This window comes from Chrysemys picta, chromosome 10 (genome assembly GCF_011386835.1).
Source record: "Chrysemys picta bellii isolate R12L10 chromosome 10, ASM1138683v2, whole genome shotgun sequence".
Lineage (NCBI taxonomy): Eukaryota > Metazoa > Chordata > Testudines > Emydidae > Chrysemys > Chrysemys picta.
In genome coordinates, this window is record NC_088800.1 from 75,574,356 (window position 1) to 75,627,578 (window position 53,223).

Consider the following 53,223-nt stretch of genomic DNA (forward strand, 5'->3'; position numbering starts at 1 on the left):
CATGGAGCCAACGTTGAGGCACAGAATCGACCTTGCTTCTCTAGGGTTAGGGTTAGGGTTCTGCCAGGGGCAGAAGAATGGCAAGTTAACTCATACTGCTACGGGAGATCGGTCAACCTGAGACACAGCAAACCCTCCGCTGTCCTGCCAGAATACACCCTACCACAAGAGGGGCTTGCTCCTGGATCTAGAAACAGGAAGATAAACCACTAGCTCATTAGTTTGCTTTGGTTTAAATGCAGGTGTCATTTTAAAGCACACCCAGGAGGCACAAATCCTGATCCCACAAGCAGAGTTGAAGTTTAAAAGGAACTTGCCTGACAAAGGATGGCCTGGATCAGCCGGTCTTCCTGCAGGACCTGTGGGAGTAGGGAAAAGAGAGAATTCTGGGAAGTTCCACTTGCAGGGCTGCACCCAGATTGTTCCATGGTGATGGGGAAGGGACTTAGAATGCCCAGCTCCCCCACCCCCACCCCTTAGTTGCGCTGGAGCATCTGTATCAAGACCTTTCCCGCATCACGGCTGTCCTGGGGCCCACCTTAAACCCTGAACTACACCCCAGAGTATATTGCCTTCTCCAGGTAATCACCACAGAGCCAGAGGATGTGTGCCTCCACTCCTCCCCAGACACTTACTCTCCACAGAGCCCAGGCCACAGAGAACCCTCTGCCTTAGGCCAAGGGGGATGGTACTGGGGAGCTGACTGACCTTTCGGCACAGGCAGGGCAAGATTAATTTGTGGATTGGGGCAATGAAAATTGGATCCAATGGGGGGGGGGGGGCTCAAAATTCTCAACTCCTCTGCTGAAGGATGCAGCATGCTGTGACATTCCTCAGTGGTTTTGTAGTCCAGTCAATCGGTGCTGGGCAGGCACCCCTGCCCATAGCAACAGCCCTTTTGCAGTCAGACACCCACTATAGACTTACTTGCAGCATCCCAAAGGCTACTTTGTTGGGCCTTCTTCACAGCAGTTTAAACTGTTTTTTGGGGGGCCTGTCACGCCTGTTGAAGTTGATTTAGGATTTGGGTTTCAGGGATTACAAATCAGAAAAATGCCCCACCTCAAATAACCTGAGAAGTTTAAAATAACGCACCTTTTATCATTCCAGCTCATCAGATGCAATTCAACCATCCAGGGATTTAGTAACAGTTTTATTTCTCCTGCTCACATGTTATAGAAGCAGCATCTGATGCATGTTTTTCCTAATACAAAGTAAGTCATGGAGTAACTATCTTTTCAGGATAAGATCTAGAGACAAAACCAACTCTACCATGGAGAAAGATGTGGTTTACTCCACTACCACCAGTGGGCTCCTTTATTACCTCAAGGGATTCTCTTCCCCTTGTAATATCCGGGGAGCACAGAGGCATGAAATTTGATTTTTTTATTCTAAAGATAGTGGAGATTATTTTAATTATTTTCTCTCACACTATTACTCTGAAAATTTCTCATTCAGTGGTTTAATATAAAATCCTTTAATATCTGCTTCAGCAATAAAAATCTCTGCTTTCTTTTCTGTAAAAGTATTAATCTCAGTAAAGGATATAATTTAAACAGTGAAAAAGAATAGTACAAAAATATAGGGGCAAGTCTGTTTCCAAACAATGACGCCTCTGGACTGTTGAGGGTCTGTTCAAATCGCATCAGGTTGGAACAAAGTAGTTTTGTATGCCACATCCATCCATCAAGGTGTACCTGTCGAGTAGGACATCCAAGAGAGAACCAGAGAAACAGACAGATGCGACAAGAGTAGCAGAAAGAGAATGTGAGACGCATCAAATACAGACTGTAAACTTAAAGAGAAAGACCAGCAAGAACTAGAGTGAATTACTATTGGATTAGCACCAATATTGTGCTCATCCCCAGACAGATCAACAGCAAATCCTGCCCCACACTACTTACTTTCTAAGAGCTACATGGGGTACTTGTATGCACAGAGGATTTTGTGGCTGATTTTTTGTTTTTGAATTTTAAACCCACTTCTAGATGGCCATCTGACTGGCCAAACCTTATTGGTGCATACTTTTGGATTAAATATCAGCATCGACTAAGATTCATTTTCCTTTGAGTATAAGAAATGGCTCTGTCTCTGTGGAAATCCACCAGAAGCAACGAAGTTCTTAGAGGCCATGTCCACGCTATAGCAACATAGCTATGGCACCACAGCTATGCTGCCCGAATCATGTAGCGTACACACGCAGACTACAGTGACGGAAGAGGAGTTTCCTCACTGTAGAAAATCCACCTCCCTGAACTACAGTAGCTAGATTGACGGAAGCATTCTTCTGTCGAATTAACTGCATCTACACTGGGGGTCAATTCGGCATACCTACAGCGCTCAGGAGTATGGATTCTTCATACTCCTAAGCACCAAGGCTATGTTGACCTAAGTATAAACCAGGCCTCAGATCCAATATGTAGATTTCATTGCAAATCTATCTTAGGGCAGGTCTCCACTAGGAACGCTGCAATTGCACCAATGAAGCTGCACCTGGTGAAGACACTCTATGCCAGGGGTGGCCAAGGAGTGGCTCCGGAGCCACATGCAGCTCTTCAGAAGTTAATATGAGGCTCCTTGCATAGGCACCGACTCCAGGGCTGGAGCTACAGGCACCAACTTTCCAATGTGCCAGGGGATGCTCACTGCTCAACCCCTGGCTTTGCCACCGGCCCCACCCCTACTCCACCCCTTCCTGTCCCCTCACCTGAGCCTGCCATGCCCTCGCTCCTCCCCCCTAGAGCCTCCTGCACTCCACGAAACAGCTGGTCGGGAGGTGCAGGCAGGGAGGGGGAGGTGCTGATCGGTGGGGCTACCGGTGGGTGCGAGGTGCTGAGAGTGGGGGGGTGAGTGGGGGAGCCGATGGGGGGGGCTGCTGACATTACTGTGGCTCTTTGGCAATGTACATTGGTAAATTCTGGCTCCTTCTCAGGCTGAGGTTGGCCACCCCTGCTCTATGCTGAGAGGAGAGCGCTCTCCTGTCAGCATAATTACTCCACCTCCACGAGAGAGCGTCTCCTACCGACATAGCACCGGTGTGGACAGTGCTTAGGTCGTGCCGCTCAGGGGGCGTCCTTTTCACACCCCTGAGCAACATAAGCAATAGTGTAGACCTGCCATTATTGTTTTGTAGTAATACCCATCACCATGACAGCTGAGCACCCCCTACAGAATTACGTTAGCAAAGTGATGTCACTAGTTGATTTTTTAAGCATGTTTTCTTTCCTAGGCTTAGAACTTTTGTTCTGCTCTTGTTTTTAATATACATGTTTTGCTTTTAAAGATGCAGAATGTAAGACGAGAGATGAAGTATCATTTTTGGGGAGCAACACAGAACCACACCCTGGCTGATGTCATGGGGTTCTCAATTAGCCCCAAATTCATGTTTTATTATAGACGTGCATCTAAATACTGTCCATGCCTAGAGTCTGGTTTCTCCATAGAGATATCCAAGGGAAGCTGTAGCATGCAAAGACACTCCACCATTAAGGAGCTATACATTGTTATAAAGTAGAATCAGTTGAATGTTTGTATACTGGTTAAAGAGGGAGTTAGTGTGTATGATATAACTAGAGTAAGAAATTGATAACAACCTGCAACATTCTCATGGTGGTGAAAGAAAAAAGCTGCACAACCAGGACATAAGTGGAGAGGGAAAACCCCAAAGGAAGGTGAATTTAATACAAATATATATATATGGAATCTCCATCTCTTGAGATATTTAAGAGTAGGTTAGATAAATGTCTATCAGGGATGGTCTAGATGGTATTTGGTCCTGCCATGCGGGCAGGGGACTGGACTCGATGACCTCTCGAGGTCCCTTCCAGTCCTAGAATCTATGAATCTATGAATATATATATATTCATAGATTCATAGATTCTAGGACTGGAAGGGACCTCGAGAGGTCATCGAGTCCAGTCCCCTGCCCGCATGGCAGGACCAAATACCATCTAGACCATCCCTGATAGACATTTATCTAACCTACTCTTAAATATCTCAAGAGATGGAGATTCCATATATATATATATATATAAGCATCCTATTTCCAGCTAATTTGTGCACCAGTACTGTAAGCAAGTTATTAAAATCTGCATCATGTTCACCTTTAAAAACAAGTCTACATTTTGAGATTCCAACAATAAAATTAAGTTTATTATAACGTTTTGATGTCCAGTTACACAGATACGGAAGAGAATAACACTTGTCTTACATTTGTAATTAATAGAGAAGAGAAAGCAGGCCTGAGTCTCCTACTAGTAAAACCAGCTTTTTCATCTTATAATGCAATTTGCCCATACAAGAGATTTTACCTTTTAGATCCATTTTTAGTGGAGGATCTTTGTTATTTCAAAGAGTTACTTATCTAACAGAATAAGAACACTTTGATAAATGGCATTTGTTTTCTCTGATGCAAATTTTTCTTATTGCTCTGCAATCCTATGCTAAGAAATTAACTAAATATTGTTTTTCTTGTGAAATAGTTAACATAATGTTATTTTCTAAGGAAAGCACTTTTATTCTTTCAGAGCTCTTACTTTAGAATAAAGAGCTTTGATTTCCCCCAACCCTTTAGAGAATATATTAAGATATAAAAAGAATGTACAATATGTACTACAATAGTGTTATGATTTCCATACATGGGTAGAGTTGTCTTTTCTTCATTATAATTGTTTATGCTTTGCTTCTGATTTCTCATCTATTAGGTCTTTGAATCCCAATTTTTCCAATGGTTCCTTAGCCATAAGTTGCCTAAATAAAAAAAAAAAGCATAAGCTGCAAAATGAGCTTCGTTACCAACTTAGCAATATGAATATCTAATTCAGTAGCAGTAATGTCACTTAAAACAATATTTACTTTTAAAGGGTCCAACAGTGCTGCTAACCGCATACCCCTATCCATCTCCCTCAAGCTCCCAACACCTCACAAGATATCAATTCAGGAACAGCAATGTCTAGTAAATGCTCTGTTGTCTGGCCAGAGCTTTTCCAGTGAAATGTGTTAAATATCCCACACTGCAAGACAATTGGCTATTTAGGAATTGAGCTGAGTCTTGGAAATGCACAATAAGAGTAAGGGCTGATTTTCCAAGATAGCTGTAGAAACTGCTAAGTGTGAAATGCTGCATGTCTATGAAAAGTAGCGCTATTTTACTATATGTCCCTTCAAAAAGAATTTCAATACCCCCCCCCCCCAGTTGAATAACTCAGGAACAGGTTAACTTTTTAACTTTAAGCATGGTATGGATGTGATCCACAGTGAGGACGAGTGTCATTGAGGTGTCAGAGAAAATTGGTTCCCAAGAAGAAAGAGCTGTGTGCATCTGAACTCGCTATATATCACAGTGACACCGGCCCTCCAAGAGGTCTGAGTCCGTGATGACTAAAATTTGAGCTAATGCTGTTAGAGTTCTCCAAGTCTGTTTCTAAAGGGGATACGTGCTCTTTTCATACTTCCATGACTCAAGAAAGGCACTATGTGAATGCCTATGTGAATTCACTTCTGATGCTTACTGATAGCCAAAGTGGGTGTGGTCACTGAAGCTAGCTTTAAAAGGTCACCTTTGTTTCAAGTGGAACTAGCAACAAGAAAAAAAAGGGAAAATCAGTCACCTGCAATATCACAGGCGAATACAGTCACGCACTCAAAGAACGACACTCTGGCAATGATGCACACATGTGCCAGCCTCACACCAGTGAGCCTGGAGTGAAAACTCATCTGCTCAAGTGCTTATAAGAGATTTACTTGCCTCTCCATTCTGCATTCTAAATATTCCTTTGATTCCTGTCTGCACAAAGCATTCTCAAAGCTATTCTCTCTCAGACACTTCATGAATGCCTCTTTAAATCCTTTACATTCACCTAGAACAGAAAACAAATTTAAAAACAATTAAAGAAAAAAGAAAAAGCTGGAGTGATGTTCTAGCACGGATACAAATGGTAAGGGAGACAGGGGCAGCTCTGCGTATGGTTGGACCCTGCCCCCCTCAAGCTGTTTGTGAGTTCACAGACCAACCTATATGAAAGTCTGGACCTGATCCTGCAAACTATTACGAGTGAGCAGTTAACTCTATGCAGTCAAGAACCATGAATCAGCACCCAAAACACAATTTATAACAATCTTGTGATTTTTAAGGCAAACAAATTCAGGGTCTTATTTGCCTTCTGGTGTTTGAGCCTTTCAGGGGTCCTGTTTTCAAGCTTTACTCTGCAACCAGGAAGGCTGGAGAGTTTCTGTTTTTCAGTGAAAGCTGAGATTCTCATGTGAAAACCTAACTCAAGGGGCTGGGGCTGTGAGATGAATGGCTAGTATCACAAGATGTGCAATGTCAGGAGAGCTGGCAGTGCTGAGTACTGCGCTCGCTGTCAATGGGGATCGGCAGTACAGGCCCATGGGTGGTGAATTTGTTCCACAGAGGTAGGGCCCTACAGAATTCACGGTCCATTTTGGTCAATTTCATGGTGGTAGGATTTTTAAAATCACAAGTTTCATCATTTCAGCTATTTAAATCTGAAATTTCACAGTGTTGTAATTTTAGGGGTTCTGAACCAAAAAGGAGTTGTGAGGGGGAGGGGGTCACAAGGTTATTGTAGCAGGGGTTGCGGTACTGCTACCCTTACTTCTGCGCTGCTGCTGGTGGGGTACTGCCTTCATAACTGGGTACCCGGCCAACATCCACCACTCTCTGGCTACTGAGCTCTGAAAGCAGCACAGACGTAAGGGTGGCAATACCACGACACCCCTAAAACAACCTTGTAACCCCCCTGAAACTCCCTTTTGAGAAACACTGGTCTCCCCCGTGAAATCTGTATTGTATAGAGTAAAAGCCCACAAAAGATCAGATTTCATGGGAAGAGACCAGATTTCACTGTGCAGGGCACGTTTTTCATGACTGTGAATTTGGTAGGGCCCTACACATAGGACCGGGCAGGCCCCCAGAGAGCTGTGATGGCGGGTCACCCGAGGGGAGTGGACCAGGGCCTGAGGCGGAGGGGGCGGGGCGGGCTGCTCGGCGAGGGGGGCACTAGGGGACCGGGTTGAGGTAGGTTGCTCTGGGGGAATCACTCAGTGGAGGGGGCGGGCTGCGCGGGGCGGGGGTCATCCGGCGGAGGGGGAGGGGCGGGATGCGCAGGGGGGGGTGTCACCCTGCGGAGGGGGAGGGGCTGGCTGCGCGGAGGGGGTCACCCGGAAGAGGGGGTGGGGCGGGCTGCCCGGGGGGGGGTCACTCGATGGCGGGGGCGGGGCGGGCTGCCCGGGGGGGTTGCCGGGCGGTGTGTGTGTGTGGGGGGGGGGGGGGCAGACTAGCTCCAGGCCGGGGCACTGGGGGCGGGGAAGGGCCCGATCCCGCTGCGCACCGAAGTGATCCAGGGGGAAGGCGCCCTTGTCCGGCGGCCGCGGCGTGAAGCTCTTGCTCCCGAAGGTCATGGCCGTGGACATGGTGCCGCTACCGGGGTCTCTACCGGGTCCGGCGGCTGGCCCAGGAGGAGTAGCTGTACTAGCCGAGCGCCGAGTCAGGCCGGAGCCAGCGAGTACCGAACGAATCGAGCGGGAGCCCGCCCAGCCTTCCGCTCTCCCAGGCTTCTGGCCCCGCCCCCGCAGGGCCGCGCTCCTACCCCCAGGCCCAGTGAGCCGGGTTGCATCGCTATGGCAACACCATCAACCCATCCCATCATTGCTAGCATAGAGTGGCACCAAGGCAATGGCCTTGCTGTGGAAACACCACTGTGCAATGACATCATCCAACAGTGACATCAGCACTGGCTGCGCCAAGAATGACATCACTGCGGTGCCAGCCCCTGTGTTGCCATGGCACCTCCAGGCCTTGTGTCACCATGGTAACGCCAGCATTCCATCTTCATGTCATGGATGGGCACTGAAGTTTGTTGGCTCAGTGGTGTTGCTTCCTTCCCGGACTGTGGGCACGAGGCCCCTAGGACCAATATGAATGCAAACACACACGCCTGGTCCCTCTCTGCACTTCCCCATGAGCGCTCACTGCCCACCAGCCACAGCCAGGGCCTGTCTTAGTACCCCCTGGGCTCTTTCACACTATGGAGAGAGTTCCACTCCCTCAGCCCCTCTGCTATCCTAGGCAGCTTAGAGCAGTCTGGAAAAATCTGTAAGTAGCAGCGGTGGTAAAACAGGTAGAGCCCTGTGTGGATACAAAACTTGTATCTGCATCCAATCCATGATCCGCAAAAATGGTCCACAGCTATAAAGCGGATATTGGCGGATTTGCAGGGCTCTAAAAACAGGGTTTAAAGTGCACCACAACAATCTGGCTCGATTGATTAATTGATTTTGGCCCAGTCTGTGTCCTCCCATCCTGCTACTTTAAGCACTGATCCTGGAGCACTCAAGTTTTGATCAGGGTACCAGAATTTGGGCCTTTATACTCATGTGGGCCCACCGGCCAAGAGCAGACGGGGGGCTGGTCCGGAGAGGAACCAGTGCCGTGGCCGCATAGCTGTGGCACACATGGAGCATCAGGCCAGGCCTGTGTACGGTGCCCACTGTGGTGGGCTGCCCCTGGCACCAGCCCCTGCTGCCCATCCCAAAAAGGCCGTCCCTGGTCCCAATGGTGCCCCAGATTTTCTAGTGCCTAACGCAGCCGCGTAAGGCTGCGTATGCCTAAGGACGGCCTTGAGGGGGCGATTGGGTAGGTGGAGTTTCTTTGGACCCTGATAGACCAGGAATGCCCTTGTCCTTGCTCCAATTAATCTCAGTGAAATGAACCTTTTCTTCTTCATAAAATCAGTTATTTTCCTAATATGCCTCCATACTCTTCCTCAGCTGTTATTCCAAATCCAACGGATGAGAACAAATTCCAGGGAGAATGTGTTTAGGGAAGGAAAATGAGGAACTGATTTTTGCTGAAATACTGAGATAGTTATCTAATTCTTAAGCCTCAAGATAATCTGTTTGCACTTCTCCTTTTTAATTAATCCAGTGCCTGAATGAAGGAAAAACTAGTCCAAACAGCTCGTTAGTGGAGAAAACTCAACAGAATTTATGTAACAACCCAACCACCTAATTGCTGAATCAGCGGTATTATTATTATTGTCTGTACTTTTCCAAACTGGCATATTTACTAAAAGGGGGCCTGATCCTGAAAGGTATTGAGCACCCATCATTTCCCTTGATTTAAGTTGTGCACCACCTCCTCTCAGGATTAGATCAAGAGGACTCAATTTAAAAAATTGCCTTCAAGGCAATATAAGTATATAATCGCTGGTGAAGTGCTTTGAGAGCCTTTGAGAGAAAGGGATTTGAGAGTTGAAGTTCTTGTGAAAAAGGCTGCAGAGGTTACACACAACTTCTGCTCTAGGGAACCGTCAAGCTCTGAAAAACTTCAAGGGGTGAAATCCTGGCCCCATTGAGTCAATGGGAATTTTGCCATTGACTTCAGTAAGGCCAAGATTTCACCCAAGATGTGTGTACCACAGCAAAATACTTCCTCATCCTCCATAAACCCTTAGCATGCTCAGTCACACACAATTTAATGCCAAGAGCAGGTGTAACTCACACACCTCCTGCGTATGGTGTTCTGTCCCATCTAGTGGTGCCAAGACGACCACTTAGAGAGAGATTAATGAGTCTGCTCTACAGCCTTAGCTAAGAGCCATATGGCTTTTAGCTCATGCAGTAGAGGCTCATGGACTAAGCTGCAGAGGTACCAGAGTGGATCCCACCCGCTGATGACCAGGGTCTGTCAGTGTTACACAGGGTCTTCCCAGCACAAAATTCACCTTCAGAAATGAATGAGCTAATACCTTCTAGTGAAGGATGGAGAAGCTGTAAACTATGCTGTGTAGCCTGATTAGTTGATAACAGCACAGATGCTTAGAGATGGGGCAAAATTATGTAGTTCATAACTAGACAGCCTTTTTTCAAAGTTCAGGACTGCTTGGATCTTAAGTTTTGAATTGAGCCCATCTCTACAGAACATGAATAAAGTCAAATAAATACACCAGCAGCAACTCCTGGGAATGGCAGCCATGCTGTGTATTGTATGAACATTCTCAGCTCTCATTCTAAAACAAAACTGAAAAATGGTGTTGATTTAACCCAGATTTGGTTAAAGCAGGTTTTTCATCTGTTGACTTTCTTTTAATTAAATGAGTGAGATAAGTAGAAAGCATTTCAGGGTGAAGAAAAACAGTTGCAATTGTTAAGAGAAACTATTACAGAAATATTACCTGCAGCACCATTTAAAGTGCTTTTTCTTTATGCTTTGATTGCTTTCCTATTACCATACTTGAAACTGTAAATGGAAAATTACACAAAGTTGTATTACATAAGCAACTGTTTTACACAGCTTGAAATACGAGATTTTATTTATCATTATGTTTCCAGGCCTATGAACAATAGATGTTTTTATTATAAAGTAAATAGCACTTTTCCACTTGACTTCATTATAATACTTAGCAATAAAAGAGAGATGTTTCTCTCTCATAAATATATGCAACATGATGCCTCCTGGGCCTCAGAGGAATAAACACATGACAAAAAGCTTTGCTTTTTCTGAACGATTTTAATTGACGTATCAAAGTATCTGATTTTACCAAACTGCCTGAATTATGTTTCATGGCTCCAGGCTTAATGGGCTGGGTTACTGCCTCCCTGCACTCCCCATAGTGAAAGTGGAGAAAGGGGGATCAAAGGGAAAGATCCCATTGTGAAATTATTTCCTGATCAACAGGGGACAATATGTCTCTGTCTTTTGGTTGCACCTGAAAAGTTTTGTTCCCCTGCTACATAATTCCCCATCTAACTTAGGGCAGTTAGTCTTTTTAATGACCCAAACTTGAACTTGGTTCTAGAGGAGGTTATTGGTTTATGTTTACTTAATTTATTTATTGCAGGTATCTTCTAGAGTTTCCAGTAAAGATACCAATTGTATTAGAATTGCATATAAGCAGTTTAGTGGTTCATTTTTCCCAAGGGTATAAAATGAAGCCAAAATTAGATAAGCAGTGTGAAAAAAAGGGAGTGCCAACCCAGGAGCAAATCAAGCTAACTAATTCCTTCAATACTTTCTTCTCTGTAAAAGTAATGCTGCAAAGTAACAAGATGATATTGAATTAAATGCTTTTCCCACATTATCTCTTTCAAGAAATATGGTAAGTGAGATTCCCTGAGCTGAGAAGATCTAAAATAGCTGTGCTATAAGAAGATACCGATTGAACATTAGTGCCAAGATTTTTGAAAGCAACTAATGCTTTGGGTGTCTCCAGTTTGGGGTTCTCAGTTCAAAGCACCTTATGTGGAGAGGTGCTCAACGTTTTCTGAAAAGCGGGCCACTTTCTGATGCCTCAAGTTGGCCACCCAGAAACCGAAGGTCCCCAAACACTAGTTACTTTAGAAAATCTGGACCTTCACCTTTCAATTTACATTACTTTGCACATGTAAAAGATTTCCCCATTACTTGAATTAGTGTTGTTCTTTAGATTATACAACCCACAATACTACTGAAAAATTGTTCTTGTTTTTACAAAAAGATTGCTCAGTAAACTTTTTGCCAGGAATTGTGTTTATTTGATGGTTGTACAGACATAGATTTAGGAGATTGTCACATTTTGGGGTTCAACCCAGACCTGTGAGAGGTTGTCACCACCTGCCCTGTTGCCCTAGGTGCCTTAAACACTCTGCTACCGTGGCTCACAACCCGGACACCAACAGCCAGCAGACAAGCATGCAGTTCCCTGAATATCTGTGTGCTGGGCAGCCCAGGTTAAGCTCTCTCTGACCCTAACAGCCTGCCTACAACACAACAGCACCCCCTGCTCTCCACCAGCTTTGGTTACTACTTGTAAGGTGACCCCAATGCACCCCTAGTCCCAAATTTCCCCCAAACCGTCTGCCCTCAAGTGTCCAGCCCTCTTCTGGAACACTCAGAAGTAATAAAGTTTGTTGCTATTTGAAGAGACCAATATACAGTTTATTACTTTAGCTGGAGTTAACAATCCCTTCAATTCAAACAAAACACTTGGTTGGTTTAGATTAAAAATAAAACAAGTTTATTAACAAAAAGCGAGAGGTTTTAAGTGAGTTCAAGTAAAAGGGAGAAATACAAGTAGGTTACAAAGCAAATAAAAGTAAAATATACTTTCCAGTGGCTATGACTTTACAATCTACTGCCTTAGTTCAAGGTAGATTTCTTACCGATCTTTTTCTTCCAAGCAATGGATAACTTTCTTTCAGTCAAGATCTTCCACAGAAGTACAAGGTGCTGGTTTCCCTTGTCTTCCAAGGTGAATGATCTTTGCCTAAGCAGGTTTCTCACCTATATTCAGTTCCCGAGGCTTCAGCCTCTTGGTTAAAGGACCCATCTTTCTCAGCTTGCAAGAACTCTGTCCCCTTGTGTCTGTCCAGTGATGGATGCCAAGATGGATGCTTCTTTCTCATTATATCTTCCCAAACTCACTGTGACCAAAGCTGTTCTTTGCTTCGTATGGACTTCCCATCCCCTGGCTGGTTTATATGTAAATGGGGCTTCCATTGTTTTTTGGTCCCATCTTGTTTACATTTATGGGTTAACTTCCTTCTTCTCTGGGAGAAAACCCATTTCTCCCCATGTTTGGTCACAGACTTTAAAGTATAATATCATTAAGTATCCATAATTCCTCATACAGCGTTAAAACATTAATATCATTGTGAAATGTATCACCAGTGTGTAAGTAGTTTTCATAAAGGACCTTACCTGATAATACAGTAATAGTGTTTACAATTAGTAGATTCAATTGCTTATCATCTGAGGTTCAGACCCCCGCAAGAGGCTCCCCCACTCAGTAGGGTTGATGGATTTGTTTACCTTTTACGTAAAGGTGCCTTCATTGTGTCTGCCTGATGACCAGGCTGGTTGGACAATCAAATACACTTTCCTTTATCTAAGGCAGGCTGTGCTTATGCATTGCTTGCCAAACAAATTTTAGGAACATAATTCTAGCACATATTCATAACTCGTTGTACACGGCCCATACATACATCACACAAGAATATTCATGATCAGTTAGTTATTAGTTTTCCAATGATATCTTATATGATACCTTTTAGATACAGATTATGATTACAACAATGTGTGAGGTATAGTATATGAGGCCTGACGAGTTGCTGACATAGAGTAGTGAACGGCCAATGGGCCGCTGTGTCACAGAAAGCATACATGTTTCAGCCAGTTAGAGTTAGCTATGATACCCTTTTATAGCTACCAAGCACATGTACAATATAGAACCCAAATCCTGAACTGGAATCCATTAGCTTGGATCCCAGTGAGATCTTGCACTGATCCCAGGACTGTCACTAGCACATCCCATTGCAGGGACATAGCCTTACAGTACGGAGATTCAAAATACCAGGTACTTAATCTGATAATATTTTGTAGGTCTGATCATGAAGTCCCTGCTTGGGCAAAACTCCTAAAGACCTTAGGGCTTTATCTTGGAATAGTCGCGGGAAATGCGTGCTTGCAATCAAATGAACAAGAACAAACACATCAGACATGAATTTGATACTAATGTTCATTCTTTATGAAAAGAAGAAGCTGAGAAAAAAAGCCCTGGCAAGCTGTGACAGACTGTCAGCGTTCCCTAATGCCGATCTGGAGAACACCCCTCAGAGAAAGAGCAATCCATGGCCATTCAATCCTAGGCCTTGCCCTGACACTGCAGCTACTTCAGGGTTCTCAGTGGGGCTTTCTGATATGTTTTATCATCTTATTTAACATTTGTCTTGTGTTACAGCCTACAAGCCAACCAGGTCAGGGCCCTATTATGCTTGGCACTGTACAAACTTAGAGAGAATGCTGGATCATTCTCTCTCAAGATTCAGCCAAAGCAGCACCAGGAATTGAAAGAGAAAGAGAGAAAAGAGCAACAAAGAATAGTCAGAATGTGCAGAAAGTTGCCCTAAGTCACATGGTGAGTGAATTTGCAGAGCCAGGAAGAGAGGTTTTGACCCTGAGCCCCCAATTCTAACCACTAAAGAATGCTCCCTCCTTCCCTGCATGGACTCACACATAGGGACATTTTTTCGAGTCAATTGAACCAAAGTCTTAGCTGCATTTAAGATACAGGTTGTATCCCTGTCTCTGTCTCCATTATCAACGGGGGGTGACCAGGAAGAAACTGCTGAATCCAAACACAAGGAACTCAACTCTGTAAAGAAATATCTGACTAGATCAGTGGTTCCCCAACTTTAACAACCTGTGAACCCCTTTCACTAAAATGTCAAGTCTCATGAACCCCCTCCTAAAAATTAATATTTCCAGGGATATTCTCCTTGACCTCAATATAAATTATAAAAGCAGTGATCTTGGAAACATAGATCTTGTTTTTATGACATGCTTATTACGCACTATTATGAATTATCAATTATCATTTATCGTGACAGTATTTTTATTACATTATGAAAACGGCAACACACTTCCAAGCTCTCACTTTCGTAGCTTGTGTCATTTTGAATAAGCCTGTTATAAGACAAGGCTCCTAGGTTTCATCAAGGAGTATCAGATATGAAACAGCAGGAAGGTATTTAAGAAGCCAACTCAAAGAGTTCCTCCTACACAAGCATTCAGGTCTTGAGCAATCCAGGCAAACACCGCTTGTTACAACAAAGCTTAAACTTGTTCTTGATAATAATTTTAAAAACAATACTAGCTGCCTATTTAATTTTTAAAACATCAAAAAATATCCACCCCCCTTTCCATTTCTTATAAGGAGTCTTGAAGTTTAAATCTCCTCAGTGTGATAGAGATGCTTGCTTTGATCTGCTGAGCTCTTGGAAGTCCAGGAGCTCTGCGCTGCTGATCCCATTCTGCCCAGGGTCCCTAAGGACAGCTCTGTCCGCCATTAGGGAATTTTTTCCCCGAGAACCCCCTGTAACATTTTGTGAACCCCAGTTTGGGAACCACTGGACTAGATGGATATTTGTCTGTTAGAATGTGGCCTGAGACCATCAGCTCATTTCACATAGATTCTGACTGAATCTCAGATAACTATTATTTTGAGTTACTACCATCCTGGTACAATTCTGAGCTGCTACCATTTAAATAGGCAACCTGCAGATGAAAGATCCTATATCCCATGATCTTTGAACTCTCCAGTCTCCCCAGAGTCCACAAAAGCATGAAGAAAAACTCTTCATAATTCGACCTCCTCAAAAATCGCTTCCCAACTCTTAACAATCAAAAGAAAAATGTCTTTTCTCCTTGGCAAAAATTAAGATTCACAAGTCGCACCTCTACCATCAGTAACAATGGTTTATACTACAAACAGAAACTATAATGGGCATCCCCATCAGTTCTGAAATCCCAGGATCTCCTGTTTGCTTTGTGGCTATGAGAGACTGAATGAAGAGCAAGATTGATGGTTCTGAAAGCAGCAGAGCTCTTGCGGGAGATATGTTGTGAAGGGGGTGCCAGCAAGCACATGGGAAGATTGTTACAAACCCAGGATCTGCATGCGTCCAGCTTTGTTTCCCTATGGAGCCTAGTGCGGGAGGCAATTTACCAATCCCATTTGCTTTTCCAGTTATCAGAGCCATCACACACAATATATCATGACTCCCACTGTCAGATGCACAGAACATGGACATGCAGCTAGCGTTCTTGGAAAATCCGCATTAAGATAATCATTTTCAAAAGTACTTTGAAGACTTTCTTTTCTACGCAGACTGATTTGACAGTTAAATGACATGACTTGCTTGTGCCACAAAGTATGTGTCAGATACTTAGGATATTAGTCACTTATGCCTTTAAGAAATAAATAACAGGGGCACTGAAGCTGAGGGAGACACAGGTGGGATCTCATATACTCTGCGAATATACCATTACAGGAAATGGAAAGAGGCCAAGGTTTGAGAGCTTCCCCCTCGTCCCCCACATCAGCATTTGTCAAGGTGAAAGAAATCTATAACAGCAAAGAACATCGTGCTTTTTATCACACCAAAGTCTTTTTAAAATGTTAACATTTAATAGGGTGTTCCCATGGTTTATATATTTCAGATAACAATGCATGGGCTGGTAGGCATCACTACAGGTTGTAATTCGGCTGAAAAGTCTTGTGATGCGTATGAGCTGCTTGAGGTTCACTCTCCTGGTTTATTACATTATCAGGATTCATTGATTGAATTACAGCCTTATAATAGCTCTCTCCCTCTGCGTTATCCTACTATTATTGTGGTTGTTATTACCCTATCTCCGATTAGAGGATTATATGTCCTTCTCAGGGCAAGCACACAGAAATTAGGTAAGTGTGGATGTTTAATCTATTGGCCCAGTTTCTACAAGAAATGCATGAATCATTTCCCTGAGCTGCAGATAAAATGGCATGTGTCCACACAGTAAAATTTGGTCCCTGGGGGTTGATGCTCCTTCCAGCGTGTGATGGTGGAGGGGAAAAGAAGCTTCGCAGAGTGAGGAGCAATGTGTTTGGATTGCCTCTGAGGCCTTTCCACTCAGCTTTATCCAGAACACCTTACCCAGTTCTGGAAGAACACTTCATCCAGCTCCCTGGGGGTCCAAAAAACTCCATTCGAATCCAACTCTTCACTCAGGTGACTCTGTTAGGCATGTGACAGCTCTCCGCCCAGACTGGCCAGACCCAGACACAGGGGGTTTAGGTACGGGGTGATACCACAATTCCAATTCATGTCACATGCTACACAGTTTATATTCATCTTTCCTACGACTAACATCTATACTTCTTGCATTTAAGGACCAATTACTTTGCAGATTGTGTAAGGCAAAAGTTCTCACATAATCATTCCCTGCTATGTCTGCACTTATCCAAGGATCACACTACAGGTTCTTAAGTCAGTGGGAGTTTTGCCTGAGAAAGGCTTTGGCTCTGTGTAATTACAGAATGTAACTGTAGTGGTTAGGAATCAGGTACTATCCTTTAAAATAGTTTGGGACCCCTTTAGTGGGTCTCCCTATCTTCTATTGCAGAAGCCACCAGAACCCTAACAGGGCAATAGCTAGACTTTGTATGTTTGTGTATCATTAGTAAACATGAATATTTGGAACCCAACTGGGTCCATGTGGTTTCCTCATATTCTTAATATTGTGGAGAAAGCAGAGTTAGTAGGATCCATCAGCACATATCTTCAGGCCACCATAGACCACGTCTCTAATGGGAGCTCCATCCGTCAGAAAAGGGTACTTTTGGGAAAGTCCATTAAAGGAAATAAACTCAGGACGGCTTGCATAACGGCTTGACAAATCTTCTGAGTGATTTTCCCATCCATATCATCCCTCTTTCTTTCCGCACACCTTGACCAGAGTCCACACTTCCTAGGGTCAGGGCCGGCTCCAGGGTTTTGGCTGCCCCAAGCAGCCAAAACCAAAAAAAAAAAAAAAAGCCGCGGCCGCGATTGCGATCGCGATCTGCGGCGGCAATTCGGCGGGAGGTCCTTCACTCCGAGCCGGAGTGAGGGACCGTCCGCTGAATTGCGGCCGAATACCTGGACCTGCCGCCCCTCTCCCAAGCGGCCGCCCCAAGCACCTGCTTGAGAAACTGGTGCCTGGAGCCGGCCCTGCCTAGGGTTATTCCCTTTTTGCCATAAAACCCCTTTGATAATAAGCATCTAAGAGCGGACAGGGATGTACAGTCGCCTTTGTTAATTTAGTTAGAGTTTATTGATTCAAGCTGCCTTTGGCTGATGCAGTTTTATTATTAATAAATAATCAGCATTTTCCCATCCAAGCAGCTCACGCCCTGAGGCTTCTGAGGCCCCTAGCAAAAGTATTATTAAAATTAAAGATTTCTAAAGGGCTCTACTACAGCATGGCCTAATAATCAAGCAGAGTCTGTAACAATTTGCTTTGCAGAATACATTATGTCTCCAATGAGTTTGAGAGCTAGATTCACGCTGGACACAAAGGAATGGAATGAGCCTTTGCATGGTGCTGCACCAGAGGGGAGCATTACTTCTTGGACAATATCTGGGAATATATCTGGGGATTGCTGATGCAATTGCCAGTAGCAACTCCATAGGCTGATGCTGCCTGTGAGATGCACCGAGTCAACTCATCATCCACTCAGTTTGGATTTGCCTCCTTCCTGGCTGGGTCCGCCCTGTTTCGAGACTGCATCAGCCAGCCACAGGCCTCACACCACAGCAAGTGTTGCAGGCAGCTTTTATCGCTGCACCCCGCTTCTTAAGTCCAAAGCAGATTGCAAAGAGTTACAAAGGGAGCTCACAAAACCAGCTGACAAACCAGCAACAAAATGGCAGATGAAATTCAAGGTTGATAAATGCAAAGTAATGCACATTGGAAAACATAATCCCAACTCTACACACAAAATGATGGGGGTCTAAATTAGTTGTTCCCACTCAAGAGAGAGATCTTGGAGTCATTGTGGACAGTTCTCTGAAAACATCCACTTAATGTGCAATGGCAGTCAAAAAAATGAACAGAATTTTAGGAACCATTAGGAAAGGGATAGATAAGAAGACAGAAAATATCATAATGCCTCTGTATAAATCCATGGTACAGCCATGAATACTGTGTGCAGATCACACCATCTCAAAAAACATATATTAGAATTGGAAAAAGTACAGAGAAAAGCAACAAAAATGATTAGGGTATGGTACAGCTTCCATATGTGGAGAGATTAAAAAGATTGGGACTGTTCCATTTGGAAAAGAGACCACTAAGAGGGGATATTATTGAGGTCTATAAAATCATGCATGGTGTGGAGAAAGTGAATAAGGAAAAGTTATTTATCCTTCACATAGCACAAAACCAAGGGGTCACCCAATCAAATTAATAGGCAGCAGGTTTAAAAGAAACAACCAAACAAACAACCAAACAAAAAATAGGCAGCAGGTTTAAAAGAAACCAAAGAAAAATTCACACAGCACATAGTCAACCTGTGGAAGTCGTTGCCAGGGGATGTTGTGTAGGCCAAAACTATAACTGCGTTCAGAATAGGGTGACTAGATGTCCCAATTTTATAGGGCCAGTCCTGATATTTGGGATTTTTTCTTATATAGGCACCTATTGCCCCCCACCCCCGTCCCGATTTTTCACATTTGCTATCTGGTCACCCTAGTTCAGAAAAGAATTAGATAAGCTCATGGAGGATAGGTTATTAGCCAGGATGGTTAGAGATGCTCCCCATGCCTTGGGAGTCCTAAACCTGTCAGAAGCTGGGAGTGGATGACAGGAGAGAGATCACTTGATAATTGTCCTAGTCTGTCCATTTCCTCCTGGCATTGGCCACTGTCAGAAGACAGGATACTGGGCTAAATGACCCATTGGTCTGATCCAGTATGGCCATCCTTATGCTCTTCCACTTTATTTTCTGCTGCTCAGGGCTTGTAGCCAGGGACCAGAGTAACCCAAGGGCAAATTCAGCACAAGGGACTTCCCTTTCCCATTCTGGGCCCAATACTTCAATGGGAGCAGGATCCGGCCCTTACTCTCCTGAGTGCTCAAACACATTGCTGAGGATATTCACCTGAAAATAACCCCCTGCTCAAGTGTTGAGGCTGAAATAGGAGCTCTGGCTTGATAATAGCGAGGTTAATCCGTGTTTGAAATAGGGCTTTTGCTGCCAGTTTCCCAACAAAATCTGATCTGACTGTAAGTAAACAAAGGTCTGAACCCCTCTCACTATGAAAGAGCTGCATCCCCAGAGGGTGTGTCCAGGCATCTCTATAAAAGGAAGCACCAAGATGAGATGCTCACGTATTTGCTCACCTCGCCCTGTGCTGTCCCTTGAGCTAAGTATGGCCACGGTGAAGGTTTTGCTGCAGTACCTGAGCACTAGTTCGCTGCTCTGTTTGGCAGGCGGACTGGTGGCTTTCATTTATTTTTTGACCCACTCCAAAAAGTCAATTTGCAGTTTGCCTCCTGGGCCACCTCCCCTTCCTCTCATCGGGAACTTGAATGTGGTGGATCTGAAAAAGCCGTTCCAGTCGCTGATGGAGGTAGGATAGACATGACAGAATAGATATAAGGAGCTTTGCAATATTTGCTGATTGGGAAGTGAAAGGAAATCTAGTGAATGAGGATGTCATTGTATCTACATTGTGCCATTTGTGAAAAAAAATGAACACATTTAAAATTTTTGTCTATAGCTACACACACACACACATACACACACACAAATATGCTCTAGTCAGAGCCATGTGAGTGGACCCTGGAGCGTGTGACAATCCCCATTTAATCCAATGAGACACTGCGTTTGTGTAAGGCACATTCGTGTAGATCTGATTGCAAGATAAGGATCACATATTAAATAGACCGAGCTGTACCTCCTTTTTTAAAAAGCTATCACCCCAAACATAGACAGACTTGCTCATTTTTACATTATTTCCAGTGTTAGATGTTTATTGCTAAGGCAAGTGCAAATTCATCCCTTCCCCCGAGCCAGTGTTATTTAAGTAGGGTTGGCAGGAAAACAAGAATTCTTTTTGCAAAAAATTGAGAGACACACACTCACCACCTTGGAATAGCCAATTGTTCAGTGCTCTGAATCAGGTAGAACAGGGACTTGAACCAGGGTCTTCCATATTCTAGGTAAGTACCCTATTGTATTGGGTATCCAGGGATGGTGGTGGTGGGGTGTCTTCCTCTCCTTCCCATCGACTAATTCCCAAACACGTCTATATTTAAGATTCTTGTGCATGATTTTAATTTCACCACATTTGGGCAGTTCCATGGACACCTTTTTTCTACAGGAAAAAAATGGCTTAAATATATTTCAATTTGATCTATTCCTCATTTCATAAAATGACAGTGGTGTTCCTGGGAAGAGGTGTGAACAATTGAAATTCCTTTCAAAGCTGTTTTGAATCCCACGGCATGCCATTTTGCCAACCAGTTTTCCTCCTACCTTCAAGTCTGCCACATCAAATATTCATGTTGCAGACAGAAGTCAGCAGCAGCAAGTCAGATTTGATGCCAAGAAATACTCATGCAAAGAAGTAACTGAAGGAAAGCGGGGAAATTACCATGATTGCCCACTGGTGGTATGGTGCTGTGCAAAAAGTAGACAGCAAAGAATCTCCCAAGCTCTCAAACCGTCATGTGATGAAAACAAAATTCAATTTGTCTTGCATAATAACAGGAGCCTCTGAAATGCGGTTTACAATATGTACATAATGCATTGCAAATCGTCACCTGGGCACATACGAAACAAGATGAAATATGTTGGAGCAGATGACTTAGAGTATGTTTAAACTAGATATAAAATTCTGAGTGAACAATTAGATTGTCAAAGCTGCTGTGGAGTGTAACAGATGATTCATTCTTAGCTAGCTATTAAAGCCTAGAGCTCCTGTGACATTATCCAGGAGTATATGCCTCAAGGCTGGATTCCAGCGTCTGATGGACACCAAATAATCCTTGATACGACTGAAACACTATCCTCCTTGCAACTACTGGAGAGACAAGTGCCAGAGATAGAATTATTTTTGGAATTGTTTCTTGCAAATGTTGTAGATTGTATTTTAATGCTTTATGCACAAGTCTATTGATAACAGGTAAGTTATTATAAGTCAACAGGACCCAATGCAGTACATCTCTGCTACAGCATTTTATAATGGTCACGGTGTGAGAGCGGCAATGTTTCGGACTGTTATTGTAGAACGCTGTAGGCCTACAATGGCATCTCTCACCAAGTCCTTCTTGCCTGACATGAGCAGCCTAGTGAAGACCATGGGCTTTGTCAGCTGAGTAAGGCAAACAGGACATGGTCCTCCAATGCCAGCAGAGACACTAGCGCTGGCTGCTAATATATTAATAAATATCTATTTGTCAATTAAAAACTTGGCCCGAATCCCAGCCTATGACTGAACTGTGCTCAATGCAGCTCAAAAAAGGGTTGCAAACGTGGCTTCAAACCACCTTTATGCCCCCAAGCCCTGGGGTCAGACCGGCACCTGGCATAAATTAGAGCAAACTTGGGTTTGCTCTAAGTTATGCCTAGTTGCACACAGGCCCTGGAGCTGTTCTATCAGCTGGATGTTGCCAGGTCATGGGATATCTTGACCACTTCCCCTTTCTGCCCTTAATATTTACTATTTGCACTGCAGTAGCACTTAGAGGCCTCAGTCAGAGATCATGGTCCCCTTTGTCCTGGGAAGTGGACACACACAAAGAAGACATGGTCCCTGCCCCAAGCAGCTTAGGCTTAGATCCTCATAGTTATTTAGACTCCTAACTCCCTTTGAAATCAATGGGAGTTGGGCACCAAAAAACCTTTGAGGATCTGGGCTTTACAGCCTCAGTATAAGACAAGAGAGCGTATGCTACGGACAGATGGGGGGCAGCACAAGATAATACTGAAGCTATTCCAGACACGCCCCTCAAATTAGGGGCCAGCAGGACAGTGGCATAGCAGTTGCTCTGGTGACTCTGCCATCCAAGCCACAAATCAGTCAGAACAGGGGACAGCATCTGACTCACCTCCGATCAGCTATCGCAAAGGCAAATACATTTATTTATGCTCAAATACATTTGTTAGTCTCTAAAGTGCCACAAGTCCTCCTGTTCTTTTTACAGCCTCCTGTAACTGCCAAGTCTGACAACATCTCTTTTGTAGAGAAGAGGCGCTGGAATTTTTACCCATTAAATGATCCAATTAGCTAAACATTCTTAGAGGCTTTTAGAATGAGCACAAGAAACTCCTCGGGCTTCGTGGTCTGCTCTACAGCCAATATTTAAAAGCTAGAAGGAAAAACGTTCATTTTGCAGTGACTGGGAGAGTTCTTTACATACAGTGCAAAGATTTTCATGTAACCAATGCAGTGCCAAATTATGCCTGTAACCATGCATATGCTGTGTATGCTACTGTGTACAATGGTTCATCTTCTGGTTAATTCAATGGGAGTCAGACACCTGGGTGTTTTTGAAAATCCTAGGAGGTGCCTATCTGCATCTGTAGGTGCCTAAATACCTTTAAAAATATGTCCCTGAATGCCTCCCATTCTACTGAAGTCATTGCAAAGTCCCAGTGAAGTCAATGGGAGTTAAGGGTGCTCAGTTCTGCGTAGAGTTGGGCCCTTTGGATTCTTATTGGGCTGGATTCTGACCTCAGCACTATATAAAGCTGATCTCATTCCATGAGTGTATTCTGAAGCCAGAACTTGTCCCACCGGGTGTGAGAGGCATGTCAGGCTTAGAAGATTGTGGGGTTACTACATTTGTATGAGCCAAAAACAGTGTACACGGATGATGGTATACTGTTAGCTACATCTGGGATCCAGACCTGTTTCTGAATTAACATATTTACTTACATGTTGAAGCTCTCGGAGAAGTATGGCAACATATTCACTGTACATTTTGGACCCAGAAAGGCAGTGGTGCTGGCTGGTTACGAGACCATTAAGGATGCCCTTTTAAATCATGCTGAAGAATTTGGAGAAAGGGCAGAAATACCCATATTTAGGAAGACAACACATGGAAATGGTAAACAAACTTTTGTTTTGTTTTTGAATTTGATCATATTTAGTGTATTCTTATGAAAAGGAAAAATCATCCTGTTACTACACATTTTCATACATAGAATACTTTGAAAGTACATAGCAGCTTTCAAACAAGGAAGTAAATGTACTTTACAAGCACTCATTAATCAAACTCAATACCAGTGTGTTCACCTGTATTTTAGGCATAGCCTTCAGTCATGGAGAGTTATGGAAAACAATGCGAAGATTCACCTTATCTACCCTACGGGATTTTGGAGTTGGAAAGAAAACCATTGAAGTGCGAATTTTTGATGAGCTAAATTTCCTCATTAACTATTTTGAATCTCACCAGGGTGAGTGTTAAGAATTTCATCCTGAAATGGACGGTTAGGCCCCAGTTCAGAAAGGTACTTTAGCATGAGCCTAAGGACATGGTCGGCAAAACTTTTGTTGTTCGGGGTGTTAAAAAACCACACACACCCCGAACGACAAAAGTTTTACGGATGAAAAGCACCAGTATGAACAGTGCTTTGTTGGCAGGAGCGCTCTCCTGATGACAAAGCTGCTGCCGCTTGTCGGAGGTGGAATTTTTTTGTTGGCAGGACAGCTCTCTCCTGCCGATAAACAGCAGCTACATTGCATGGCTTTAAGCAGCACACCCATGTCGCTAAAAGCTGTGTAGTGTGGACATAGCTGAATTTTAAGCATGTGGCATCAATGGGATTTCTCATATGCTTAAAGTGAGGCACATACTTAAGTACTTTGCTGAATTGAGGCTTTAAGCATCTAAAAAGATAACCCTGGTTCATATCCTGGGTGATGAACTTGTTTAGCTCTAAGAGTTAAGGACAACATGTTCAAAGGAAACCATAACCAAGGCTCTGATTCTGTGTTCACACTCATTTGTATGTGCCATTTTACATGCCATTACCTCAGCGTGTACCAGAACGTAGTCAATCGCTCTAGAGAAAACAAAATCTAGCCATTTCTACCTGAGAGTGAGCACTTCTGTATGGTAGACTGAAATTGATGTTTTCAGCACATGACTGCAATTCCAAAGCCAATTTGTTTTAATTGTTTTAAACATAGGGAAACCCTTTGATACAAAGGTGATACTGAACAGTGCTGTATCCAATGTCATATGCTCTATATTGTTCGGTGAGAGGTTTGAATATGAAGATCCCATATTTCTAACATTGCTGAAATTGTTAAATGAAAATACCAAATTGCTGGGCTCTCCTATGGTACAGGTAATTATTTTTAATTTGGGGGGGTTTATTAACACATTCCCACTCTGACCAGACTTAGGGCTAACTGCTGGGTTTAATAGCTAGAAATGAAGAGGGGATGGGATGGGTTGTATGGAGAGGGAGCAACCATCATAACCAAGCAGTGATGACCAGAGGAAATCTTTAGAACACAGCAGTTGCAGACAGAATGCCTCCCGGGTCATTAGGAGCCCATGCTCTGCAGAGACCCTTGGTTGTCCTTTAAGGAGAAACAGCATATTCCTAACTCCTCATCCCGGCTACCCAATGCTAGCACGCGTGCACCACTGCCTGCGGCCCTTTGGGCTTCTACCTCTGGTGCTCAGGGAGTGCTAGCAACAGCACTCTGGCTGCCTCCTGCATGACTGTGCATTCTGGCTACCTCTCCCCCAGACCAACCCAGACAGAATTTGGTGCCTCAGATCCAATGCAGAATCATCACATACTAGATGTTCTCACCTCAAGCCATCCTGCTGCGCCAGCAGCTTTTGCTGGGACATTCAGTTCCTCCTGTTTGTTCTCCCTGCCTCCTGGGTGGGACGGGGCTGGGCTGTAGGTTGGGCAGTTAGCTGGTTTACAGGGTGTTGGTGGTCTCTGAGTGCAACAGAGTGGGTGCTCTTTGCTCTGGTTCTGTGCTCAGATCCCCACCCTCCAGGTCTGTGGCTCTCAGTGTCACAGCAGACAAGGTGGGAAGCAGCAGAGTGAGTGTGCTTAAGGTTTAATTCCTTTCTGCTGCGACATGGGGATGTTCCCTGAAAAGGAAACAGCAGATTAATGGGGAACGTGACTGAAATGGACCAACCCGTGAAGGGCCAAGTGAAAACTGACCGCAGGGGCCTTTCCCCAACTCACTCACAAGAAGTGACATTCATTCTACTGACATAAAGACCCAGCAATTGAAGGTTTGGGGGGGGGGAGAAAATTGACTCTCACAACCTGTGGTCTGCCCTTGTGGCTGCTACCCCCAGCCGATGTGGGGGTCACTATCCCCTTTGTGCTACTTGGGTGGGAAATCAGAGCCATTTCCCCTCACCTGGATGGGTCCCAGGCCTCTCCCCGTCATAACCCCAGCAGCAGTGCCATCAATGCTGGCCTATTTCAGGCCAGTGTGAAGACCCATCCTCACCACCGACCTCTGCACCAGGAGTGAATTTCACCTAACACAGCACACTCAATGAAACTGAAAAGCAGTAAAATAAAAGGAAAAGCTTCTCTATGCAGCATATAAACAAACTGAGGAATCTGTTGTCGGAGAGGGATTGAGAGCAAACATGGAGGGCTGGAATAGAAAGGACATAATAGCTTTATAATCACTCATAACAGTTTGGGCTGTACAAGCTAAAGCATGGATACAGTGACCTTCCAATCTTGATGCTTCAGGGCATCCGTAGTTCACATGTGGGGGGTCAGGAAGGAATTGCTTGTGGCACATCAGAAACATACATGAATTAGCTAAGTACCCCCTGGGGATTCTTCTCCATGCTCTCAGAGAATCAAACTCTGGTCACTGCCAGACCCCATTAGACTAAGGGCACAAATGGTGTGATGTGTGGAATGCCGACTCCACCCATGTTATGTATAGATGTTACACGGGCTCAACACAATGCCGGTGAGCAGTAATCCTTTTGTTTTTCCCAGTTATATAATTTCTACCCATCTCTTGGATTTCTGTTTGGAGCCCCAAAGACCGTGCTACGAAATGTAGATGAGCTGAATGCTTTTCTGGAGAAGTTCTTTAAGGAACACAGGCAGGAGTTTAATGAAAACAACTTAACAGGTTTTGTTGATGCGTTTCTGATGAAGCAACAGCAGGTACTTTAAAGCTAACTCTCAGCTTAATTTGCATCTTTCCGTTCTGTTCGCTTTCACTTCATTTATTAATGCTGAGCATCTGGCAGGGAACGGGAGATGTGAAGACACAGATTTGTTGTGATCAGAATACTCTAGACCAGGGCTAGATCCTGCTACCCATACTCACATTGAACAGTACCTTACACCATGTCTTATTGAAATCACTAATGAAGTGACCTCATTAGCAGAGTAGTCCCACTGAAATTAATGGGACTAGTGGGGGAGTAAATTATTACTGAATGTGAGTAAGGGTTGCCAAATCCTAATCTTCATAGCTAACAGTTTGATGTTTCTGTGATATCCTTTACTGAGATAACTGAGGGTCCAGTAACTGTTTAATATGATGATACAATCACTCCTTGCATACCTGCAGCATGACCAATTCTTTTCTATTCCATGGTGTTTGGTCTACAGTATATCCCTTTTATTCCCTATAACGAAAATAAACTAAAGCGGTAAACTCACCCTAATATATATCCATACACAGCTGGAACAAAGATCAAAAAAATACAAAAGCTAAAGTCATCTGTATCATTTGCTGTAGAACTAATGTTCATTTTTTGCATGTTTTGAAGGAGTCGAGAAATTCTCTCACACACTTTCACAATGAGAATCTTCTGTTCTCAACGCTGGACCTCTTTGCTGCTGGCACTGAGACTACATCTACCACTGTCCGTTGGGGTCTTCTTCTGATGATGAAATACCCAGAGATTCAGAGTAAGACTAAGAACTAATCTCTTATAAAAGTCTGTTAAATACCTAATCAAGTCTCCAGTTACAGAAGGTAGACAGCAGGGTTCCCACAGTTGAGACCTGAGTAAAAATTAAGTGCTAAATTAGAAAACAGCTAGCTTTACAAAGAGGTTTCATTCAGCTAATCTTAACTGAAATAGATAAGCAAACAAGAAAAGCTGAATTCCAGTTCTGTTCATAAGCCTCCACCCATCAAAACTCTCTTACAAGCTATCAGGTTACACCAGCATAACAAACTCATAGGTTTCCCATCTTATCTGAGAGATGGTGGGCTGGATTCTGCTCTCACTTCCACTGAAGACTATGGAGTGACACTGGTGTGAGAATAGAATCAGGCACAGGATTTCCCACAATACCCCCTAACTCTGCATTGGCCCAATAACAGCTCTGAGGGACCTACAAACCCACCCGCTTGAATTTCTGCAGCATGCAGATTTTGCTACTGAGGAGTGCCATCCAACTCCTGGCTAAATGTAATCCTATTGAGATTGCAAGACAAAGTGAGATCACAGCCTGTGGTAATGTGTCCTCAGCATTCCTGGAAACCCGCAATCCCTCTCCTTTTTCCTTTTCAAGGAAGGATTCAGGAAGAAATGGATCAGGTCATTGAGCCAGGACAAATGCCCATGCTGGAGGACAGGAAAAAACTGCCTTACACTGATGCAGTGATACATGAAATACAAAGGTTTTCCAATATTGTCCCAATGAGTGTATCGCGTTCAACTTCCACCGATGTAAATTTCAGGGGTTATATGATCCCAAAGGTAAGTTTTGAGGTTGGCAACAGAAACGGCAAATATTCATGCATTTTTGTGAAAAACTAATAAGAAAATAAATATACGAAGTTCTGGCGTTTGGTCTTTCGGTATTTAATCCCTCCCTCTACCATCTGTGCTACATCCAGAATGGATGGTGCAGCTATGGGCCAGATTCTACACTCAGTTATAGCCACTTAAATCCAGAGTAATTGGACTGTTGTCAGTGAAGTTACTCTGGGTTTACATTTGCTTATCTGAGCACAGAGTTTGTGCTGGATCTTTGTTCGGAGGGTGAATGAAAACGTTTAGGAAAGAAATCAATTTTTTGTTTTTTGAGGTGAGGAGGAAGAAGTGGAATGTTAACCGGTCTCAGTATCAAAAACCATGTATTCTGGGTACTAAACATCCATAAACAATGCTTATAGCTTCCTGTTCTGATGTTTATTTCTATGCACGTGAATCTACCAGATTAAATATTCCACAGAGTAAGGAAATATCCCGTAGAGCTAGTTAATCCTGCTCAGAAATCCATCCGCTGTTTGCTTTCTTGCATGGAAGAATGAGTTGAATTTGTGAAAAAAGAACAGGAGTACTTGCGGCACCTTAGAGACTAACAAATTTATTAGAGCATAAGCTTTCGTGGACTACAGCCCACTTCTTCGGATGTATCCGAAGAAGTGGGCTGTAGTCCACGAAAGCTTATGCTCTAATAAATTTGTTAGTCTCTAAGGTGCCACAAGTACTTCTGTTCTTTTTGCGGATACAGACGAACACGGCTGCTGCTCTGAAACCTTGAATTTGTGAGAGTGACCACCACAGACCATTGGCTGCTGCACCTGCCAGTTTCCCTTATTCCTTCCAGGGAATAGAAGTGATTCCTCTGCTGACCTCAGTTTTGAATGACAAATCGCACTGGGAGACACCAGATCAGTTCAACCCTTCCCACTTCCTTGACGCTGATGGGAGCTTTACTAGGAAGGAGGCATTTATACCATTCTCCATAGGTAACAACAACTTCCTGCGCTCAGTCTGTAGTTATGCTGATTGTACAGCGGGAGCAGCGGATGCTCGGCATCTCTGAAAACCAGGCCAAACATGTCTGAAATGAGGCACTTGAAATTGAGGCTCTCCAGATTAAATGGTACTTTGGGAAAGTTGGGTATATGTCATCCAAAGCACATAGGTAGACACTGGAATTCCTTTGTCTGCCAACCTCCAGACACCTGGAACAGTCACAGATTCTCACAACTTCCTGAATGGGCAGAATCCACTTCCTTTTAAATAGCCCTTCTGATATATAGATTGGGGGAAGGGGGAGTGGTGTCGGCGGGCTCCTCTGGCTGCTGTTACAGACTGTATATACAATTTAAAAGATCTCAGACAAAGGCAGTGACCGAGCCATGCCTTGCTGACTGTCGTTCCGCTGACCTCCATGTTGGTTAACTTTACAGGACGAAGGGCTTGTGTTGGAGAAGGACTCGCCAAAATGGAACTTTTTCTCTTCTTTGCGGGTTTGCTCCGGAAATTTATTTTCCAGCCCCCTCCAGGGGTGGCGAAGGCCGATCTAGATCTCACTGCTGACGTTGGCTTTACCTTAAACCCAATGCCCCATCTGATTTGTGCTGTGCCCCGTGAATAACTGAAATGTAACTGAATGCAATAAATATTGTCCATGGCTGATGTCTGAATTTGGATCTTTGATTGCAACAATGCAAAAAACAAAAGATAATTAATGGAGAGTGTCACGGGGCGGGACTCACCCCTGCGGCGCCTCCTGCTGGTTATCCAGGGAATTAGTGTTTCCAGCCTCCGGAGCGCCCTCTGCAGGCCGGTGTCCCGCTTGCTGCTGGGCCCGAGTCCCTCCTGGACCCCGGTGCCCCTTTCAGGCTGCGGTGCGTCCCTCTGGCAGTGCCTCCACAGATCTGGGTCTCCCCTCCTCAGGGAACCCCCCACCCTCTATCCCCATATCGCCTCAGACTATGGCCTGCAGCCTGCGGGTTTTCCAGGCCGGAGCTCCCCAGCTCCACTAGTCTTTCCCCAGCCCTGCTCCACTCTAGGTACCTTTGTCAGCTCCCAGGCAGCCAGGCCCTTCTCCCTCAAGAGCTTGGAGGTGGCTCCCTTAGCTCCTGGCTTCCCTGGCCTTTATAAGGCCAGCTACGGCAGCAGCCCTCTCGCAGCCTCAGCCCTCTCCCAGGGCTGATTTAAGCCTTTTAAGGCAGGAGCAGGTGACCACCCCGCTACAGAGAGAAAGGGGTGATCTGTGGTATGACAGCTTATTCTCTAATTGCCAGAACTGCTGTGTTACACCAACAGGGGGCGCTACCTTGCAATGGCGGACTCAGAATCACAGTAGAGGTGGAAAAGACCTAGGGCCAGATTGTTCCTGCATCGCGGAATGCAGGTGTGGTAGTTGGGTTCAATCAGTCTTTACCTCTTGTCAACCTGGTGCAAGGCCAAGGTCACTCATGGTGCCTGTACTTCTATGTGCCACTGGGGCCATGGCCCAACCTTCCCATCCCCCACAACTCTTGGCTAGCCCACAAGTTGGTTGGGAGCAAGGTGCAGCCTGCATGCTTCCCCTGCTTACTTGGTAGCTCAGAGTGAATGGAGCTGAGGATCTGGCCCTGTGGCCTTTAGGAGAAGGAGAACATAAGTAAATGCTGATTGGGAAGCTGTGCCCAGCACAGAGACGGCAGTGTGAAGAGAGAAGTGAAGGCAGGGGGGTCTGTAGGAAACAGAGAGAGCCCGTAAGAGACAAACAAGTACGCAAAGCAGACAAAGCAGCACTTCCAGTCTCTGCTAAATGAAAGCCAGGTGCTCCATCAGGTGCCTATAATTTCCCAGCACCCCGTCTATAAGAATGGGGAATTCTAATGGATTAACTGAAATAACTGGAAGTGTCCAGTTAGTGCCTTTCTGCAGATAGAACCTGCCACAGGCTGGGAAGATATTGCATGTCCTAAGATAGAATGATGTGCCGATTACCCACAAGCATTCAAACCATCAGTCATGGTTGTGCCAAGATCTCTCTTTTTTGTTTTAAAGCACTTTACATCCAATTGTAAATGGCACTCCCAACTCTCTCCATATTTGGTTGTTGTTTTTTTAATTTCCAGCTCCTGGATTCCTGTGATTACCTGAGAATCTCAGCTTCCATTAAAAAAAAAAAGTACATTTTTAGCCCTCAGGATTGTAGAGACAAGCCTGAAAATACGGACCAGGTACACCCTAAAGGCATGGACACCAGAAGGCAAATAAAACAAAGTCAAGATTTATTGTTTTTGTTTTTTTTTAAATCTCATGCATTTCAAGCCAATCTCATGATTTTGGGGGGCCTGATTCATGATTTTTTGAGTGCATAGAGTTGGCAACACTGCATTCAACCAAAGCCCACAAAGACTCTATACATCTCAAGTGTATCTGTCACCACTGGCCTCATTCCATTCCTTTCATGCGATCTGTTACTCCCACTAAGGTCAGATGTTTCCCTCTCCTTCATATCATTCTTTTCAAGAACTCTACTGACGTCTGCAAAGCAAAACTGGGTATCAAAACCAAAGCCACAGACATCCCTGACTAATCTGACTTGGAAACAACAGGGTCCATTGCTGGAATGGTACCTATAAACTGGCAGTAATCCACAACGTTTTTAATCTAAGGAATGAAACTGATGTGAGCGTTCTCTGCCGAGGAAGCCAGTGTGGACTGATTGTCTCGCCAGAATCTTCCTCTGGTATTTCACAGCACACAATACAAGTGTCATCCTGATTCTAACCCATCACTCACGAATCAGCTGGAGCACAGGCAACATGCAACTAGAAATACTTGATGGGTTTAAAAACCTTCTTGAGACATTTTGACTCAAACTTTCCGCTGAGCTTCAGCTTGGGCTTCCTTTGTGCAAACACAATCTCCCCTTTCTATTTTTCTCTGTTGGTCCCAGCTCTATTGGTGTCACATGGGGTTATTATAATGATCTGCTAAGTGTGGGTACAATGTTCAAAAAGAACAAAGTGACTACATCCCATTTTCAAAAGTGACTGACACATTTAGGTTCCCAAGTCACTTCTGGAAATGGGACTTACAGGAAATGAAAATTCTGCCTTCTTTGCTCCCCATTATACAAGACACATACTCCATGCTCTAAGGAGCTTGATGTTTAAAAACTAAGCAGCAAAGTCTCCAGGAAGAGCATCGTTATATTGTCTGGTCTCCAGTTTACCAAACAATGGGCTTGGGTTTGTTTGGTGCCAAGCAAATGCAACGGCCATTGACTCCAATGGAAGCTACAGGTCCTCAGCACCTCTCAGGATCAGGGTATAGCACAGCAAGATTTGGGGCCAAATTCTGATGCATGCAAAAGGTGCAATGGCCCAAGTATGGACCCAGGTATGCTGCAAAAGCAGTGTTAATATAGGCCCATATTCTATCCACCATAGGGTTACCATACGTCCGGATTTTCCCGGACATGTCCGGCTTTTTGGGCCTCAAATCCCCGTCCGGGGGGAAATCCCAAAAAGCCAAACATGTCCGGGAAAATAGGGAGGGGCCAGCGCCGCTGGGTGCTGGGCCGGGGGCCAGGCCAGGGCCGGCGGTGCTGGGCCGGGGGTGCTCGGCTGGGGGCTGGCCCGGGGGTGCAGGGCCGGGGGCCGGCGGTGCTGGGCCGGGCCGGGGCTGGGGGTGTTGGGCTGGGGGCCAGGCCGGGGCCGGGGTGCTGGGCTGGGGGTGCTCAGCCAGGGGCTGGCCCGGGGGTGCGGGGCCGGGGGCTGGCGGTGCTGGGCCGGCGGTGCTGGGCCGGGGGCCGGGCCGGGGCCGGGGGTGCTGGCCCGGGGGTACCCCAGGAGCCGAGCCAGGCTGGAGATGCTGGGGACAGGGCTGGCCGCCGGAGGGAGCCGCTCGGTTGGGGGGACCAGACTGGGCCGCGCCTCCACCCCCCACCCCCGCCCCAGCTTACCTGCTGCCTGCTTCAGGCTTCCCGCGAATCAAATGTTTGCGGGAAGCAGGGGAGGGGGCGGAGCTGGGGCGGGGACTTTGGGGAAAGGGTGGAGTTGGGGGAGGGCATGGGCGGGGCTGGGGGCGGGGCCGGGGCCCCGTGGAGTGTCCTCTTTTTGGACACTCAAAATATGGTAACCCTAATCCACCAGACACCCCATTCTACCCCCACACATGACCTCTGTGCAATCTATACTACTAGAGCATATTTAGAAATGTAGACACCTTTTCAGAAATACCATACTTAGCTCAAAGGAAATAATTTAATCTGAACTCAGAAAATTGCAATTGAAAAAGCAATTATAGCAGATCTTTCTTACTTATTATCACCTTTAAATCTCTCACCATCACAAGAATATGCAAATTCAATTCATATATGCCTAGTTTAATCATGTTTTGGTCCTGGGAACTTGGCAACTACATTAGCAATGCCACACCTGGTCTCACCCACCCGCTACGTAACAAGGACTAGAAAGATTAACAGTCTCTATAGCTCAACTCATGGTGAAGTAGAGGCTAAATCTGCATGCACGGGCAGTTCTCAGTGCATGTCTGGTCAGTATTAGAAGGTGTGTGCAAACTCGGCATAGACCAGCCCCTATAGGTTTGGTTAGAGTCACAAACCTCCATGAATTCCTCTTCCCCCACAACTACCTTCCCAGAACACCTACCTCACCTTACCCTTTGATGTCTTCAAGGGAACTGGCGACCTGACCCCTCCTGTTCTGTTCGGGTCCTCAGGTGGTGCCAGGGTGCTGTTCACTGCCAGCCCTTCAGCAGGGTCTTCAGAGCTGGATCTGTGTGGGTGACTTCACCTCAATCCACCAAGGGCTGTTCTGAAAGGGAAGGGGGGCATGGTGAAGGTGGGGTCTGAAGCACTTGTCCCACTCATAGGACAGAAGATGCTGGGAAACGACTGCGTTCCCAGCCAGCTCTCTACTTAGTTGCCTGCAGAGATGATTCTCAGGGAACCCAATAGGTTCTGTAGCAGTAGCACCATTATGCCAGCTATTTCTCAACCCCAGTGCATCTTTGCCAGGGAACACCCGCCATAGCCTAATATTGACAAAGGTAGTAGTAGCCCAAAGTGCTCCCTGATTACAAGTGGGTTTTTGGCTCTGCACAAAACTTTTGACTGCATTAGTCATGGGGAGATGGCGACTGGCTGACACATATGTTCCAGTTTGGTTACCATATCTTCAAATGGATGCAGCAGAATTAAAGGGGGGGGGGTCCGGGATGGGGCAATAGGACTGATTATAAAGATGAAAAACCTCTCACACAAAGAGAGGTTGGAAGAGTGCCACTGTTTGCGTGAGAGGGCAGATGCATAAGAGGAGAGGCATGAGAAAGATAAACTAAATAATGAATGTTGCGGAGAGGGCAGATCAGACACTCCTGTTCAGCATTTCTTACTGTAGAAGCACAACGGGACATTCATTGAAATTGAAAGGCAGCAAATTAAAAATAATAAAAGAAATAATTTTTACACAATGCACACGTAGACTGTGGACGTCACTGCCATGGGATAGCACTGAAGCCAAGGATTAAAACAAATTGGACCCCAGAGTTATAATAAGGAAGATTTAAAAACCCCAAGAATTTGGGAAGGGATGGAAACCTTCATGCTTTAGGTTATAAGCCAATCTCCAGCTAATGGTGATCAGGCAGAAAAATTTCCTCTGGGCAGATAAACCCATAATTGTCTGGTGTAGTTTCTTGCACCTTCCTCTGAAACACCGGGCATTGGCCACTGTCAGACATAGGAAACTGGGCTAGATTGACCACTGGTCTGGCTCAGTCTATGTTCCTAATGCCCTGTCTGTAGTTACAGAGAAGGCACTCAAAACAAAGAAAGCTAATGAGGAAGTCACTAATAGGTGTCTATAGACTCACAGACTTTAAGGCCAGAAGGAACCATCGTAATCATCTAGTCTGACCTCCTGCACATTGCAGGCCACAGAACCAGGGCCGGCTCTAGGATTTTTGCCGCCCCAAGCAAAAACAATTTTGGCCGCCCCCCCCCCCCGCCCCCCGCCGTTTTTTTCTTACCCCACCCCCAGCCCCGCCTCAACTCCGCCCCTTCCCCAAATCCCCAGCCCTGCCTCCTCCCCCCAGGCTCTCAAGCCTAGGAGGGAGGGAGGGAGAGGGAGAAGCAGCGCGTGTGCCACGGACACTCGGGGTCTCCACCTCCCTCCCAGGCTCTCAAACCTGGGAAGGAGGGGGAGATCCCGAGCGGCCGCAGCGCGCGAAACAGCTGATTCGCGCGCCGCTGCTCCCCCTCCCTCCCAGGCTCTCAAACCCGGGAGGGAGGGGGAGATCCTGAGCGGCCGCAGCGCGCGAATCAGCTGTTTCGCGCGCCGCGGCCGCTCAGGATCTCCCCCTCCCTCCCGGGTTTGAGAGCCTGGGAAGGAGGGCGAGCAGCGGCGCGAGCGGCAGCAGCGGAGGTGAGTTAGGGCAGCTGGGGCACATTTTTAGGGGCGGCATGGCCCACGCCAGAATGCCGCCCCTAAAAATGTGCCGCCCCAAGCACCAGCTTGTTTTGTTGGTGCCTAGAGCCGGCCCTGCACAGAACCTCGCCCACTCCTGAAATAGATCCATAACCTCTGGCTGAGTTACTGAACTCCTTAAACTTTAAAGACTTCAAGTTCCTGCGAATTCACTATTTACACTAGTTTAAACCATTAAGCCAGTGACCGATGCCCCATGCTGCAGAGAAAGGCTAAAAACTTTACAGATTCTGTTCTCCCTCACATTTGCTTTACTTTAGTGTGACATTAGAGGAGCTATTCCTGGTTTACGCCGATGTAAGTGAGATCAGAATGAGGCCTCAGTATGGAGAATGCTGATATCCTAACTGCTCATTGAAAAACACACGTTGATGCCCATCTACAATGTACACATCTTTGTTTAATGATTCAGGCTTGTGCACACATTATGCCATACCTGCTGCCATCTGCACATTATAACTAGGAATGGCTAGGGAGCTAAACAGGGACACGCCTTTAAATCCCCTTCATATGCATTGGACTAGGAGAGTTTATTTCAGGTACAGAATGGAAAAATGGTTTATATTTTGTTAATATAAACATGTCTATAAAATCATGACTGGTGTAGAGAAAGTAGATAAGAAAGTGTTGTTTACTACTTCTCATAACACAAGAACTAGGTGTCACCAAATGAAATTAACAGGCATCAGGTTTAAAACAAATAAAAGGAAGTATTTCTTCACACAATGCACAGTCAACCTGTGGAACTCCTTGCCAGAGGATGTTGTGAAGGCCAAGACCATAACAGGGTTCAAAAAAGAACTAGATAAATTCATGGAGGATACATCCATCAGTGGCTATTAGCCAGGATGGGCAGGAATGGTGTCCCTAGCCTGCAAGAGGCTGGGAATGAGTGGCAGGGGATGGATCACTTGATGATTACCTGTGCTGTTCATTCCCTCTGGGGCACCTGGCACTGGCCACTGTCAGAAGGCAGGATACTGGGCTCCAGATGGACCTTTGGTCTGACCCAGCAGGGCCATTCTTATGTTTTTATGACTGTCCCTCCCAAATATGGACGGCGAAGAGCCGTGATCCTGATGTGCACATATCAACCGGTCTGATTTGCCTTTCCTGCCAGTGTAAGAAAGAGAAGAACCAGGCCCAAAGGCCTTAAGAAATATAAATGGTATCTGTATAGTGAGTACCCAGTGGAGAATGCAAATGCTATGATCCCTGGGCATTCTTGCACAAAGGAGACACTAGCTAGCCCAAGCAGTTACCGTGTCAGCATATGGTCCAATGAGCCTCCAAAATATTTCCTTTGAAAAATGTGTGTCGTGTGATATCACAGACAACAGAACTGGACAATGGTCTGAAGCCAGATGGACAATGAAACCTGCCATGCCCAGAACTAGCCCAATCCACCATGTGCACAGGTTTGGAAAGTTGCTTCGAGGGAAGTTGGGCTGGAACAGTGGCTGTGGGGTTAATCTGGGGACCTGGATAGGCACAGCAGTCATGTTGTCTGGGTACCTCAAGTTGTACAGTGGGTGTCACGCTGCTTGGGAAGCTGGAGTCATGCAACAGCTGCCAAACAGTTTGGGAATCTGGATTGGGGCAGTGGGTGCAACAAGATCTGGAAGTTTAGATTTCAACTAGGAGACTAGAGCGTTTTCTTTTCAAGGGTTGATCTCTGTGTGTGCTCAAGCAGGGGAGCACGTAGCCGGGGGCCTGTCAGGGAAACACGTAGCAGATGCATTATCTAGACAGGAATTTCTTGTCATCACAAAAACCCCGTGTAACCTTGTCATATCAAAGCATCACACCCAAGGGCCTGTTTCCAAAAGGTCTTTTCTACGGCACTTTAAAACTATTTCTGAAAAATCCCTTTTTATTATTTAAACATTAAACAGAGTTAGGGCAAAATGCCAAGTCAGTAGGTAGCAGCACATAGCTTCATAGGCGGGGGTATGGCAAGCCAGGGAAAATCGTGCAAGACGGCACAGGTCATAGTGGCTTGATGTGTTGGGAGTATATTGACTATTCCTTTCTGAAGGGAAAAACATGCTTGCTTGGTGGTTGCTGCGGATGGCAGTGTATGCAGCTGTTGGAGAGCATTCAAGTCTTCTCTCTCACACTGCACCCCTTTCTCTCTAAACATCTCCCTCACGGTCATGCAATCACCCTCCAAAGCGACACAACAGCAAATTTGGCAGGTGCAATGTATCCCACGTCAGGGTGCCATCAGGACGTCTGCGTCATGTGCATGATGCCAGCAAAGGTTTTTGCACCTCTTTACACGCCTGGAAAAGCAAGAGTTAGTCTTGTGACACATTTTTGGAACCCAGGCTTTCCATGAGCAAATGACTACTGCAGGCAGTTTTATAAAAATTGCTTCCAGATCTACATGTATCATGTAACCGAAAAATGAGTTTGGAAGGGCTAAAAAGCACAATGAATTTCACTGGTCCTACAACACCCAGGAACAATGCTGCATATTTTTGAGCCCCATCTACCAGTACCATATCTAACTATTTCCGTATGTACATCTATAGAGCGCTTGTGTACCATGAATGTAGGGGAAGCTGCAGGACACTTCTTGGAAACAAATGTAAAAAGCCCCAGACCTGCTCACACATGATTGCCAGGTCTGAAGTTGGGTTGGCTGGCAATCAGAGTTCCTCTTTCAACCCCACTAGGAATGTGGTGTAACATTAAACTCAATTCAGATGTTGGAGATTCATGTAGAATTGTTGTATTTTCTGCCATCATTTTAGAATGCTGGTGCAAATGGAAAGCATTTTCACGTAGGGCAAATGATGCCAAACTAATGAAGCAATTGCTTCAGTAAAGTCAAGGATTAACTATTATGTGTCTCATCTTGCTGTCATTCTTGGGAAGATGTCAGTTAAAGACGGCTGCTTTTAGTTTACTGTTTCCACACAGCCTTTTTGCACATCACTTCCTCTCTATACTGGCTCCTTATTAAGCTCCATACTGACAGCAATTATTCTGGGATGTGGCATGAAGGCGACTGCTGAAGGGTAAGATTACATTGTAATTAAGGCTATTGATTTACAACCACATTTTCAACTACCATGCACTAATACACTTGCAGAATGTGCTGGTACATCCATTTGTACTCAAACATGAATTTGTGAGTGCAAACGAGTATTTGTGCATGCAAAGCAGGAAGTTGGGTGCACAACTACCTGCTTTGTCCACACAGTTGCACAATTATTCCTGAAAATTCTCATCTACATGCCCGAAGATGAGTTTTGCAGGCTTAGTCAGGTTCAAGTGCAACACTGATGAAGGTCCATTTGAAAATTTGACCAATAATATCATAGTTCTCCATATTTCATTAAAATCAGCAGAATAAGTATTGGTAAGATTCCAGATTTTAGCATATTTCCCTGGTCCAGCTGTTCAGGCCTTGTAGTGTTTTACACTCACTTTGTACAAGCAAAAATGACTATAGAAGGTATAAGGCAGAGCAGAATTGGGCCCACAATTTCTACCTAAGATAGAACAAACAGGAGGAGATGCACCCACCACAACACACCTTTGCTGAGGTTGGCATGGTAAGCATTTGCACACATTGGACCTGAAGCCTACATCCAAGTGCCAGTCTCTGTCTATTCAAAGGCCATAATCAACCGCTGTGAGACTCAGCTCCCATGACTACTTCTTGAAGAGTCTTGTGGTTATGGCACAGATCTGGGCATCAGAAGTGCTAGGGTTCAACTCCACGCTAGGAAAACAGGCAGTTGCTGACAGTACTTGTCAATGACAAATCCTTATGTTCCCCCCTTTCAACAGGCATCGAAAATGGTCTGTCTACACTAGGGCATTTTGATCCCCCCTTCACTAGAAGCTACACCATTCTCAAGCCAGATGAGGATGACCCACTGCTGGCAATTCAACCGGCCATTGCCCTAGGGTAGACAGACCCCCGGGTTCTATTCCTATCTCTGCAACTGACTTACTGTGTGATCTTGGGCAAGTTACTTCACTGTCCTGTGCTTCTATTTCTCCAGCTGCACAACAGACATAATGGTACTTATGTCACTGCTCATAACGGGCTTTGAGATCCTCAGGTGCAAGGCGCTATAGGAATTGCAAAGCTCTATCATCAGACACATATATCCCTGCACAAATATGCACAGGCTTGTAACCCGAAACCCTCTTTATTTCTGGACAGACATTGCAAACTGCTTAGACCACATTCTCCAAGGTGTTTAAGGAGGGTGGAGTTTACAGTATTTATTTAGGTATTTTGCAAACCCTAATAAGAAGAGAACACTTGTGGCAATCGCAAAGAACAAATATAAAACCCGCGGCTACACTCTGAACAGTGCCACCACATTTTCTTTGTTATTGCTCCTAGCCCAAAAACCAGATTACAACTAGAAAAAAATGGCTTTTTTCATGCCATTTGTTTCTGATCCTGCAGTAATTTGTCTGCTGTGTGCACTTCTTTTATTAGGTGCATTTTATTTTTCAACTGGCTCTAAAAACTCACCTTTGAAACTGCCTCCTGGTCCACCTCCTCTTCCGATCATTGGTAACCTGCATTTGCTGGATATTAGACGGCAAGATAAGTCACTATTGAAGGTAGGAAAAAAACAAAACGCCTTGTGCATTTTAAGTCTGCCTCAGCTAAACCAGTAAGAAGACTTTGTTGTTGTTTATTAATCTGAATTAAAATTTCAGAGCAGTAAAAATTGCACAATAATGTTGTCTCAAGCTTCTTTTAGCTCCTGTCTATATGGTGGCAGTATCGTTTCTGATCAACCACTAAAAAAGGGCCCCGGGTAATGTGGATTTTTTCATGTAAACTTGATAAGGTACATGAAGTGTATAGTGCTTGTGGGATTTTAAATATGAGCTTGACAGCTCTCATCCCCAGAGGGCTTTTAGAGTATTAGCAAATAACTAACACGAAAAAGAAAAACCCCAGGAAGAAGTAAGAGGAATTCACTATAAAGAGTCCAACAGCCACATAAGAAAGGGTTAAATCCAGATGTTCTTATGCAGTTGTTACTCCAGGGCAAATTCCCGTTGAAATCGATGGAGTGGCAGAACAACAGGATGGAATAATTTTGTCAAGTAGCTGGAATAAATACCCTGTGAACTCTTCTGCTAACTTGTAATTAAAACCACTTAGCATTGTTTAAGCAGATAAAGAGTTCTTATCTGTGCGAGGATGCTGAAAAGGAGCCTGTCAGGCTAGGTTCAATCCAGGAGCTTTGCTTTTCCTTACCCCAAGAGGAAAGTTTTGCAAAACTTCACCCTGGCGCTGTCTGAGCATGTTTCTTTCCTGCCCATCCAGCTCTGCCTCGGATCTGTTTCTGCCAGTGTTTAATAAACAGGGCAACAAATATTTGGGGTCCTGGTGCATGACTAATGCTGCTAGACACTAGGGTGATACAAATAGTAAAACAGTAATCATTGCAGGGCTCCATCCAGTGTATAGCGCCTATTGGTTACTAACATATATTAGGGTTACCATACGTCCGGTTTTTCCCGGACATGTCCGGCTTTTCGACAATTAAACCCCCGTCCGGGGGGAATTGCCAAAAAGCCAAACATGTCCGGGAAAAATACCGGCAGGGCACTTCCTCTCCCACGGCTGCTCTGCTCCTCCCCGGACTCAGACTTCGGCTCTGTTTAAGAGCCAAGCTGCCCGAGCCAGCGCTACCGGCTTCGGGCAGCCCCCGTGCCTCCGGACCCCAGCCGCTGGCCGGGCACTTCTCCTCCCCAGCTCCAGCTGCTCTGCTCCTCCCCGGACTCAGACTTCGGCTCTGTTTAAGAGCCAAGCTGCCCGAGCCAGCGCTACCGGCTTCGGGCAGCCCCCATGCCTCCGGACCCTGCGCCGCCGGAGCAGAGCAGCTGGAGCCGGGGAGGAGAAGTGCCCAGCCGGCGGCTGGGGTCCGGAGGCAAGGGGGCTGTCCGAAGCCAGTAGCGCTGGCTCGGGCAGCTTGGCTCTTAAACAGAGCCGAAGTCTGAGTCCGGGGAGGAGCAGAGCAGCTGGAGCCGGGGAGGAGAAGTGCCTGGCTGGGGGCGCAGGGTCCGGAGGCATAGGGGCTGCCCGAAGCCCGAGTGCTACCGGCTTCATGGTTTGCCGGGCAGCCTCCAGACCCTGCGCCCCCGGCTGGGCGCTTCCCCTCCCGGGCTCCAGCTGCGCTGGGGAAGCGCCGGCCGGGGGCGCAGGGTCTGGAGGCTGCCCGGCAAACCGTAAAGCCGGTAGCGCTCGGGCAGCCCTTTTCGCGTGGCTGGGAGGGAGGTGGGGGAGTTAGGGCGGGGACTTTGGGGAAGGGGCGGGGAAAGGGTGGAGTTGGGGCGGGGCCGGGGGTGGGGAAGGGGCGGGACTAGGGCCCGTGGAGTATCCTCTTTTTTTATTTTTTAAATATGGTAACCCTAACATATATCCTGAGTGCATTGACCTCACGCAGGGGTGTGGGGGGGGGATCCCATTCTACTCACCTAAAAATGCAAGACACATAGCGGCTAGCAGCATGTGCCCACATGCCGCCCCCATGAAACTAGGGTTCTCCCCCCAGGGAGTTATGCTACATGCAGAGTGTCCCTGGGAGTCATTAGCAAACATGATTCTTTACCAAACATGAACAGGAATCTGCCCCCCAGCACAGCCAATTCTGCAGACATACTTACGAAATTAGACACGGTGGAGGTGAGGCAGTGTCTTTTGTTGAACCAACTTATCGTGGTGACAGAGACAAGCTTTAGCGCTACAAGCGCTCTTCTTCAGGTCTGGGGAAAGTAGCAAGAGTGTCACAGCTAAATAGAAGATTGAACAGATAGTTTAGAGTAGTTAGCAAAAAAAAAAAGTTCAGATGTGTCAAAATGTCGACATTTTTGGAATAAAACATTTAGATGTTTCCTTTCAAAACAACTTTTAATTTGAATTTTCTTAAATTTTATAATGTACAATAGAATAGAATACAATATAGTAGAATATAAAATCAAAAAATCAAAATGAAACATTTGGATGGAGCCAAAACATTTTTTTTTAAATATTTTCTTTCATGGAGAATTTTGCAATTTTCAGTTTTCATTCCAAATCAGACCAAAAAGAAATTAAAAAAACTTGAAATCCTGCATGAAATGGAATTTCTGTTCTTTTCACAGCTCTAGCAATACGCCTTTAAGTGAGTCACAATCGCTATACGAATTGTTATACATTTTGTAACAACAGGTCTGTTTGTATCTATCTTTCTCTTATTCCTCCACTTTGTTTATTAACTGATCCCCATTCTTTAGGGGTCTGTTTGGTTTTTATTCTCATTCTTCTTAAGAACAAAACCAGACTATTAGCTTCCTGTAGACCTGAGAATATTCTCTTGTGGCACTGAGCTCAAACATCCAGCTAATAGTCTATACCAGTCTATAGACTATACCAGAACTATCCTTTTAATGACTATACTTCAGCTACCTGACATGGAACATTTCCCCCCATTTCTAACTACCCAGCATTGTTTCTGAATCAAGAATAGACATCAGTGATTCCTAGATTTTCACTGACTAAATTAAGAGAAGTGCAAAGAGTAAACAAAGTGTGTAAACACTGAGGATTTATGAATATCTCATTTTTAATGTTCAAGAGTATGTAAAAGTATGAGTTTGTTTAAAATACATGGGGCCAGATTTCCTAGTCTGAATGCCACCGAGTTGGAGATTGGGCTGACGCGTGTGTGGTTTTCCCCACACAGAAGAGAATTGTGCTCCTACTAGACCAACGGAATTTAGTGCTGAACTCATGCATATGCCAGTCAGATTAGTGCTATAAACAAATACACCAGCATAAGCTTTGGGTATGAAGAGGAAATGAGGGGTTTCTTAATGCGCTCTCTCCATTGGTGATACTAAAACCCTGCCTCTCTTCCAGCTAGCAGAAAAATACGGGCCAGTGTTCACCCTCCACTTTGGGTCCCAGAAAGCTGTAGTCCTCACTGGATACGAAGCCGTGAAGGAGGCGCTCGTGAACTTCACAGATGAATTTGTAGACCGACCCCCCATCCCAATATTTGAACAAATCCAGCATGGAAATGGTACTAGCCCTTGCAGATGTGAGAGTTTCAAAAGGGCTCAGTTAGGCCAAGGCCACCATGGCCTGAGAACTTTTGGAAGTCCTGCCCAGAGTCTGTATTTTAGCTAAACTGACCCCAAAATTCTGCTTCTCCAGTGTGCAGCTCTTGTCATTAGCGACAATTACTTTGGCAAACAACTTCGTGACCAGTTAACATCCTGAATTTTAAAAGATGAGGGCAGAATTTTAAAGGCACAATGACAACTATGTGACTAATTCCCATAAGCAGCCAATGTGAGTTAGGTGCCTCACTGCAATTAATGCATTTTACCTGAGGTATCAGTTCATGAAAGATGAACCATACTGGATTTGGCGCTCAGTATTTTGCCTCTCTTGCCAGTCGGTGCTGCCATTTTGGATGTATTCATTCCAGAAAGTCCTGCCTCCAAAAATGGCCCTTTGTAAAACAATATATCACAGGTTCAGATAACGGTTATGAGCCAAATCTGTGATCCCGTCCCTCAAACAGCTCCATCCAAGGCAGTTCCTCCATCCCCATATCCATGATTGGCTTAGAAAACATTTTACCTGGATCCTCCTCTTATTTCTTCCACTCTCTAGCTCAAAGCTTAACTAGGTGCTCCAGCATCAGCTATCACACAGTGCTCCTTGATTACCACGTGTGATAGAGCCCCCCCAGTCACACTCTGAGAGCTGATCTCAGTGCTACAAACTGACAAATCAATGGAAGGAGAAAAAGAATTGGCCAGAGTCAGTATATCTGTAACATTGATATAATGGGGGGCAGTAGAAAATCTTTCACATTTAGCTCCTAGGTCAATTCTAATCCAGATCAGCAGCTATGACGAGCGACTGACTTTTAGTTGATCTGGGTGAAATGAGTTTGGTGGACTCAGCTTCATTCTCAGAGGGATACTGTCCACATCATACAAGCAAATACCAACACCAGTACTAAATAACAGACTTGTTGGTAGCTTCAGCAGAGATGCCAAGGATTGACTAAGGGCTTGGAGACTCTGTTATCCCTTGACCACTAGAGGTCATGTCAGATTTAGGGCACAGCCTGAAACTTTTGCCTCTGCTACCCTTGCGGCACCAGTTGAATGGACCATAGAGGATTTAGGTCTTCAAGGCTGTTAATCTGGCACATTATATCAGCACTAAAGTCACACAGAAAATGTATTAAAAAATGGAGTGCTCTAAATGCCTGGTTGCCTCCCACATGAGTGTGATGGCAAAAACTGAACTGTGAGGAAAACTATTTCCATGAAGTAAAGGATGGCTGGGATTGGTGGACGGAACTAGGAGGAGGACATAGCAATGAATGGCAAATGGGATAATGGAACAGCAAGGAGAAATGGAGGGAGAGAAACTGTGGAGATATTCTCATATTCTTTTAAGTAGAGTTAGGATCCCCTTGAGTTCTACGTTCTCAGCAATCACATATACCTCACATATACCTCAGGTGTATTCTTTTCTAATGGAGAGCTGTGGAGAACGACACGAAGATTCACTGTGTCAACCATGCGCAACCTTGGAATGGGGAAAAAGCTGATAGAGGAAAAAATTCTTGAAGAGCTTCATTTACTTATTGAGACAATCAAATCTTCCAGAGGTGAGCTGGGGAATATTAAGGTTAAATATCGCATTGCTCAGACTTTTCAAGCACTGTTGTAAACACAAGTCAGTGGTGAGGCTGTGGCATGAGAGTTATGTTTATCCTTTTGTTTGTTCTTATTACAGGTGAGCCATTTAGCCTCAAGTCATTTAACGCTGCTCCAACCAACATCACCTTTCTTATGCTGTTTGGGGACCGGTTTGACTACAAAGACCCAACCTTTGTCACTCTGTTAAGACTCATAGATGAAGTTATGGTTCTTCTTGGATCTCCATTCTTGCATGTAAGTAACTCTTCCAGTGTATTTTGAGTCATACAGGCTCCATGACCCAGCGCAGCAGATCTCAGGCTGTAAGAACTCGCACATCCCATCTAAAAATCAATAGTACTCAGGGTGCTGCCTTCATAATTATAATCAGTGTCATTAAAATGGAGTCTGAACCTCAGACCATATTTGAAACCAAGCTGTATACTATGTAATTGCAACCCGCCTACCACCATTTACAAATCATTGGTCTAACAGACTGAACAAAGGGGCTGTGAGTTAGGAATAACCCTGTTGTGCAGGGTTGGATTCACTCTGCAAGCTTCCCCAACTCTCCAGCCAATGTGCTTCAACCATGACATGGGAGGTAAGAACCCTTCTAGCCCCAAAAATGGAGTTCAGGCTCTGTGCCCTCTTGGCCTCAAAGCTGAGATTACCAGTGAGCATGAGAAATAGCATCAGCTGTATTCATGGATTTTGTAACATGTCCATTGTGTGGTGACTATTTTCCACATCTATTAGTGACCTGTACTGAATTATACTTACTAAACGAAGGTTATCTACATTGCATCTGTAACAAGAAAAACTTGTTTGGGTGGAGGAAATCCACTGGTTGGTTTATAGGTCCCTAGACAGAGTCACAAATCCACAGTGTTCCTGAGTGTTGTAATTTGCATTTGGATCATTAATTCAACGGTGGGGGGAGGGGGGAGGATCACATTTCACCTGACAGCTCCTTCTGTTGTTCATGTGAGGATGGTCACACGCAGGGTTTATTCCAGCCAGTTCATGGCATGTATCACCCTAGGAAACGAAGGTGATAGTCGGGTCTTAGTATGAACTGGTACCACAGTATCTATTCGCACCAGCTAAAGTGGTAGGTAACAGTGCAGAATGGAAGATATTGTGCTCATGAAACAGTTTACTAACATGCTAGTTTCAGGCAGCGATACATGAATAACTGGTGCCTGGGGCTACAACCTAATAGTTCTTGTTTTTATCAGCACAGACAAGAGCAACATCTTTGTGACCAGGCTGCTGATAGCCTCTCTGAGACACAGAATAGTCCCACTGAGAATTGCTGTCTGGTGTGGATCTGAGATGAGAATGATGCTATATGAATTTTAGCCCTGAACTGAATGTTGGTTCCCCCCGCAAATTTGAGACTTTATCTTTTTAATTTATTCGATTTGTTCTTAAATGTCATTTCATTGTGCACGAAAGCGCAGCCTTTGCCTGCCTCGCTTGTATTTTCTAATCATAGTCCGGGTTCAGAGACTATGGCTGTGTTAAACGTGCTTCATAGGAGTCAGCAAAGTACTTAATCATGTACCTAGCCCCACTGAAATCAAAGGACTAGATTTTGTGGCACCAAGTGGACTTAATGTGGCCAGAGGAGAATTTCCTTTGTGCAAGGGAACTCTCAGCTGGCATAGCCAACTCCTGCCCCAGCCCAACATAGGGGATACAGAGTCGGCATGTCCGGGACTCTTGGCGGGAGGGGCTTGGTGGAGCAATGCACCCAATTCGCATCTAGCATAAGGTTCCCAAGGGACCCTACCCCTGTGGTGTAAGTTAGAGCTGCTTCCTTTCAGCTTTACCCTTGTGCTGAGACCTGGCACCTCAGAATCAGGGAGACGCAACTGGCTCCCTTGTGGCTTCATCCCTGTGTTTTAGCAGAGCTCAGATGCTGTAGAAAATCTGCTCCAATGGGACCGCTCATGAACTTCTAGTTAGGCCTGTGCTTAAGAACCTTGCTGAATCAGGGCCTGAAAGCATAAGGCCCCGCCCTACATTCAAATGGGCTAGCTTCACCCAGGTGGAGTCCCAGTGACATCAGGAGTGCTGGTTATCATTACAAACCTCTACGGGACAATGTTACAGACCTGTAATGACAGGCCATCCCAGCACCCTTTGGCATGGCTCTTCCTGTATCTTGACACTTTGGGTTTAATGCATCCATTTTTTTTCCTTACTAGTTTTTTAATTTCTACCCATTCCTTGGATTATTTCTCAAAACCCACAAGATTTTACTTAAAAAAATAGAAGATGTGCGCATCATTTTAAGGAATTACATCCAGATCAGCAGACAAGATCTCAGCGAGAACTCTCTGAGCTACGTTGATGCATTAGTGTTCAAGCAGCACCAGGTATGTGACCGAGCTGCTCCATTTACAATTTAGTCTGTTTTCAACAAAAACACTTAACTAGCTCCTGATCTCAGCCACATCAACATAACCTTCCTGAGGTCAATGCCGTTATCCAGATGGAACTGAAATCAAACTCCGTTCCCTTACTTTTGGCATAATTTATCTAGTGAATGTTTCACCAAAATTGGATGTGGAAACACGACCCCACTTTATAATCTATGATCAACTGTTTGTTCCTACAAGAAAATCAATAGGGTTTCATAAAGGATGAATCTGACGCTTTGTGTTAATAAAGAAACCAATCATTGATCTCATTGTTCTAAAAGGAATAAGGAAGTCAGTTGTTCTATCACAGCTACATGTCCTGGGCCCTGCATTTATTCCTTGCATCTGGCCACTGTGATTTCTAAGACAGATTGATCTCAGTGTAATATTAAAACAAAAAACATTTTGACTCCACATTTTTCTTCTTTCAAACAGAGCGGGGCCAGATATGTACACTGCACCTCCTAGCCATTCATACTGAGCTGGGTTCAAGGATCACTATGGTCCAACAGTCTGGCAGGGGAGAATGTTCAAAAAAATCTTTGCACACATGCCAACTGGGCAGGTAGAGTGGGAGGTATCTCTTGGAGGTTTGAAATCATTGAACTCGAATCTTCAGCTGCACACAGAAGGGAATAGGTATTTATTTCCAACCCCTGCAAAATGAACTGCAGGGGTGAGTTTGTGAATACCATCCAAAGCGGAGCTCAGCCCTGCTTCAGATTAGAGATGGACCCCGAACCAATCACTTGTATCAAAACCCCTCTAGCTTCTGGGGAAGTTCAGCTCTCCATGCAGATCTGCACTGTGTGGCTCAGATCCAACTCTGCCCTCGGTTCTGAAATCCTCCACTGGCTTCTCCTTGGCTCGCAAACCTATGAGAATGCCTGAAAATGCGATGGGCGAGGTGGGACTTCCCAAATCTTACTCAATTGTAATTTTGCCTCAGTCAGAGTGAACAAGAGCACTTTCAACACTAACTGAAACTTGTGTGTTTAAAGGAGACAAACAAGAAAGACAGCCTATTTCATGATGAAAACATAATAGCATCTGTACTTGACCTGGTCATGGCTGGAACTGAGACAACTGCCACAACCTTGCAATGGGCCATCCTACTGATGATGAAATATCCAGAGATCCAAAGTGAGCCGCTCTATGGTTTCACTCTTTGTCGGTGCCTTGTTTTAATAAGAAAGTCAGGTTAAGTATCTGATGTGTAGATGCCAATGCTGCTTTCGCCACAAAAGCTGCATCCCCTCTCTTTATTATTAGTTATTATTTGTATTGCGGTAGCATGTGGGAACCCCAATCACGGATCAGGACCCCAATGTGCTAGGCACTGTATGAACACCGAACAAAAAGATTGTCCTTGTCCCAAAGAGTTTGCAGTCTAAGTTGAGTAAGGCTGGTTTCTGTCTTCCAAAACTGGATTTTTCTATTTCCTGGAGGGAGCAGCAAAGACAAGGGCTGTGTAGGTAGTATGATACAAAACAAAACACACATGCCTGAAATCCAGAGAGACTTGAGGTGCCTGAGGAAGCCAGGTTTAGGGTTTGCAAAATATGGTTTGTTTTTGCCAAAGCAAATTCAAAAGTGGGGAGAGAGCCCTTCTGATGGGACACATTTGCGTTTGCTTTTACTTTTAGAAAAGGTACAAGAGGAGATTGGGACCGTTGTCCAATCAGGAACCCAGGCCACATATGAAGACCGGAAAAACATGCCATTTACAAATGCGGTGATACATGAAGTGCAGCGATTCATCACCCTGCTGCCACACGTTCCACGGTGCACATCTGTTGATACACATTTCAGAGGCTACTTCCTCCCCAAGGTATGTATCACTTTTTTTAAATGGATACCACTACGTTCCACCCTTTGCCAACAGCAATGAATGGATACTTAGATACTAAGGGCCAGATTCTGCCATCCTCATGTGAGTAATTCCTCACTCCAAGAGTAGCTCTGTTTGACTCAGGGGGGCTATTTGCAGTGTGAGGTATTCTGGAAGGCTGGCATGCAGGATCTGGCCCCATGTTTTCAGTTTCCAAGGCAATCCTGGGGATTTAGCCATCTTCTAAACACTCTACACTGCCTTGAAAATCTCAGCCTGTATCATGTACAGTGCTCTGAATGGAAGGATTCAAATCATCTATGCAAGTGCACCTGGTAGAAACCAGAATTAAAGCTGGAATTTGGCACAGCCAACAGGTAAAATCCAGGTTTCAGTGAAGCCTGTAGGAAGATTCACATTTACTTCAATCAGACCGAGGTTTGGGTCACAGGAAGAAGCAAAGCTTAAACGGCAGGGTGGAGACTGACAAAGAGTAGATCAGTGGAATTCAATAATCTTTTAGGACCAAATCCTGCAGCCCTTCCTTGCCTCAGTCACCAGTACTCGCACAGCTACAATGTCCTTGCCCATCTGAGTATAGCATTGGCAGCATCATGTCCTACTCTGAATGTTGTTGTTATCATTATTGCTATGTGGTAGCACCAAGAAGCCCCACTCAGGGGCCAGGACCCCATTGTGTTAGGCACTGCACAACACTGAACAAAAGGATGCTCGTTGCCCCAAAGAGCACTGAGCAATGTACCCCTAAGAGAATTCCTCACGATCGGAGTGTCAGTTGGATCAGAGATTTCATGTTGCTTTTGGAAGTACAGGGGTTTGTAGAACCAAACACCTCTTTTAGTTTGTGCTTCGTGTTGTATTCCAGGGAATAACCGTGATTCCTTCCCTCACCTCGGTGTTGCTGGATAAAACACAGTGGGAGACACCACATGAGTTTAACCCCAACCACTTTCTTGATGCTGATGGGAACTTTGTAAAGAAAGAAGCTTTCCTGCCATTCTCCACAGGTAATTAAGGGGCCCTATCCTGAAAGGAGGTTTCTCAGGTTCTGGTAGGATCAGGAACTTTGTATTAGGAAACAGAGCATTGATCAGGAGAGATCTATTTCAGTATTTCAAAAAGGACCAAGCAAACCTAATACTCAGCCAAGCAGAGCCAATGAATCTGCAACAGACCTGACTTAGCTCAGCATAAGCCTTCCCTCTAACAAAATGGATCAGTTCTCAACTGATACAAAGGTAGGCAAAGGAAAGGAAGGGTATCGGCTCCAAAAGAACAAGGAAGGGAGCCCAAAAGGTGCCAAGGAGAGGCCAGCCAAAATAAACAGGACTTGAATGATACCCTAAACCAGATACACGAGGCTGTACCATTGACTTACTGTGGCCTGGACACATCACTGAATCCTTTCTGGATTTCAATTTCTTCATCTGCAAAATACAGTTAATAATACTCTGTCACAAGGAGGTGGTGGGCTTAATTGAAAGTTGCTAGACCAGGGGTGGGCAAACGTTTTGGCCTGAGGGCCACATCTGGGTATGGAAATTGTATGGTAGGTCATGAATTCTCATGAAATTGGGGATTGGGGGGTGAGGACTCTGGCTGGGTGTGCAGGCTCTGGTGTGGGGCTGGGCATGAGGGGTTGGGGATGCAGGAGGGTACTCTGGGCTAGGACCAAGGGGTTCGGAAGGTGGGAGGGGGATCAGGGCTGGGGCAGGGGGTTGGGGCATGGGAGGAGGGCAGGGGTGCAGGCTCTGGACGGCGCTTACCTCAAGCAGCTCCCGGAAGCAGCAGCATGTCTCCTCTCCAGTTCCTATGTGGAAGCGCAGCCAGGTGGCTCTGCATGCTGCCCCATCCGCAGGCGCCGCCCCTGCAGTTTCCATTGGCTGACGTTCCTGGCCAATGGGAGCTGTGGGGGCAGCGCTTCAGGCAGAGGCAGCATGCGGAGCCCCCTTGCTGCCCCTACGCATAGAAGCTGGAGGTGGAACATGTCGCTGCTTCTGGGAACCACGCAGAGCGGGGCAAGCCCTCAACACTGCTCCCCGGCATGGAGTGGGGCAAGCCCCAGACCCTGCTCCCCGGCAGGAGCTCGAGGGCAGGATTAAAACATCTGAATGGTCGGATACGGCCCCCGGGCCATAGTTTGCACACTCCTGTGCTAGACAGAGGTGTAAAATACTGACCTACTCCACCCCTCTAAATGTGTATTTGCATGTGCATGGACGCGCACACACACACACAAACATGCAGCCAAGGTGGAATAAAACAAACAGCCCATCCCAAGAAGTCAAATGAAATTTTGACAGGCAAGGAACATTGCAAGGTATCAGAAATTTCCTGTGAAATTCCATCCTAATCCCTCTTTAGTGAAGAGGTGTCCTCTAACCAGCCTCCTTGCTGGGGCACAGCAATAAATGTTTCCAAATGCTGTTAATTTCCAAAGCTGCCTCCTTCCTGGCCTGCACGTGCTATTATCCAACAGAGTGGGCACAGCTGGAAAGAGTAGCCTTACTAGGAGTTTTACAAATCCCAGCACTGCAGGAATCCTAAAGTATTGTAGAGGGAGATTTCCTGCAGAATCTCTCAAATCCTGCCTTGCAACCCGACACTTTACAGCCGTCTCTGTTAAAAGTCGGCTGTGGGAGCTGGGGGTCAGGAGTCCAGCTATGATTCTGGACCCCGCTTTCCAGTGTGGGATTTGCTGCGACAGCATCAGCCGTGAGTTTGCATTTTTGATGCAAAAATCATCAGCAGTGATTTTTTTGAGGTCAAAAGCCACGTTCTTGCTTTCCCCTGATTTCTTCAGCAACAAAAGACAGTCACCAAAGTGAGACTGGCTGGATGATAGCCTACAAGTCTTCAAACCATTCCACCTTTGGGGAAGGGAACGTTTCTCGGGAAGGTTGATTTTTAAGAGAAAGGTGTTGTTTGAAAGTGCTCAGGGGCTGGGGTGTCAGGATAAGTCTGTGGATGATGTCTGTGGACTACAGTTGCATCTGAAGATTTCAACCTAGGTACAGAGCCCCATTGTGCTGGGTGTTGTACAAATACACAGCCAGAGGTGGTCCCTGCCCTGTAGAGCTCACAATCTAAACAGACAAGACCGACACAGCATGGGAGGGGAACAAACACACAGAGAGGGGAAGTGACATACCCAGGGTCACACAACAATTCAGTGGCTGAATTCAGATCTCTAGTTATGTCCTATCCACTAGAGACCACAACCTGCCAGGGAAGATGGTGCATAATAATTTCATGTATTACATAGCCTGGCAATTTACCATGTGCCTATCACCTCCTTGCTATATGAACATGTATGACAAAGGAATCAACATGCATATCGTGGCAACATGAGTTACTGGCATAATCATCTGGCTACAACACAGATTATTTTGCTGTAACTATATGTCAGTTCAATTGGGTACAATGGTACACGAGGAGTCCCATTACTGCTCCTAATAGATCACCTGATGACTATTATGGGCAAGTCTTCACTACCCGCCGGGATCTATCGGTAGTGTATCTAGTGTAGATGCAATAAAATCGATCCCCAATCGTGCTCCCCGTCGACTCCGGAACTCCAGCTCGCGAGAGGCGGAAGCGGAGTCAATGGGGGAGCAGCAGCGGTCAACTCGCCGCCGTCCTCACGGCCAGGTATGTCGACCTAAGATACGCCAACTTCAGCTACGCTAT

The 53,223-nt window shown here is 45.4% G+C and overlaps 3 protein-coding genes across 3 annotated transcripts in view; 2 read left to right on the forward strand and 1 right to left on the reverse strand.

The window, feature by feature from the left end:
* Window positions 1-4,130: 4,130 nt before the first annotated feature.
* LOC101937527 (cytochrome c oxidase assembly protein COX19) lies at window positions 4,131-7,568 on the reverse strand. Its single transcript, XM_005289150.5, has 3 exons — window positions 7,353-7,568; window positions 5,747-5,858; window positions 4,131-4,749 (listed from the first exon to the last, which is right to left on the reverse strand). The coding sequence occupies exons 1-3, from the start codon at window positions 7,432-7,434 to the stop codon at window positions 4,662-4,664; spliced, it is 282 nt and encodes a 93-aa protein (XP_005289207.1). The 5' UTR covers window positions 7,435-7,568; the 3' UTR covers window positions 4,131-4,661.
* Window positions 7,569-18,287: 10,719 nt separating this feature from the next.
* On the forward strand, window positions 18,288-29,716 carry LOC101952123 (cytochrome P450 2K1-like). Its single transcript, XM_024102362.3, has 10 exons — window positions 18,288-18,718; window positions 19,851-19,935; window positions 23,257-23,419; window positions 23,619-23,768; window positions 24,505-24,665; window positions 26,322-26,495; window positions 27,110-27,251; window positions 27,864-28,051; window positions 28,908-29,049; window positions 29,497-29,716. Exons 1-10 carry the CDS (start codon window positions 18,588-18,590, stop codon window positions 29,682-29,684), a joined length of 1,524 nt encoding a protein of 507 aa, XP_023958130.2. The 5' UTR covers window positions 18,288-18,587; the 3' UTR covers window positions 29,685-29,716.
* Window positions 29,717-39,785: 10,069 nt separating this feature from the next.
* Window positions 39,786-53,223, forward strand: part of LOC101951856 (cytochrome P450 2W1-like) — a 16,669-nt gene continuing 3,231 nt past the window's right edge. Inside the window, exons 1-8 of the mRNA XM_005289200.4 lie at window positions 39,786-40,146; window positions 43,442-43,604; window positions 45,069-45,218; window positions 45,347-45,504; window positions 47,466-47,636; window positions 48,683-48,824; window positions 49,328-49,512; window positions 50,399-50,540. Of these exons, the coding sequence (XP_005289257.1) occupies window positions 39,949-40,146; window positions 43,442-43,604; window positions 45,069-45,218; window positions 45,347-45,504; window positions 47,466-47,636; window positions 48,683-48,824; window positions 49,328-49,512; window positions 50,399-50,540 (1,309 nt within the window). The 5' untranslated portion in view covers window positions 39,786-39,948. The remainder of the gene's footprint in view (window positions 40,147-43,441; window positions 43,605-45,068; window positions 45,219-45,346; window positions 45,505-47,465; window positions 47,637-48,682; window positions 48,825-49,327; window positions 49,513-50,398; window positions 50,541-53,223) is intronic.

What these genes read in the sequence shown, in the direction of transcription:
- LOC101937527 (XM_005289150.5), bottom strand. Translation starts at nt 7,434, where the DNA reads ATGTCCACGGCCATGACCTTCGGGAGCAAGAGCTTCACGCCGCGGCCG. An exon ending in CTTCCCCCTGGATCACTTCG is followed by an intron (nt 5,859 to 7,352) that starts GTGCGCAGCGGG and finishes TTTCTGTTCTAG; the next exon opens with GTGAATGTAAAGGATTTAAA. An exon ending in TTAGAATGCAGAATGGAGAG is followed by an intron (nt 4,750 to 5,746) that starts GCAAGTAAATCT and finishes TTTTTTATTTAG; the next exon opens with GCAACTTATGGCTAAGGAAC.
- LOC101952123 (XM_024102362.3), top strand. Translation starts at nt 18,588, where the DNA reads ATGGTACAGCTTCCATATGTGGAGAGATTAAAAAGATTGGGACTGTTC. An exon ending in TGGGCTCTCCTATGGTACAG is followed by an intron (nt 24,666 to 26,321) that starts GTAATTATTTTT and finishes TGTTTTTCCCAG; the next exon opens with TTATATAATTTCTACCCATC. An exon ending in ATTTATACCATTCTCCATAG is followed by an intron (nt 29,050 to 29,496) that starts GTAACAACAACT and finishes TTAACTTTACAG; the next exon opens with GACGAAGGGCTTGTGTTGGA.